This window comes from Apodemus sylvaticus, chromosome 4 (genome assembly GCF_947179515.1).
Source record: "Apodemus sylvaticus chromosome 4, mApoSyl1.1, whole genome shotgun sequence".
Taxonomy (NCBI): domain Eukaryota; kingdom Metazoa; phylum Chordata; class Mammalia; order Rodentia; family Muridae; genus Apodemus; species Apodemus sylvaticus.
Window position 1 is genome coordinate 56,236,745 of NC_067475.1, and position 71,265 is coordinate 56,308,009.

A 71,265-nucleotide genomic window follows, 5' to 3' on the forward strand; every position below is an offset into this window, starting at 1 on the left:
ACTGCCTGGGCTATATGAGACTCTGTTTTAAAAAACAAAAGGAAAACCAAACAACAATAAAAGAAGTGAGTTACAAGGAGAGGAGGAGGAGGAGCGTAAGGACGAGAGCTTTCGTGGAGCAGAAGAACTCGCATGCTCAGAACACTCTCAGGAACCTTCTAGGGCCTCCTCCATCCCCTTCTCCACCCCTTCTTTGTCCTCCTCCCCGTCCCAAATAGCAGCCCCTCCCTCCTGTTTTCATCACATCTATATTCTGTTACCTTCTCCTGTTTTCCATCCCTGCCCCTTTAGGCTCCTTCCTCTCTCCCAGCCCCGTCTGCCAGGCGTATATCACTATCATATGGTTTCTAGTTGTATCTATTTTTCCTACAAATTTCATAATTTTATTCTTCTATACAGTGGGATAAAATTCCACCTTGTATTTATGCCACATTCTCTACATCCATTCATGTTGATGGACATCTAGGCTGGTCCCGCAGGTTGCCTGTTTTGAATAGTGTAGTTCTCACCATGGATATGCAGGTGTCTCCTTGGATGCTGGCTTGGAATCCTCTGAGTACAGAGTGCTATAGCTGGATCACAGGCAATTCCATATGCAGATTTCTGAGGATCCTCCATTCGGAGTTCCTTCATGGTTGTGCTAGTTTGCATTCCCACTAGTACTGTGTAAAGGTCCCTCTTTCCCTATCTCTTCTCCAGTACTTGTTGTCATTTGTTTTCCTTTTCTTCCCTAAAATGTGTGTGTGTGTGTGTGTGTGTGTGTGTGTAAACCAAAGTACAGTGTCTGTGGAGGCCACCAGTATTGGTTTTGGGAACAAATCTGAGCCCTATGCAAGAGTCGTCTGTACTTAACCTCTCTGAGCCATACTTCCAGCTGCATTGTTTGTTTTCTTGATGATAGTTCTGACTGGGGTGAGAGGAAATCCCAGAACAGTTTTAATTTGCATTTCCCTGATGCCAAGGATGTTAAACCACTTGTGTTGGCCATTGTGTTTCTTCCCCAGAGAACTAATTTACCAGTCCTTTTGTTGGATGATTTTTAAATTATTTAACTTTTAGACTTCCATTTGTAGATTCAAGACATTAATTTCTTATCAGCTGGCCATCACTTCCCTCTGCTGATGACTTCTGTTACCAAGTAGGAGCTGTGTTATTTACTCTTCTGTGGGTGCGATAAAATATCATGACCAAGGGAAGCTTTAGAAGAATTTGTCTTGGTTTACAGCTCCAGAAGGTTGGAACCAAATGGCAGGAGCAGGAATAGGAAACTGGCCAATCACATTTTCATCACACACACACACACACACACACACACACACACACACACACACACACAGAGTAACTTTTTTGTATGCCAAATAGTGAACTTGACAAGAAGAAATCAGGGGGAAGATCCTATTCACAGTAGCTTCACAAATAAAAGCAAAAATAAACTATGAATAAACTTAACCAAGGAAGTAAAGAATCTTCTTAATGAAACCTTCAAAACACAGAAGAAAGAAATTTAAGAAGCTACTAGAAGAGGGCAGAAGCCCTGTGACCGTGGATTGGCATCACTCATACTGTGAACTCCCAGGACATGGAACCTTGGTGGAGCAGGTTCATCACAGGGGACAGGCTTTGGGGGCTCGTAGTTTCACCCCAATCCTCTCTGCTTGCTCTGCTTCTTCATTGGCCTGAAACTCATTAGGCTTGGCTGCTTGGCAAACAAGCATCAGAGATCTATCTTTCTCCATCTCCCCAGTGGTGAGGTTACAAGCATGAGCTACTGAGCCTCTGAGTGCGGGGGATTGAGCTCATGCCCTCATGCTTGCACGGAAGCACTTTATTGACTGAACTTTCCCCCAGTACCCTGAACGTTTGTCAGGTCTAAGACTGTAATGGAGTCTTCACAGCCTTTTAAGTAGGGATCCTGTAATCTGAAAATAGGAATGATTTAACTTCTTTTCTTGTCTCTATCCCTTTTACTTATTTCTCTTGTGTTGTTGCTCTAGCTAAGACTTTGAGTATTATATTGAATAAGGGTGGGGAACAGGCATCTGTCTTAGTTACTGTTCCGTTGCTGTGAAGAGGAGCCATGACTAAGACAACTCTTATAAAGAGAAAACATTTAATTGGGAGTGTACTGGTTCAGCAGTTAAGTCTGTTATCATCACAGTCGAAGTGTGGCAGTAGGCACAGCATGGTGCTGAAACTGTTGAAAGATCTATCCTGATCCTCAAGCAGAGAGGAAAGAGAAACTGGACCTGTCCTGGCCCATCCCCAGTAACATACTTCCTGCAACAAGCCACACCCACTCCATCAGGGCCACACCCACTCCAACAAGACCACGCCCACTCCAACAAGACCACACGTCCTAATCCTTCTGATCCTTCTCAAATAGTGCCACTGCCTGATGGCTAAGCTTTCCAATGTATGAGTATATAAGGGGTATTCTTACTCTAATTACCAGAGCATACTTGTTCCTTTCCTGAGTTTTAGAGCAAGTACTTTCAGTTCCTCCTCACTTAACATAATACTGCCTATGTTTGTCATATGTCACCTTTATTATATGAGGTGTGTTCCTTATATTATGAGATTCTGCAGGACTTTTATAATGAAGGGATGTTGAACTTTGCCCAAGGCCTTCTCTGTATCTGCTGAGATCTGTGTAGTCTTCACCTACGTTTAAGTAGGGATCTCCTTTAAGCTTATTCACATGCTGAGCTACATCCATCACATATGATGAACTGCTCTTCCAGCCCTGGAATGGAACCAACTTGACCACAGAGCATGACTTTCTTTACGTGCTCTTGAATTCAGATTGCAAGTGTTTTGTTGAGATTTTTGTTTCTGTTATTAAGGATGTTAGCACTTGGTACTTTTATCTTTGACTCTCATGTGACCTTATCAGTATTACTATCTATCTTTAGGAAGAGGAAAGTGAGGTGTGGAGCGGTAAGGACATTTGCCTAAAGACATACCACTGTAGCTGACCTTGGATTCAAGGCCACATGGCCACAAATGTTTTTCCAGAAGCTACACTTTCCCTCCTGGTCACTTTGTAATTCAGGGAGGGGAGTTCTTTTGAATTTTCTCATTTAGACCCACATGTGTTCACTTGACTGTGAACTCCCTGTGGGTGGGGATGACAGTAGTTCTGTCTGTTGTGTCTAGTGCAGACACATAGGAGACATTTAATAAATGGACTTCAGTTGGCCTCATCAGTGCATATACCTAAGTGGAGAACAGAACCCTGTGGTAGGGAACGGGTGCCCTTCGGTCCTGAGCTGTTTCAGTCACTTTCGTGAGTCCCCAGACACACGTCCTCTAGACCAAGGTGATTTGTCCTTGTGTGGTTCCAGGCAGCAAGCACTCGACTCTTATCATGGTCTTTCTTAAGAGCATTTTCTAGATTGTAGCTTGCACCCGCAGATAACCTTTCTTAGCACCATGGGCTGTGGGGCAGTGTTCCAGCATGCACTTGAATGATCTCAGATGGCTGCCAACTGTGTGAACAAATAAAAAAGCAGAGAGCACTAAGGGATCTTTGATTCTTGGCTTTGTGGTCACCCTCCAGTGGGAGGGGTGGTTTCACCTAACACCTGTGGTCATTATCCTTGAAAGGTTGCCACTGGGTCAGGCTGGGCCATTGTGGACATAGAGCTACAATCTATCCTTCCTCCATAACTGAGCTAATGGCCTTGGAGTGCTAGACATTGCAGATGGGACCCGTACCTACTGCAACTGTCTCAAGGGATGGATGGAGGTTGAGACGAAAGAACTAGAAGCAGAGTTGCTCTTATAGAGGAGTGTGGGGATATTTGTTCAAGACACTTGAGACAATGCCAGGCTCCTATTACAGGCCTCCCTGAACCTCCATCTCCTCATCTGCAGCATGTCACACAGGTGTCACCAGATGCTTTCTGATGATTATCAGGGGCGATAGCAAGATCACTCAGTCACACACCTGCTTATTCAAACATTTCCTGAGCACCTCTCACACATCTTACTCAGGGCTGAAGTATGGGTGGAGATATAGCCCAGATGCAGGGTCATCAACTGGTACAGGACCTCTGGCCCGGGCCCATCTGAGCAGTACCTGAAGGGAAGAAAACAAGAAACAAACTTCACCACTTAGTATTGATTTCTGCCCCTTACTTCTCTGACTTTGGGAGCAGAAGGTGCTGTACAGCAGCTGGTGTACCTGTGGCCACCTCTCAGGAGCCTGAGAAGCAGCAGTATCCTGGCTGTCTGAGGACACGTCTGGTGGCTTCGTGAAGGACTGTGCATGAAGGAGGGCATGCCACGGTGGGGATCAGCCCTGGCTCTTGTCCTTATGCCCGTTCAAACATTCCTGTGCCTGGCCTCTTGGGGCCCTCTTTAAGTCACCATAAGCCAAATGTATGAAATTTCAGTTGATAGCCATCTTTCAGAAAGGCTGATGCATCCAGATGCCCTACCTGGCCTCAGCTGTTGCATCTTGCCCTCGCCCCACTCTCCACCCTTGCCAGGCCTTGCTCTCCGTGCAGATGTTTGTCCTGTTAACAGCAGGCACCACCTTCTCTTGTACATCATGCTCCTGAACTGCCTGCCTTCCAATTTGCCCACCTTATCCCGGCTTCATCCTGATTTTCCAGTTCATAGGCCTGGTACGTAATTGTCTCCACAGATGTTAGAGACACAGGCTTTAGTGTCTTTCCTGTCTCAAATCCCTCTTAGGCCAGACAGCATGAATATCTGGCTTCTGACCTGGCCTCCCATAGGACCCTCAACATCTCTGCGTGTGTGTTCTCCCTGGGCCTTCCATATGCAGTCTCAGCTTCCCCTCCTCCTTGAGCTGTCACTGCCATCTTTCCCATATCCCTTCCTGTGGAGCATGCATGCATCTGCCTTTCCTCTGTGTCCTCCCCAGTCTTCCCGCTGTTCCAGTGAGCAGGCAGTTACCACTCACGTTCTCAGCATCATTTCCATTGGACACAGTGTCTCTAGGGATGCCCGTGCCTTCTCTTTTAGTCAGTGCTCTCGGTGGGAACATGGGGTATGGTTGGCCTAGGCTCTAATGTTGAGCTTCCTCCACTGAGGTGACAGATTATACAAGCATTCTTGCTCTCAGATGCCACTTTGACACTAGACCAAGGCCTTTGTGGGAAAATTGGTCTGGGAAGCCAAAATCAGGAGCCCCTTGGACATCAGTAAAGTCTGGCCTAGGGAGGGGGCAAAGAGAAGGGAGGTCCATGGCCTGGTGGGAACAAGCTGTTCAAAGAGCAGAAGGCGGAGCCTGGAACAAGTTCCTGGTAGCGGCCCCACCTGTGTTAGCTCAGAGGTCCCACCAAGAGGGGGACTTGGTGGAAAGGGGCCTGTGTTGACTTTTCCCAGGTTGAAGGCCTGTGTACCCTTCAACGCTAAAGTCTTTAGAATGGTAGACTTTGTAGTTCTTATCAGTGTGGGTCTTAGGCAGTGGAGGTGCTATCTCACTATGTTTGTGAAGTAGTCTGAAGTTGGGGGTGCCTCTGAAGTCTGGGCATCCAGCCAGAAGGAGCCCCGCTTTATAAAGGCTGAGAGGATGGGCACCGGCTAGAGAGGCCATTTCCCGTGGTCCAGAATGAGGTGCTTCGTGCTGCTCCTCGCTACCCTGGCCATCTGTCAGAGCCATGTGGTCACCAGGTGAGCGTTGGATCCTGGGTGGGCAGGGGACTATTCCTCTTCCTGCCCTCAGGTCCCGACTCCAGGGGCATCGCTCTCACTCTTGTGACCCTGAAGACAGGAAGTCAGTCTGGAAGACTTGGGGAGAGGAAAACATGGTTTCTAGAAAGAAAAACAAAGCTACCCAGCATTTGGTTCCAGCTCTATCACCTCTGGGCCTTAGTTTCTTCATCTGCTATGAAATTAGGGTCTTAATAATGCCCATATTTTAGGGCTGTTATGAGACTACATGAATTAATATTTGTAAAATGCTTCAAATAGTGCTAGACCTACTGTGGAATCTATATACACACTCATTAAAATAGATTTCTTGGTATAAGAACTCCTTTAGAGAAGCTTGTAGGTTCTCCAAAAATAACCAGGACATCACCTCTACTGCCATGGGTTAGATGATCTGCGCTTTACAATGAGACTGTTTTTCTGGGAGAGTCCTGGTGTTGCTACCCAACACCATGTGGCATAATGGAGGAACCAGGGCTCAGCCTGGCTGGACTTGCACTCTTGCTGTCCCCACACCCATCCCAGGTGCTCATATGTGTGTTCTGTCAAGGCATGAACACAGAGAAGACTGCATACCTCCTTGGATTGGATCTTTGAAAAGAGGTTGAGTATCTTTGCCAGTGAGGGCCCTCTGACAATGGGTTTTTCTCAAGTCTAAGGTATGCTGGCAGCTATACAAGAGTCAGAGCCGGAGATGAGGACCCTGGTGTGAATTCCAGGCAAGGCTGGCCTCTTGGCATGAGGTAACAGCTGCATTCTGGTTGTAGCTGGTTTTCCTCTGGAAAACAAGGTTCCTAAAACTACTACATGGCATATGTACTTCTGGAATCTCAAGTTGTCTTTTCAACTAGCTCTCAGAGAGGACGACATGATTGTTAGAAGTTATAGGGACTGTGAGATGTACAAAGTTCTAATTTAATGTATGGGGAGAGAAAATGGTCAGATGGTCAAGTACAGAATAAAAAAGTATTGGAAAGGAAGGAATAACTCTATTGTATAAGAAGAAACTGAAGCTAAAGGCATTAGCACCACTGCTCCCCAAAGTGAGGATCACAGGGCTCTGGCAGCCTCCCAGTGGAAGTTCAGAGGAGTTGGAGAATCTCCTGGTGGCAGATCGGGGGCTGTGGGAGTTTTCGGGGTGCCAGGGAACATGGCAGAGTCAGGTTCTGCAGCTTCCTCTCTTGATCTTTTCCTTCCCAGTTGAATTGCCTTCACTATCCCAAAGCTAAACTGGGCCAAGAGGTCCCATTTGGTGTCCTGCTCATGCTGAGGAGGTTTGAAGAATTTCCAGCCACTTTAGTGAAAACACTATTCAGAGAAGAGAAAAGCGATTGGCAAAAGGTGGTATCATTGCCGGAAGCAGGTGCCATTGCATAGGAGACATCCTTATCTCTGCATAGAGAGTTCCTTCTTACTGTGGGACCTCTGGGCTTTGGGCAGTGTACAGCACAGTAAGGTCACAGGGAGAAGTTGGTGATGGTTTTCTTAGTATCTTTCAAACCAGGAGTAACAAAACTTACTACTTAAGGAGTCATGAAACAAATGTAGCGAGTCTCTACCACAGTGAAAAAGAAAAGTAACAAGAAACATCAGGGCATTGGATTTAATGACGCTAGACAGTGACCTGTAAAGCAACAGGGAAGCCATTATTTCACTTTGGCTTATGGTTTTTAAAGTTGGAAAATCGCTGGTACGGCTAGTGGATTGCTGGCCAGAGACAGAACTGGGACCGAGTGCGGGGATGGTTTATTGAGCCAGGTCTTCTTCCTTCTTGTGACTTCACCTCACCTCCTCAGGATCCCTCTGCACAAAGGGAAGTCTCTGCGGAACACCCTGAAGGAGCAAGGACTGCTGGAGGACTTTCTGAGGGGACACCAGGATGAGTTCAGCGAGAAGAACTCCCATATCGGGGTGGTGGCCAGTGAGCCTCTGATCAACTATCTAGATGTGAGTGCCTCTGCAGACCTTCTCAGGCATGAATTCTAACGTTCCCAGGCTCTGCCTTGCCAGAGCATTCCTCCTTTCAGGAATTATGGAGTCTGTGGGGCATGGAGGACACCTCCTTGCTGCCAGTAGCTCTACCACGGGTCAGCAGAGCCAGCAAAGGCAGCCCTCTGGTCCTCAGGGCTCCAAACGCCTTGCTGGATGGGTCTGAGGTCAGATGACCTTCATCAGACAGCCTGCTTCCCGGGATCAGGGAAACACATCTCAGTGTGTGGTCATCAGACCCAGAGACAGATGCCCGGTCTTTAGCTTCGAAGGCATGGGTTCTATTTTCTCTTCTTTGCACCCAGGCAAGGATACCATTGTGTGCTTTTCCTTTCTGGAGTCTGTCCCCCACCCATAACTCATTGCACTAAACAGCCAATACTTTTATGCCTGTGCTTTCATTTCTACATCTAGGTCACAGTCCTGCCCCAGCCTCCAGAGAGCAGCAGGTAGAGTGGAAGCTTGAACGGGCTCCTGGGACTCTGCTCTCAGCAGGTCTATGGCTAGCTTCTTCCTGCCTTGGCAGGGTAACCTGGTCTCTTCCCCAGTCAGGACTTCAGTTCTGGCACACGGTGTGCTTTTGAGCTGATTTCAGTACTGCTGTATGGGCCTGAGGTGGGAAGTGCAGAAGACTCTGAGATGAAGAGACCTTCTCTGTGGAGTGGGTACCATTTTTCCTTTTCTCTCCTTGATGCTCCTCTCCCCAGGTCTCTGAGTAGGAACGCAGGACTCACAGGCATCTACCTGTTCCCCGCATCAGCTCTTCCCCAGTGTTCCCTACCCCTGATTACACCTCTGACCCAGAGCTGTCTGTTCTCAGAGTGAGTACTTTGGCACGATCTACATTGGAACGCCACCCCAGGAGTTCACCGTGGTGTTTGACACAGGCTCCTCAGAACTCTGGGTACCCTCTGTCTACTGCAGCAGCAAAGTCTGCCGTGAGTGACTTCCCACTCTGCCCACCCCTCTTGTCCCTTCCTTTTCTGTCCCCCAGATGAGGAAATGGAGGTCCAGAGAGGAGAAGGGTCTCGACTAAAGCTACTGAGATAACAGAAAATGGTCTTGGAAAACCCCCACTTGGGTTTTCTTCTCTTTGTGTTTGGAATTACACACGCAGGGCGTTGGGGTTGGAGGTTGGCTTTCTTGGCTAAACTATGGGACCAGATTCTATATTTTTCACAGAGAGAATGGCTGATCCATAGCTGTGCTCTTACAAGGCCTAGCGAGGGTTTCCACCTTGGCTGAGAATGTTGAGGACAAGAGGACACCGAGGAGCCACTAATTTGAGTCTTTGTTGTAGGAAACCACCACCGCTTTGACCCATCCAAGTCCTTCACCTTCCAGAACCTGAGCAAGCCGCTGTTTGTCCAGTATGGTACGGGCAGAGTGGAGGGCTTCCTGGCCTATGACACTGTCACAGTAAGTGAGGTGGCAGCAGCTTGGGCTTCCCCGAAGTTTCCCTGCAACCGTCTCTCCCAGAAGACGCTCCAGTTTCAATGGGTTGTGCCTCTGGGAAATGAGGATCCCTTGGGTCCTGTCTGCTGGGTGGCTCTGAGAGGGGTTCCCACTGGTACCCATTTGTGTGAAAATCCCTTCCTTCCTCCATTGCTTGCTCTGTGACGGCTCTCAGAGCTCCACTCAAATGCTTCCCCAGTTCCTGGTGTTCATGTTCCTATCTTGGCCAGACTTCTGGACTTGGGTCACTTGACTCCACACATGTTCTGTATATGGCCCTATAACTTGTATAAACCTTTCCTTTGATCTGTTCTACCCCAGCCTTTGCTTCTCTTCAGAGTGTTACTCTATCAGCAAGCTCTCTCCAGCATCCTATAAAGTCACACGCTGCCTACGGCCTACCCTGATTTGTTTTTCTTCTGAGGGCTCATTGAACCGGATATGTTCTATATCACTGCTTTGTAAAATCCACGATTGGCCTTTCCTGTTGGATAAAAGATTCCCCAAGGCAGGGACTTTCTTTTATCCATTGCTCTATCCTCAAACCCTTATACATGGCATGTCAGAGCTTCTCAATAATAGTTTGTTGGCTCAAAGGAGAAAATTGAGTTATTCCTTAGTACTTAGCCATGGTTCATTTATTCATACCAAGAATGCTTGCTCTAAGAAAGATATAGTGGGGGACAAGTGGAGAGAGGACCTGCTTGCCTTGTGCTTTCTAGCAAAAGGTGCTCAGGTGGCCTTGTGAGAGCAAGGGCTATACAAAAGGCCAGTCAGGTGGCTTTGAATGTGCTGAGTAAGGTATGAGGAAAATCAAACTAGAATGTGTGGAAGAATGCTTTGGTGGGCACAGCTGCCCGTGGCAAACTGGAACACAAGCGATACACTTCTGGAAGCTAGGCCAGAGATGATCTGGGGTCAGCACTGCAGACGAGCTGATTGCAAAAACCCTGGGACAGGGAGGAGCTGAAGCAGCTCAGGAAGGGGACAGAGGCCAGCATTGGGGCGGGGCAACCGGGAGCTAAGGGGCGAGAATGAGAAAAGTCGTGAGAGGCAGGACCCGGAGCGATGATTCCTGCTTCAGTTCCGCCTCTACCAAGATGCCTCAGGCAGGTGTAGCCTGTGTGGCAGGTTTGATCTCACACTTTAAACTTCACATTTGCTGCCCTGTGTGGAGACTAATTAATTTAACGGGACAGAACAAAGGCAGGAGACCTGCTTCAGCCCTTTGTGTGGCCCAGAACACACATCTATCCTCTAGGGAAATGGGCAAATGAAAACATTTTCTTTAGCATGGTACCAATAACTCTTCAGTAAACAGACATCCAGTGAATGTTCAAAGGTTGTTCAGCTAAAGCTTAGGCACTTATCGGAGATGCAGGCATTAGCATTCTATCTGTCAGATAAGGGCCTGGGGCCTGGAGAGGAACTTATTCAAGCTCAGTCAGCAAGTGACTGAATAGGGAACCACATGGCACCTGCTTTGCCCATGGGAGGACCACGGGAGAGGACCACAGCTCAAAGGTGCAGCTGTTTCTGCAGGCAGCCTTAGAACAATCGTCAGCCCACTTCCTTTCAGCTTGTGCCCGACGTGAGACCTGTGTCTGCACCAACACTGTCTCCTCTTTCCCTTCCAGTCTCATCTGAGCAGTTCTTCAAAAGCAAGCAGAAAACATGGAGGGCTCAGCCCACTCCAGTCTCTTAAGCTAAAGCTAACCCCGTGTAATCTATCCAAGTGAAGACAGGAGGGTGAGGGCTGGCGTTCTGACACTGGCCTGTGACCCCAGACTGGCTGCCCCCTCCCTGGGATCCTTCCTCACTGGCTGCAGAAGCTCACAGGTGGAAATCATCACGATAACTTCTTTTTCCCTCTTTCCAGGTCTCTGATATCGTAGTTTCCCACCAGACTGTGGGCCTGAGTACCCAGGAGCCAGGTGACATCTTCGCCTACTCTCCGTTCGATGGCATCCTGGGCCTGGCCTACCCTACTTTTGCCTCCAAGTACTCAGTACCCATATTTGACAACATGATGAACAGGCACCTGGTGGCCCAAGACCTGTTCTCCATTTACATGAGCAGGTAGGAGCTGGTCCCACCAAGGGCCTGACTGATTTCTGGCAAGCCCTGTTGGCAGAGGTGAATGTCTGTCTGTCCTTTGGAGACACTACTTGCTAAGGTACCAAACTATCCAAACTATCTCTATCCTGGTTTCCAAGCGCCTCTGTCCTTCTGTCCAAAGATCTTACTGGAATCATTCCTGCAACCAGAGTTTACTGGGCCAAAGATGAGATGATTTTCATTTTACACCCCCATCCCCCACAAAATGCTAAGCCCTTGCTGGAGATGTGTTAGAGAGCTTGCACGTGCTAGGCCCCAGGTTCAATCCCTGGCACTACAAATAACAACAACAAAAACAAGGCCTGTTTCCGTCTCTAGATAAGGGTTTTTAACCCGTTCTTCCAAAGAGACAGGATATCCAGAATCATTGTCAATGATTTTGAGATCCTCAGTCCTAAAGAGTTCAGGGTTCTCTGCTACCAGAGAGAGAAAAGGAGGATTGCTTATTCAGGAATTTGTGTCGGAGCCAGGCCTCCGATCTCAGGGAGCCTGCTACAGTGTTGCTACTTTATTTTCCTGCTCCTTATGATGACCTAGTTCCTCTTAGACTTGGGCTATGTGGTTATACAAGGAGAAAGAGACCACCCCCAGGAGAAGAAGCTGAGGAGAGAGGACCCCAGGGAAAGAGTAAGGTGGTGCATTTCATTCATGCATGCGTTTAGATAGTCATTCGTTCACTCATTCATTCATTCATTCATTCACTCATTCATTCATTCGTGTATTCCATGAATATGAGGAGGTTAGGCCAGGACATGGATATATACATAAGCCAACAAGACAAGCTGAAAGATACATTTTAGCAAGGGAAAGAGACAGCATACAGCTACTCACATTGTAATCAAGCAGTTGTGAGAAGGGTGTCCCAGCAAAGGGCGGGGCATCTGGGTGCCTTAGAGCATGGGCTGTCCAGTCTGACATGTGTGTATGCCTGTGTGTGTGTGTGAACATGCACACAGGACAAGGCAGGACATGATTCACTGATGATGAGTGGGAATTATCAAGGCGAGGGGCAGAGAGCCAGTGTGATTTAGGCAGCGGGTTCTATGCTCTAGAACCTGGATGTGGGAAGGGCTCACTTTGTAGGAGGTGGACCAGCGTGGATAGAGGGGACTGTGCATAAGTGTGTCCCTCTAAGCAGTACGCATGCAACTGTGTCCCCGAGGGAGCAGAAGGGACTGGGAGGCAATTTTAATCCAAAGTGTGGGGCCTGGTTGAAGACGACTTTTCTATTGGCCTGGGATGGGGATTCAAGGGGGGTGCTGGGAGGGTCTGAGGATAGCCTAGCAGAACCTGGGGGTCCCCTGACCTGTGTGGTGACTCCCTCCCTCCCCCATGGCAGTGCTGAATCCTGACTGTGAGGCTGAGAGGAGCAGGAAACTGCAGCCGGGAGTCATGGTGAAGCCTGCCGGAGGGAGAGGCTACTGAGGTTGCTGGGTTGGGTGGGAGAGAGGCAGTGAAAGGCCTCTAGGTCTCCACCCATCTGCCTGGGGATGGGACTGACCACTCTTCCCCAGCACGGGTGTCTGGTGCTACAGAGAGGCCTTTCTTGGTTCCAGGAATGACCAAGGGAGCATGCTCACGCTGGGGGCCATCGACCAGTCCTACTTCACAGGCTCACTGCACTGGGTGCCGGTGACAGTGCAGGGATATTGGCAGTTCACAGTGGACAGGTAGGTGAGCGGAACCTTGCACAGACCCCTGCTAGAGGCTTGCTCTTGGTGTGTGGATATGGAGGCTCCGGTGACACACTACAGGGCCGGGAAGAGTTGTACCCAGTAGCTCTGACTGCTCGCTGGGATGCCAGCATCCTCTGCAAGTGGTTATGCTATATCCAGCCTTGCACTGCCTGCCTCTTGCCTGGAGGCACTGTGCTGAGTGGTCCTATGGATGTCTCTTTGGTCGCCACTGAGCCTGTAGGAGGTGGGTGCCGTTATTGCTCTCAGTGTGCAGGTTATAGACTTTTGATTTGGACCTCTTGACTATCCTCCGAGGAAGCTGATTCATGGAATACTCATGGACCCGTTTTGTTCATGAGAAGCTCATGTATGTACAAACGGTCGGAGACTTATCTGAGACAGGTATCACGTACCTGGCAGAGAAAATGTGAAACTGGATCTTTAGGCAACTAGTGAGTCTTCAGCCCACCCACGGAATGGCGTGCAGGTGGATAGTTTTGTTGTTACTGGAATCCTTGCAATTTGAGCTCTTTTCAATTTAGCCACCAACTGAGGGGAAATAGTTCAGTCTGTGATCTTGGGAAGTTTTGGTGGTTCTAAGAAGAGGTTCAAAAGAGGGATTTGGACTTCCCCCCTTCCTTGGGGATCCTGACAGCGGCAGGAAGGAGCCAGGGCTAGAAACCTGGGTATAGGTTGGTACCTGAGGCCCTTCCGTTTAATCTTCCAGGATCACAATCAATGATGAAGTGGTGGCTTGCCAAGGGGGCTGCCCTGCCGTGCTGGACACAGGCACCGCCCTGCTGACGGGGCCTGGTAGAGACATCCTCAATATCCAGCAGGCCATTGGCGCTGTGCAGGGCCATTATGACCAGGTAAGGTCAGGCTTACTTCCAGAAAACTCCCCAAATCAAGAGACCCTTTCCACTCAGAAGAAATGTTGAAGGAGAACGTTGGGTGAGCCTATGTAAACGTGGCCAGTGCTTCCCTTCCAGCTTTGGTCTGTCCTTGCTGTGGGAGCTTTGTGCTTCCTCTGCACAGTGGATCTCATCTGTTTCCTGGTCCTCTGAGAGGCTAAACCTTTTGTGACTCACTAACCTTTGCTGTGCCTTCTTGTTCTACCTGATCCATCGCTACCACCAGTGCACCCCTCTCCCCTTTTCCTGAGATACTTGTACACACCCTGACTGGTCCTATAAGGAAGACACAGAAGTTGTTCCATGTTGGGGTCTGTCCCTGTGTCGCTGAAAGCTGATACATCTATCAGCTATGTTTTGAGACCCCACCCCATTTGGACAACCTCCATTTCCCTCTGAGAAGAGTCACACAGTGTGGAGGAAGGAGTTCTGCACCATCAGTGCTTCTCTTGATAAACGACATTCCTTTTGCTTCTCTTAGTTTCACATCGACTGCTGGAGGCTGGACATCATGCCCACTGTTGTTTTTGAGATCCATGGTAGGGAGTTCCCACTGCCACCCTCTGCCTACACCAACCAGGTATGCACTTCCAGAGATGCTCTGGGTCCATCTAGCGTCCCTTCCCCTGGGACTCTGATGAAGACTAATGGCATGGGCCAGACCAAGAGTACAAGGCCTCTTGAATGGGTCGTATTGATTATCATTGGGATTCTTTCTGCGACCACTCTAGAGTCTTCCTGAAAAACAGAAAACAGGAAGGACAGAGTGCCAAGGGCTTGGAGAAAGGATATAGATTGGATCTAAACTGCCCATCAGGGCCTCTATCCACAGTTCAAGCTTCCAAGCCCTGGTAGCTTAGAATTCTGTCTAGGGTTTCTTTATCTCTTTTTGGCTATTGTGGGACTGCTGGTCTCAATGTGGCCTGCTCCTGAGTACCATAGACTAATGACGATTAGGGTGATGGATGCTGAGAGTCTGATGGTAAGGGGTGGAAATGTGGGGTACAGTACATGGGGCCAGGACTCAGAGTCACAGGGCCTCACCAAATCACCTCAGATTAAGTCAATTTAATTTTCTTAAGATCTATTCATTTATTTAAGCCTTTAATCCCAGTATGTGGAAGTCAGAGACAAGAGGATTTCTGTGAGCTTGAGGCCAGCCTGGTCTACATAGTGAGCTCCAGGATAGCCAGGACTATATATAGAAAGACACTGTCTCAAAAAAACAAACAAACAAACAAACAAACAAAAAAACAAAAAAAAAACAAAAAAACCAAAAAAAACAAAAAAACAAAAAACGAAATTTTAATTTTTTCTTTATTTTTGTTTATCTGAGTATTTTGCCCACATGCATGTATACATAGTATGTGAGCCTAGTGCCCATGGGGGTCAGAATAGGATGTCAGACCTCTTGCAACTAGAGTCACCAATGGTTGTGAGCCATCATGTGGGTGTTGGAGACTGGGTCTTCTAGAAAAGCAACAAGTGCCTGGTAACCCCTGAGCCCTCTCTCCAGTTCATTGTTTTTAATTTTAATTGTTTTTTGTTTGTGTGTGTGTGTGTGTGTGTGTGTGTGTGTGTGTGTGTGTAGAGGGTATATGCACGTGAATGCAGTTGCCTAAGACGCCAGAAGAGGGCATAAGACCCCCTGGAGCTGCCCAATGTAGGTGCTGGGACCTCTGGTCCTCTGCAAGAAGCGAGCCTGGTAACTGCTGAGCAGTCTCCTCAGGCCCTGCTTTCTCCATCTGTTGAGTGTGAGGACTCTCATTGTCTTTGCTTACCTGGGAAGGCGATCTCAGGACGCAATGAGACAACAGACAGTGACTGAGTGTCGGGGTAGAGAACTCTTGCCATTGAATCCGACCTCATGGCACTCCTGCTTCGTCCAGTTCCAGGGCTCCTGCACCAGCGGCTTCAAGCAGGGCTCCCAGATGTGGATCCTTGGGGATGTTTTCATTCGGGAGTTCTACAGTGTGTTTGACAGGGCCAACAATCGTGTCGGGCTGGCCAAGGCTGTCTGATAATACAAGTACACACACACACACACACACACACACACACACACACACACACTTTATGAAGTGGAACATTCCCAATAAACACTGCATTTCCTCAAAGACTGTTTTCTTTTGTTTTCAAGGGCTCTGCATCAATATGAGATTGGGCTGTGCCTGCAACGTGGGCAGAGCCGTGGCTGCATGAACTGGGGAGGGATGGGAATGCGGTTGCTGGGTAGCAACTTTTACGAAGGGGATGACTATTTTGCACTGAGATGGAGGAGACTAGGTGTTGTCCACCTGTCTTTCCACTCTAGAACTTTCTAGAAAATGGTATCTGAGGAGTAGAGTACGGTGTTAGGGTTCAGTAGACAACACTCAGCCCATGGAGAGGATGACTCCAGTACACGAAGAGTAGGATTTCATTCCTGTTGCAGACATGGACCAGAGATGCAAAATATCTTGGAAGAGCCCAGGGTTATAAATTGCTGTTTAGGGCAGTGGTGGTACACACCTTTAATCCCAGCACTTGGGAGGCAAAAGCAGGTGGATTTCTGAGTTTAAGGCCAGCCTGGTCTACAGAGCGAGTTTCAGGACAGCCAGGGCTACACAGAGAAACCCGGTCTTGAAAAACCAAAACCAAAACCAAAACAACAATAACAAAAAATTGCTGTTTATCTTGGGTGGTTAGGAACCTGGACACTGTCCCATTCTTTCTTAGGGTCACAAGTGACAATCAGTGCTCAGGTATAGACAATCATGTTGGTCTGCTTTGAGGCTGGTAGTTGAGGCCAGGTGCCAGCAGTCAAGTCCCCATCAAGGACTGGGTATCAAGAAGATGGAGGGCCTCCACCCTCAGCCTTGCACATTCTTCTTAAAGGATGGTTCTGGAGAGCCAGACCTCACAGAGTGAGAGCAGGGGATTGAAGGTTCTGTTTTTCCCTCAGTCACCCTGGGGCACAGGCAGACAGGCTTCCAGGGTAGATCTCTGGAGCTCCGGGTCTGTGCTGACTCTGTAGAAAGTACTCTTCTAGGCTCGCACACATGTGCATCTATGCCCCTTTCTCGTTTTCTTTGCATGTGCGTGTGCTTGTCTGTGTGTGCGTGTGTGTGTGTGTGCAGGAGCACATGTGGAAGTCAGAGGACAGCCTTGAGCATTGTCCTCAGGCACACTGTCCACCTCTCTGAGGCAGGATTTCTCATTGCCCCGCCTGGAGCTCACCAGCAAGACTACACTGGCTGACTAAGGTCTTCAGGGATTCTCCTGTCTCTGCCTCAGTGCAGGACTTACAGGTTTGTACCAACATGCCCAGCATCTTTACATGGGCTCTGGGGCCCACACTCAGGTCCTCATGCTTGCAGAGCAAGTGCCTTGCTGGCTAAGCCATCTCCTAAGCCCTGGTACTGCATTCATTTGACGGGCTTTCCCCTAGGATGATCATGGGAGCCCAGACTCCCGCTATCAGCCTTTTATAGTCACAGTGTTATCACATAGCGACACTGAAGGGTTAGACGTGGTGGTACTTATGGAGTTGACTCACTTCCTCCTGAAAGACCCACTTTGTCTTGACCACTGGCTGGTCCTGCAAATGGGGGAGGAGCTATAAGACAAGCAGTGTCTCAGGGGCTGGAAGCTCCTGGCTTGGCAATGATACTTCAGGGGAGATTAAAGCGGGCAGTGGTGGTCATAGTGGAATGTTATCACATTATTATTATTATTATTATTATTATTATTATTATTATTATTGGGTCTTTCTCAGCATTATCAAGATGAAGGGCCAGGGTAATGGGGTCTTTAGAGGGGCAGCTGTGGCCTCTAATAGCAAAAGCACAGAACTGGGCTATGGGAGTGAGGCATTGGAGGAATGACTCCAGCTATATCTCTGGGGAGCTGAGAGTCTGGGGTGGCTTGGGGCAGAGGTCATGAGACTATAAAGGGGTTTCAGGACAGGGGGTGGTGGCTGCAGTGGTCAGGTCCTGGTCTCTGAGTCCCAGGGAGCCAGGAAAGCAAAGTTATTGCTAAGAAGGAGTAAGATCTAGCTTCTCTCAGTCTTACTCTTCACAGATCAATACTGTCTATTTGTGAAGAGTGAGACAGAATTGGGCCACGGTCATTATTTTCAGCCTTTGCATAGACTTCTTTTAAAAAAGCAAAAGATTTATTGGATACGCTTATAAAAATCTTGTTATGCACTTTAAAGGTTTACATTTAACAATTGTATTTTAAACACTCAAGCCTTATTTGGAGACCATGGAGAGAGTCTAAATGTGGTGACTGTCATAAATGCAAGGCTTAGGTAGGACAGCACCACCCCGTAGTGCTCTCCTAGCCCTGGCGGTCTTCCCTGTTGTGAGCTGTTGGTGAGGATACGCCTGGTGTAGCATCCTCATCCTGGCCTTCTCTGGTTATGAGCTGCAAGGCGAGCTGTGGCCTTGATTCTTCTGTGGACTCAGGCCAGTGCTCTCCCTGTAATGTTCTCCATGTTAGCATCTTATGGAAGCATTCCAGTCATTACCAGATCTCAGATCTAACTGCCTGTCTTCAGTTATTAACCAGGCGGGTGTTTAGTTTCGATCACGTGGGTGGGAGGAGCACTAGTTGCCTTTAGAGAATTACTATTTACAAAGGGTCTCCTGAGTGCTGGGCCTGGACCCAACTTTTCAGGGGTTCTGCTAGGGGTGAATGAAGAAACCACCAGCACATCTAAGTGCGGTGTGGCCTGGGGCCAGGGCAGGAGATGCTCTGCAGGGCTGGGCTGGCACACAAACACACTGTGTCTGGTGGTGGACCAGGGCAAGGTGAGAACTGCAGAGGGCCCTGGGTGGCGGTGGCGTGCAGCCTCACCCGGCACCCAGTCAGGGCTTTGGGCCCCATTCTATGCTTCTCCTTATCTCTCACCTTTAGCTCTCCTCATTCTTCAGACCAACTTAAATATCATCTGCTCTAGGAGGGCGCCCTGATCTGCCACTCAGCAGTGCCATTTAAAACAGAACATCTGAGTCAGGCACCCATCTCTGGAGATGCTGCAGGACAGTGGGGGTCTGTCTCCTCTGAATCCCTGCTGTGTAGTAGGGTAGAGCTCCTGGCACAACACTGAGGCTCAGTCCCTGTGGGCAGCTGTGCCTTTGTAACATGAGTGAGAACAGCTCCGATAAGATGGCATGAGGAATGAGTGTGAGAAACACGTGTACACACACAGACAGACACACACACAGACACACACACATACACACACATATACATACACATACACAAACATACAGATACACACACAGACACATACACACAGACAATCCCCACAGACATATACAAGACACATACAGACGTACAGATACACACACAGACACACCCACAGACATACCCACAGACACATCAACATACCCACAGACACATCAACAGACACACATACACAGATACAGATACATACACACACACACACACAGATACAGATATACATCCACACCCACATCCACAGATACACTCATAAACACACAGACACACACAGACATACACACACAGATATACACAGACACACAGACATACCACACATAGACACACACATATACAGACACACACAGACACACAAACACACAAAGACACACCCAGACATGCACAGACACAGACATACAATACACACACACACACACACACACCCCTCAGGCCTCATGCCCTTTTCCAGCCCCTCTGCCTCCCCTCACTCACTCCTTGCCAGTTCTCATCCTAACAAGAGGAAGAGTTAGCCTAGGAGCCGCTTGGAAGGGAAGCCTTTGAAATGGAAATGTTATGACAAAATGATGGATTGTTTTCCTGGAGCTGTGCAGCTTGTTTCTTCTTAGTGGCAGAAGGGAAAACAGAATAGACAGGGATGGCAGAGGCTTCACCATGGACAGGGATGGCAGAGGCTTCACCATGGACAGGGATGGCAGAGGCTTCGCCATGGTGGAGTCCAGAATGGTACACAGCTCCATGATACCGTACTGGGAGCAGGCAGTGAGGCCTCAGGAGGGTGAGGGCAGCTGAGGAATGAGGCCGGCTGCTGTCAGGGAGCTCTGCTCACCCCTGAGGGCCACGCCATGCAGCAGCTGTGGGGAGAGCACAGTGCCCACGCGAGAGGGACATCCGGACTGTCCATCGGCCTGTGTCATTCCCAGCCTCACACAGATGCCTCTGCCATCATCCCTGCTGTCCCCTAGGCATGCTGTGGTCCTTGCCTTCTCTGCCTTCACGTGCTCCTCATCCTTCAAGCCAGCTTGAGTGTCACCTCCTCTGAGAAGGTGCCCAACCCCCCCTTTCCCAAATCTCAGGAATAATCCATGGCTGAGTCCTACCCCCAGGTTGTTACTTGTCCTTTTAGAATGGGACACACTGCTCTAGGCACTGCGTCCATTAGTGAACACACAGAAAGGCCCTCCCTGTACAGGGGGCGTGGTCTTCTGTATTTTGCAGACGCGCAGACAAATAGATGCATGTGGGAGGTCCTTGTCGCGTGTGGTTTAATTCTCAGTGCTGCAAACTAGACAAAAGAAAACAGCCCAAATCAAGCAAACAGGAAGTGCATGTTATTGTTGTTTTATAAAAAGATAAGGGAGAGAAGGAATATATTTGGTGGATGCGCAGTCAGGTGTCGGGGAAGGGGGCGCCTCTGCGGGCCCTGCTGAGGTGTCCCTTCCCCCTGAGGGACCAGACACATGATGGTATAATATAGAATGGAGATTATTCAGGGAATGGGGAGGGGAGGGGAGGGAGGAGAGTCAGAGAAAGGCAGAGAGAGAGAGAGAGAGAGAGAGAGAGAGAGAGAGAGAGAGAGAGAGAGAGGAGTAGGTTGGCTATGAGCATGTGGAGAGGTGGGAGGGAAGTGAATGGAGAGAAGGGGGACAGGAGAGGGAAGAAGGGGCAGGAGAGGGAGGAGGGGCAGGAGAGGGAAGAAGGGGCAGGAGAGGGAGGAGGGGCAGGAGAGGGAGGAGGGGGCAGGAGAGGGAGGAGGGGGCAGGAGAGGGAGGAGGGAGCCGGAGAGGGAGGAGGGGGCAAGCAACCCCTTTTATGGTGAGTCAGGCACACCTGGCTGTTGCCAGGTAACTGTGGGGCGGAGCCTAGACTAAATGCCAACAGTTATCGGTCGGGTTGAGAGGAGACTTTGAACAAGACTGAGAATATTGAGCTTGAAAGTGAGGCCAGAAAGATAGGGTTAATGAGAATGCAAAGATATGAAAAAAACAGTTGGACAAAGATATGAAAGAATGTTAGCAGCGCAGTAAGAGGGAGAGAACCAGTGGGTTGTTAGGTCTCAAACCAGGGTCGAGAGCTCACTGAAATATCCATTAACATATCAAAGTAGACACCAGCTTCTCCCAGCATCCCTCAGTCCCTGTTTGCAGGGACTGGCATCCCCTGATCCCAGCCTAAACTCTTTCAGCCCAGGGGTGGGCTGCCCTTTCCCCAGCCGCCCTTCCCTATATAATCCAGCCATTTTGGTTACCTGGTCCCTTTGCCTACCGTTTATCCTCCTGGCCTCTTGGTCTGGCTCCCCCTTCTCACATGGCTCGGGGTCATGTCCACTCAGGACTCTCCCAGATGTCCCTGCCTCTGGCTATGCTCACCCTTTATCTATAATGAGGTTTCTCCTTTACCACACCTAGGAGCAGTCATGTCTTTCCTATTTTATTTTATTTTATTTTATTTTATTTTATTTTATTTTATTTTATTATTTTTTTCATTCATGGGTAAACATGAATACACTACTTTTTACTTATATTGTCTGACTTTCTAATGAAGGAGAAGTAATTTCTAACTCTTTATAGTGTTTTGGTGTTGGCGTAGAATTGTTCTGTTGAGTGAATAAACAGTCCTCAATTTTCCAGCCTAGGAGGCAGCTCTAGTCCTGGAGCGCCCTCTAGTGACTAGACCAATCTAGAGCATTTTGTTTATACCCTGGGACATTCTTGCCCACTTCAGGTGACTTTGTGGGGCAGTAGTCAAGAAGACAATAGACTTGACTGTCTCTCTCATGCAGAGCAGAGTGGTGGCTTCTTTAGGAGATAGATAAGAAGTCTCTGTCCTCCACCCCTAACTCTGCATATGTCTGGGTAGCCTTTATTTTTCTGTTTTTGATCTCTAGAGTCCTGTCTCTCCAATCTTTCTAGATTGCTGTGATACTGGGATTGTGTGCTGAGCTGAGCTGAGCTGTCCTGGTGAGAATGTGTCTACTGTGTGTGTCTTAAGGGATTCAGGACAGCACTGGCCTTCCAGGCCAGCAGGGAATCCTCCCCAACCCTCCTCAGCATTTACAGTGCTAGCATCTGACCCACTAGACCTATGGGGATTTGGGTGTGGTGCCAGGGCTGGGTCTGAATGAGATGGGTATTTTAGGATTTTCACAGCCTTGAAGAGGTACCGTGACCCTAGCAACTCTTATAAAACAACATTTAATTGGGGCTGACTTACAGTTTCAGAGGTTTAGTCTGTTATGGCAGGAAGCATGGCGGTGTTTAGGCAGACATGGTGCTGGAGAAGAAACTAAGAGTTCTACATCTTGATCTGAAGGCAGCCAGGAGGAGACTGGATCCACATTGGGCAGAGATTGAGCACAGAAGACCTCAAAGCCTGCTCTCACAGTGACCCAACTCTGCCAACAAGTCCATGCCTACCCCAACAAGGCCACACCTCCTGATAGTCCTCCTCCTTATGGGCTACTCATCCAAACACATGAGTCCCTGGGAGCCAAACATATTCAAACCACCACAATGGGAAAACTCATTCCCTTCTTCTTTTTGGTAGAGTTTCACTTCCCTTTTGAGGACTGTGGTGGCCTTCACTGTCTCCTCTGGTATGGGAGATGCATTCTCCAATAGCCATGGTTGAAGCTCTACCCATGGGCTCCAAGTTCAGGCCATGACATGGGAGAACTCCCTTCTTTCCCAGGACTCTGTTTAGCATTAGACTAGAATAACTGTGCCGTCAGAGCTTTCTTCTTAAGGCACATGAGAGGGAACAAGGAGTCTGCAAATAAGCCCGTCTCTAGCTGTGTTCTGTAGAGTTAACCTTACCTCCTCCAGCTTTAAACTGGTGCTAGGACAATCTGAAGGAAATGTCTTTCCCTATAACCCCTAGCCACAACCATAGTCTCCACACCAGATCTCAGGGGCACAGATCTCAGTGCATGTTCCCCATGCATGAGGACTATAAGTAAAGAATAGAGAAAAGTGTTTCCCTGAGTCCACAGGACAGCCAGAAGTCCTCAGCACAGCCAACAGAGGGAGGATAGATTAGGAATCTGGACTCTTTAGAAATTGTCCTTAGCCGAAGAGTCAGAGGAATTGAACATAAGACTCCACATGGACACGCCCATCGCTGGATGCCAGCCTGGCTGGCTGTAGATCTGAACCAGCCTTGGGGGAATTTGTTTGGATTCAAGAGGGACAAGAAGAGCTTCTGCAGCCTGCAGAGGCAAGGCAATCCTTGAGGAGTCTAGTGGCTGTTTGCACATATGTCTCCTGGACATTTTTTTTTTCTGTCAAGTCCTGTATCCTAGAAGAGATGCTTGCTTGGAGTGGCATCCTACAAGAGATGCCCTTCTTTCTCCTCATGTCTGCCAGCCTGTACCAGCAGTCACCTACTGGGACTTACCCACTAGAGCTTCTAACAGCAATCATCCCATGGATCCCAACCTGCCTGGCCTCAGAGAGCAGAGGTCTTCAGGTAGCCAGAGATCCCTGATGTAGGATGGTGGAAAAATGGGCTAGAGAAACCTGTCATCTTTCTCACATAGCTGGCTTGCCTGAGATGGGGGGGTTATATATCCTGTTGTTGGAGTACATTTCTGTCTCATCTGCTCCTTCCTGGGTGTGCCTAGCACCAGGTGCTAAAGCCACAATAAATGCCAAATCACACAGAGATATTTACAGAATATGCCAGTCAGCTTTCTGTTACTGGGGCAAACTACCCCAGAAAACTGACTTACAAGGAGGAAAGGCTTATTTGGGGTGTCCCAGGCTTCTGTCTCTGGTTGGAAAATGTGTTGTTCTGTGGGGAGAAAACATATGATGGTAGGTAGTTTGTAGCAGAGCAAATAAATTCATGTCATAGAAGCTCAGAAACAAAGGCAGAGTGACAGGAAGGTAACAGGATCCCCACATCGGTTTCATGGATACAGCCTGTGACATAACTCCCTCTTGCTAGGCACCTTCTGAAGGTCTCATCAGCTCCCAGGAGTCCCACAGGCAGAGGACCAAACAGTAAACACACGGCCCTCAGGGGGCACTCCAGATCTCAACTCTAGCAAGAAGTAGCAGCTATTGGAAGTTTTCTCCTGGTGACATTTATTGGGAGGTGACATTTTTGGGTTTACATTTTTAATATTCTGTTCCATTGTCCTCCTAGTCGGTTGCAGTGTCCTAGAAAAGCTGGTGATTCTGAAATCAGATTCCATCTGCCGGACTGTTATTTATGCCCACGAGCAGCACAGACATCTCCGTCAGGCCCCGGTGTCCTAGTTGCCGGTCCACACTCTGTGTTTTCCATCCAGCGTGTGCTTCAGAGCCTGGCTCTGGAACAGGGCTTTGAACAGCAAGGAGAGGAGCAGCTGTGGCCTGGGCTCTGAGAACCCCAAGTGCTCCCTTCTCTCGAAATCTAGTTCACCCCCTGGCCAGGGTAGGGCCTGTCTGGCTTCCCTGTCTCTGAAGCCTGCAAAGGCACCCAGATGATATGATGTGACCTCTGTCACCTTAACAGGGATAGCTGGAGGGCCTAAGTGATGTGGTGGGGACAGCTGACTTCTAGTCCTTAAATCCATGTACTGTGCTCTAGCCCCCAAAGTAACTGGATTTGGAGATGAGGCCTTTAAGGTTAAATTGAGGGCAAGAAGGCAGGCCTTCCTCATCTGAGAAGCAGCAGGCGAGGCATTAGACATATGTGTGCACCGAGGAAAAGAGGGCACAGCGAAGGGACACAGCTGAATGCCAGGAAGAGAGGTTTCACCAGAAACCAACCATGGCAGCACGTTGCTCTTAGAGTTCTAACCTCCCAAAGTGTGGTCGGAGCATCCCAGCCTGTGGCATTGTGTTATGGTGGCTTGAGAAGATCCAGCCAGAGGATGCTGGGGGTGACTCCCTCCAGGGAGTTAGCACAGGTTAGCTGTTCAACCCTGCCCTGAGGACTGCCCCTAGGACGTGCCCTTGAAGGTTTCAGCAGCTGGGACTCTCACTGTCATCTGATGTCGTCAGGCCCAGTGTGGGGCTGAGCTCTCCCTTTCCAGTTCTCCAGGCCTTTACCCAGAATGGCAGAGGTGTGTGTGTGTGTGTGTGTGTGTGTGTGTGTGTCTGTGTGTCTTAGTCAGGGTTTCTATTCCTGCACAAACATCATGACCAAGAAGCAAGTTGGGGAGGAAAGGGTTTATTCAGCTTACACTTCCACATTGCTGTTCATCACCAACGGAAGTCAGGACTGGAACTCCAGCAGGTCAGGAAGCAGGAGCTGATACAGAGATCATGGAGGGATGTTCCTTACTGGCTTGTTTCCCCTGGCTTGCTCAGCTTGTTTTCTTATAGAAGCCAGGACCACCAGTCCAGGGATGGCACCACCCACAAGGGGCTGGACCCTTCCCCCCCTTGATCACTAACTGAGACAATGCTCCACAGCTAGATCTCATGGAGGCATTTCCTCAAGGGAGACTCCTTTCTCTGTGATAACTCCAGCTTGTGTCAAGTTGACACACAAAACCAGCCAGTACAAAAAACATCTGGGGTTCAACCCTTGTGCATCAGAGGCTGGGCATCACAGGACTGTCACCTTCTTGGGAGTCTTTGTCTAGTGACTGCTGCCACCATACATGGTCCCTTGAACATTCCTGTTCCATCGCCAGTGCACAGACTCCTACTCCTTCACCAGGACCCACACTTTTGTAGTCACATCTCCTGGCTCTGACTTCCTGTATCCTGTAAGCACCATTGTAATGACATAGAACTCACTGAGATGCTCCAGGCCCTCCCCATCTCCAGAGCCTCAGCTTTGATCACATCTTCAAAGTGTCTTTTGCTATGTGAGACCACACGTAGAGGGTTACAGGGATTGCAATGTGTTCAGTGGGGGAGGGGCTCGCTCAGTCTTGCTGCCCTTTGCCATGCAATTCATATCCAGGCTCCCATCTTGACATCCAAATGGTCCAAGGAGGAGATTTGAGTAGAGACAGAGGCTCCCCAACTGCCTGCCTGTGATCTCCTCCTTGGATGAGATGACAGAGTCAAAGCATTTACCTCCTTCAGAGCCTTCTCTGGGCATGACCGACCCTCTGTGTGGCTGCTGCAGGCCAATCATTAGAATTCCACCTGGTGTCTCCAACATCATTCTGGAACTAAACCGTCACCACTGATCTTCCTCCCTATAAATCCCACCTCACCCACCCTGTCTCTCCATTCTCTGTGAGAGCTGCTTCTATAAGAAGAAGGGGCAGAGTGGGTTTTTAGAGACGACATGGACCAGACTCCATAATATACATGCAGGTGAAGGAACGAACCCCTTTAAAGCCCTGGAGGCTATGGAAGTCCCCTCATGTCCCAGGATGGTCACCTGAGTCCAGTTTGAGGTTTCCATGTGGGCAGGGAACTGGTCACCAAAGCTAGAAATCCCAGATGTGGGTATTGTCTACACACACACACACACACACACACACACACACACACACACAATCTGAGTTTACTGTAGATAGGTATCATGTGTGTGGGATTTCTTGCGCTTAGCGTTGGTACTGTTTGGTTGTAGAAATAAAGTATAAAGTTCAGATAAATCTGAGGATATTAGACTGGGTTCAACTCACTAGGATATGTGATCTTGATCTTTCTAAGTCATGGTTTATAAAATTGGACCTTTCTCAGTCTATGATTATAAAGTTGAATCACACAAGAACTGTGACAATGGTAGTCACAAGGAGACAGCAAGGCATTGAACATGAAAGGGTTTTGTATAGAAAGCAACCACGTCGGAGTGTAGCTACTAATGTAGGAATATGAGCAGGCCAGAAGCTCTCAAGTCCTAGGAACTTGGGGACCAGGAGCACAGTTGCACATCCTCACAGCTTGGAGGTACCTACTGGTTATTTTATTGTGGTAACTGAGTATTCTCACACGAGGAGTCTCCATGTTCTTCTTGGTATGCCCCTCTTGGATCCAGAGCCACTTGGGCAAATGAAAATAACCTATAAAACCCCTTAGCCCGTGAGTAAGACTCAGCTTCCTGAGTGGCCTCTGGCAAGCCCTGCGCAGTCTTCTCCCCTTGAAGTGGGCTGGATCCAAGGTCTAGCTGGTAGCAAACAGCAGAGGCAACTCAGCAGGGCATCGCATCTGAGGCTGGGCTACAAAGACTCTGGGATCCTCTTTTGTCATTTCTTGCTCACTCAGAGCAGGCAAGAAGTGTGTTGTGAGCAGTGGTGTGGTGGGGTCTCTGTGGCAAAGGTCTAACAGCCAAGGAGGAACTGGCCCCGTCAGTCTGTGAGCTTGGAAGTCCTCCAAGCCTGGCAAACCTTGAGGTGTCAGAAGTACAGGACAGCCACCAGAGAATCTGGGAGATGTCACATTGTTTTGTAGGACGAAGCTGTTACTTTTCAAAGGAACATACTCTTTGTTTTGCACCAGTTCTTTCCTCCTTCCTTTGTTCTTGCATTTCACAGATATATTGAGTATCTACTACACACCAGGCTAATAGATAATACACTATCAGACACTATACTATTACTGAGGTAATGATATTTAGAGGACACAGGTGAGTGACTCTGAACTCAAACTGCAGGTAGGTTTTGTCCTGGGCACCTCCACCTCACAGGCTGATCTCCTTATATCTGCTGTGGGATGATTGCATCTCCATCGACTTCCATTCTGCTTTGGACGCACTGGTTCCAGTTTGCTAAAGACTGTCATGCAGTGTAACAGTTTGCTTCTCACCGTGGTCTCGGGAGCTTGCGTTTATTGTAACTGTTAGCAAATGGGGAAGTGGAGGCCCAGGGAGATTGCCATGAAGCCTCTGGGGACAAATGACACAAGAGGTTTTCCCATGATGTCAGCAGTTCACCTTTCCTGCAGGCTGGGCAGAGGTAAATTGCTGTGGGGGACTCGATTCCTCAGACACAGACTTGTGGTCTTGCCTGTGCCACCGGCAGCTCTGTGTCCAGCAGGGCTACCTGCTCTGTTTTGGACTAAGAATTCAAAGCAGCAGGGGGATCTAAAGCAAGAGCAATCCATTTAAAATTTTAGTAGGATGAAGATGATCAAACGGGGATTTCTGCCAAAGGGTGGTGGCTCACTCTCTGGTTCCAGATAAGTCCTTTTTGAGATTTGTCAAATACATGTTCCCCTTGCTCTTCAGCCATAGAGGCTCAGGGAGGGTGCAGGCACTGGGTGTGCGCGTGCGTGCATGCATGCATGCCTGTGTGTGTGCATGCATTCGTGTATGTGTGTGTGTGTGTGTGTGTGTGTGTGTGTGTGAGAGAGAGAGAGAGAGAGAGAGAGAGAGAGAGAGAGAGAGAGAGACTTTCTCTTAGAGTCAATGCAGGCTCTAAATGGTAAGTGTACTTGGCTGGTCAGTGGTGGACAGCAGTGACTTCAGGGAAGGCTTCCAGGAAACATGGACGATGCTCTGGACTCGTTAAAATCTGTTCCGTCCACATTAAAGCAGGGCAAGTCCTCAGACCTCTCTGAACAGTGTTTGAGGCCCGCGTGGATCCTCTGGATGTCCCAGATCCAGGCCATTGGTGACTCCTATGGTTGTTCCTATGCTAGGAGGCTATTCTGAGAATGACATTGAGTGTCACACTGGACCTGGGAGACAGTCAGTCTTGCTTCAGGGAAAACCTGCAACTGTCCTAAGGAGCTCACGTGATCAGAGGCTGATGGCTGAGCTCTGATCTATTGCTAGGACTGTCTTACCCTGAGTTCAGGCACACAGTTACCAAGTGACAGGGGCGGGAGGTGGGGGGCATGCTCACATTTTTAACCTTTTCCTGAGAACCCACATGGGGGAAAATGGCTATTTATTTAGTTCTTGTTCTGTAAAAGCACCTTTATATTTGATAACTTTTTATCATCAGTTTCTCTTACTATATGCTGCTGTCAAGTGATGTCAATTTGACACACAAATTGTCATCAATTTGTTATCTGAGTTATCTGAACGAACAGAGCCTTCACTGAGAAAATGTCTCCATAATATACAGCTGTAAGGCATTTTATTAATTGGTTATTGATTGGGTGTGCTCAGTCCATCGTGAGTGGTGCCGCCCCTGGGATGGTTGTCCTGGGTTCTATAAGAAAGCAGCCTGAGCAAAGCCAAGGGGAGGGCAAGCCAGTGAGCAGCGTCTGCCTAAGGGTCCTGCCCCCAGGTTCCTGCCCGGTTTGAGTTCCCATCCAGACTTCCTTCAACAGCTATGTGGAAGTGAAATCCAAATAAACCCCTTTTCCCTCTAACTTGCTTTTTGGTTTTGGTGTTTTATTGGAGCAATAGAAACCCTAACTAAGACACCATAACAGAGTATCTATAATCATATTATAAAGAGAAATTGTATTTGGCCTCACAATTTTAAAATCTTCATCCCATTATCATTTGCTCTATGGTGGTACATCATGGAAGAAACTGCTGCAGAGGTGGCCCCTTCACCACGGCCCAGATGTGGGCACAAAACAAGGGAGAGACTAGCACCCCATTGTTCCCTTTGAGGGTACATTCCCCAGTGGCCTAAACTGGCTCCAAATCTCTCACCTTCTGAAGTTTCATCCACCTTCCAAGAGCCCCAAGCTGGGGACCATCCCTGCGACACACAGGCCCAATGAAGGACAGGTCTGATACAAACTTGGAACATCTTGTTTAATTTTATTATAGTGAATCAGAACACAGCTGACAGGATTCAGTCACTGAGTGTTTGAGTGCGTTGGTCATAGTTATTCAGAAAAGATTTTGAAGTTAGGCCTACAGTATAAAGCATCTAAAATGGGGCCCCTTCATATAGTGCCTTAGGAGAACCAGCATGGTATCTCCTGCTTGGGTTTCTCTAGCAAAGACAGTATGCCAATTTTTATTAAAAAAAAAAACACCACCTTTCTAATAGTTCAATCTGAAGAATTCCCATTTAGAGACACTGCAGAGCGGGTTGCAGCTGCGTTCTGCAAGCTGTAGGGACGCTTCTCCCCCTGTAAGGAACCATTGTACTTGCCTTCTCTCTCTCTTTACCTCCGCAGCTCTACCCAACTCCAAGGAAAAGGTTGATCCCTTTGCTTTTTCTAGTTCTTTAAACCTAAAAACAGATCCTCCACTCTCTTCACGTGTGCTTTTGAGTGCCCGAGGAAGAAACCTCCTCCTGGACTGTCTTCCTATTGCCCCTCTTCTCTCTCTCTCTCTCTCTCTCTGATTCTGTCTCTATCTCTCTGTGTCTCTGTCTCTCTCTGTGTCTCTGTCTGTCTCTGTCTCTGTGTCTCTCTGTGTCTCTGTCTTTCTCTGTGTCTCTGTCCCTCTCTGTGTCTCTGTCTTTGTCTCTCTCTCTCTCTCTCTCTCTCTCTCTCTCCCTCTCTCTCTCTCTCTGATTCTGTCTCTGTCTCTCTGTGTCTCTGTCTCTCTCTGTGTCTCTGTCTGTCTCTGTCTCTGTGTCTCTCTGTGTCTCTGTCTTTCTCTGTGTCTCTGTCCCTCTCTGTGTCTCTGTCTTTGTCTCTCTCTCTCTCTCTCTCTCTCTCTCTCTCTCTCCCTCTCTCTCTCTCTCTCTCTCTCTCTGATTCTGTCTCTGTCTCTCTGTGTCTCTGTCTCTCTCTGTGTCTCTGTCTGTCTCTGTCTCTGTGTCTCTGTGTCTCTCTGTGTCTCTGTGTCTCTCTGTGTCTCTGTCTTTCTCTGTGTCTCTGTCCCTCTCTGTGTCTCTGTCTCTCTCTCTCTCTCTCTCTCTCTCCATCCTTCGCCTTTCTTGCCACATCTGGAACCTCCTCCACTTGTATTATGCTCACTGAGCTCCCTCCCAGGCTCCAGAGTCTTTTCGAGTTGGCTGTGGCCATGTGTCATTCAGTGAGAAAACATGAACGTCTTCAGTTACACTCCTCACATCTAGGGATGATTCACAAAAGGTCAGTCTTGCGGCGGCTTGATGGGTAGGGGGTACGGGTGGGATGGGGGCAGGCTGGCTTCCTGTGAACTCACAGGAAGAGATCAGGAAATTAGAAGGGTAAGCTACAAGGAAGGGCCTCTTATTCACAGGGAGGGTGAGAGTTCTTGGATCTTCTGTAGCTCATAATAAGGGCAGAGATGCCCCTCCTTGGCGCTCTCTGTAACCCCAGAAACAGACTGGTCATAGCAGGAACCAGAGGAATTCTTGAGGAAAACAGCAGTTTCACAGTCTACACCCTAACCCAGCTAGATATATGGATACCAATTTATCCCCAGAAACCAAATTGAGAATAAAAATAAAAATTGGCGCCCAGTGGGGAATCAGTAATTTTTCGTCTTGGACTTTGAGAAAAAAAATGGAGAATTCAGGCCTTGCACACACAATTCAGGGCCAATAAGTTACTTAAATCAAGCTTTCTGGGTTTGCCTGGGGATGTAGTTTAGTGTCTAGAGTGCTTGCCCACAATGTAGAAGATTCTGGGTTTGATCTCTGGCACTACCTAACACTGGCAGCCGTGGTGCCTGCCTGTGGTCTCGGCATTATGGAGATGGAGGCAGGGAGATCAGAAGTTCAAGGTCACCCTTGGCTATATAGTCTGTGCAAATAATACCCAGAGCCTGGGTCTTAGAAAAAACAACAACAAGAACAACAACAAGAACAACAACAACAAGAACAACAACAACATGGCTGCAAAGTTACTCAGTTAGTAATGGGCTTTCATAAGCACAAAAATTTATCCCCAGAAACCAAATTGAGAATAAAAATAAAATAAAAATAAAAATAAAAATAATAAAAAGCCAGACTGGATAGGGAGAAACAAGTAGGTCCTGAGGGATCATTGGCTGGCCAGTTTAGCTTACTTGCCAAAGAGTTTAGGTCACAGAGAGGCTGTCGAAAAATAAAAGAGTTGACACCTGAAAAATGACATTTGAGGTTGTTTTATGACTTCCACATACATGCATATTTACATGCATGTCATTCGCACATACATTTGCACAGACACACACATGAACACATACATACCATCACTACCACCACCATCGCCAAAACACAAGAAACAATTTTCCAGGTGGACCATAGTTAATGTCAATTTGGTGTCAGTTTGAGAGGCATGGGGGCTCTCGGAGGGGAGGGGGCTCTGACTTGGTCCTTTTATGCCTCAGTCCTTCATTTCTTGATCATCTATTGATCAACACGGTACTGGGGTTATAACACTCAGATGCAGCTGTGACCCCTGCAGGGTTCATAAGTTACAGGCAGGCTTTTATTGTAGGCTCTACCTGCTATCTAGAGTATCTGTCATTTAAGTGTCAAGTCGCTGCTTGCACACTCCTGGTTTGCAGGACCCTTTACAGCTTGCTGAGCCCACAGAGCACCCTGTTTAAGCCTCATGGTAATTCTACCAGCGTGGTGTTTTGCTTACTTCTGTTTTGTCACATTTATATTGTGTGCATGTGGGAGCCCCGGGGACTGCAGAGGAGGGCTCAGCCATCACCCCTCTGGTTCTGAGAAGTACAAGATCACCCAGAATTTCTTCCTGAGGAGAATCACGCCTTCTCTCCCCAAGCCTCTGACTGACACTTCAGCAATGGGAGGAAAATAGCATTCATTATCTCGTGACATTTCCAGAAGTTTGTCTGATCTTCCTTTCCCCATCGCTGTGCTCTTTGCCACCCCCAGCTCCTTTTCATCTCCCTGTTTGAGGGCAAACGTTCTCCTGACAGCAGTCCCCAGGGAGACTGGGCTGTCTTTCTTCCTTTCCCTTCAAAGAGCCTTTGAGCCCTCCACCAAGCCTGGTGGCCGGGGGTTTGTTTCTTCTTTCAGTAGGCTCCAGTCAACTGCTGAGCAGGGAAGGGCACCTTGCCAGGGAAGGGTTTCCTTCCCATCCCCATCCCCATCCCCCAGGTCCCATAGGGAGGGAGAGGGTGCGACCCTGGTGTCTGGCCTGGGTCTACTCCATGCTCCTGGGAGAGGGCTGCTTTGTTCTTCTGAGCCCACTGAGATGGGCAGAGGCTGCTCCAGCTGGTGGGCAACACGAATAGCCAGGGTTGAAGGAGAGGGACCACCAGACTGTTGGTCCAGAGCCTCTCGAAGGAAAGTTCTTGAAGAAAAGTTGAAGGATGTGGCGGGGCCCTCAGAGAGGCCTTCAACTGCCTTTTGGGTTTCCTCCTTCTTGCCCTCTCCGATTCCTGACTGAGTCCTGAGCCCAGTGGGCTCCTTCTTATCCTTTCTGTGGATGGGAAGGGTAGAAAGTTCCTTCCCACCACTTACAGAGCCCCCCCGACTCCATGACTGCAAGTCACTGTGCACACCAGGGCACATAATACAACTTGAGCTTTTTGGTAGACACATTTCCTGCCTCAGTTGAGCAAAACTACTTCATCAGGCAGCCAGCAACTCTCAGGGAGAGTTTTACATACTTATAGAGTGTCACCAACCCAGGCACCAACTCTCTGCAGTCAAGTCAGGGATCCCGGAGGGAGCGGGTAGAGGTGGTGACCTGGAGGGCAGCCTCTCCTCCTTGTGCTTCTCTGGTGGCCTGTCGTAGGGTTCTGTTACTGTGATAGCCACCAAGACCAAAAGCAACTTGGGGAGGAAGGGTTTATTTGTCTTATTACAGATTATAATCCACCATCAAGAGAAGCCAAGGCAGGACCTCGAGGCAGGAACCTGGAGGCAGGACCTAAAGCAGAAGCCATGGAGGAATGCTGCCTACTGGCTTGCTCCCTGTAACTTACTCAGCCTGTTTTCTTTCTTTTTTAATTTTAATTTTCTTTTTTATTAGATATTTTCTTTATTTACATTTCAAATGTTATCCCCTTTCTTGGTTTCTCCTCCAAAAACCCCCTAACCCATCCCCACCCCCTGCTCACCGAGCCACCTACTACTGCATCCCTGTCCTGGCATTCCCTTACACTGGGGCATCAGGACCAAGGGCCTCTCCTTCCGTTGATATCCAACAAGGCCATCCTCTACTGTATATGCAGCTGGAGCCATGGGTCCCTCCCTCTTTGGTTGATGGTTTAGTCCCTGGGAGCTCTGGGGGGGTCTGGTTGGTTGATATTGCTGTTCCTCCTATGGGGCTGCAGACCCCTTTAGCTCTTACATTTTCCAGGGCAATTCTCCAGTGTGGTGCTATCTGCAGTGGGCTGAGTCCTCTCACATTAATCGTCAATCAAGAAAATGCCCTGCAGACTTGCCTACAGCCCAATTTGATGGAGGCATTTTCTCAAAGGTTCCTTCTTTCCAGTTACATCTAAGCTTGTGTCAAGATGACAAAAACCAGCCAGCACATGACTATCATTTAATTTCCCAGTGGAAACTAGAGACTTAAACATTTTCTATTACAAAATTTAGGACATACATAACAATAAAAATAGTAAAAACAGTCCGCATAAATATACCACCTGTGTTTGATAATGTTCGAGAACTTGGTGCCCTTGTTTGATGTATTTGTATGCATGTGTGGCATGCACATGTAAGTGTGAGGGTGCTTGCAGCCACATACATGCAGAGGCCAGAGCAAGATGCTGAGTCTTCTCTATTGCTTTCTATCTTGTTGTTTTGAGGCGGTGTGGGCCCAGAAGGAGTGAGGCTAGAGGAACCAGTTTGGAACAAGAGTGGGGTTGAGATGTGTCTAAACCCCAGTAATGTCATCCTGAGAACGGCAGGAATAGGACTCTGGGCCAATATGTTCTGGTCCATGTAGCCTATACAACCCCCACCTCTACCACCATTGAGATGGTCATGTAGCCTGGTGGCCAAATTACAGATTTAACTTCCTCTCTCCTCTATAAGGACATGTCCAGCAAGCACCTGGAATCTCTCCTCAAGCAAATGAAGCATTCCCAGCATCTCAGCCCCGCCAATGATGTACCCTATCCCCCAAGTCCCTACCCACTCCCAAGGGTTTATAGAGCCCTTATTCACCCCCAATAAGCAGAGCTGCTTCACTAAAATCTGGGAAGCTGTTTCTCCCCTGCATTCACTGCAGACCAAGGTCCCGTGTCACCCATCCAGGGGCCTAATCGCCTTTCCTTCCAGTCTAGCCTGGACCTATCCCTGGACACCCTGAGAGGAGAAGCATACCTGGGCAGGCAAGGCAGGGTGTCTCACTGAGGAAGAATCTTCCTGTGTTGGCTAGGCAGTCTGGCCTGGGAGCTCTCAGGATCAACCATAGAGTTCAGTTTGTTTTCTTTAGGGTATTTAGAAAAGAGAGCTTAAAGGGATAATTAATTAACTCGACAAATATTACCATATACTATAAACAGGCACTTTGAAGATAACTGGATTAAAATAAAAAAAACCATCTTTTTAACATTTTAAATGAGAAATCAGCTAATAAAGGACATTATGTATACCACACACACACACACACACTCACACACACACACACACACACACACACACACACACCTCTCTCTCTCTCTCTCTCTCTCTCTCTCTCTCTCTCTCTCTCTTGATTAAGTAGGGATAAAGCTGTGAACAGAGGAGTGCTAGTTTCCCTGCCCTACAGAGAATGTTCACTCCGGGGTTGAGGAGTCCATCAGCAGAACATGGAAGCAGGAATCAAGAGTTCTGAAATGGAGTTTGAGTCCCTTCCCCTGCTACCACCACCCCATTCTTGCCCTTCCTCTGTACAGAGCCATATTAGGGCAGTCATGCACAAGGTCAGAGTTTGACTTTGGTCAAGGACAATCCCTGGCTAATCCCTAATGGCTAATCCCAAGGAATCTGCCATTTGGACCTAATAGGGAAGTAGGTTAAAGCAGGAATTTTTATCCTTAGGTGGAGTGCTAAGAGTGTACTTGACTGTGGTCAAGGTTAACTTCTCCCAGAGAGCCAGGATCCTGCTCCACCTAGGGTGGAGTGCTCGAAGTAAAGGTTAAGTTCATTGTTCCTCCAGGTCTAGGAATTCCTGAATTAAGCAGGTGACCCACCCAGCTGCCAGAGCAGTCAAGACAAGGACCTCCAAGAGAAGCTAGACAACTTCCACTGGAACTCAGCCCGGAGTCTGGGGGGAAGGGTTTGCCCAAACAGTTAAAAGGTCTGGGGCCATTAAAGTTTCCGGCTTTGATCAGTGAATATTGTCCTAGCCATTCTTCTTTTCGCCCCTTCCCTATTCACCCCTCAGCTTCTGTTCCAGCTACCCACTTCGTAATAGCTGCAGGCAGCTATGGAACCCAGCATTCCTCTCTTCAGTTCTATGTGGGAGCCATACAATCTGAACAAAATGGTTCTGTTTGGGCTGTTTCTGTCACTTGTGACTGAAAGCATCCTGCCTAAATTACTCTTGCACCAGCTTGCACATTCCCATTGGGAACTAGAATAAGGCAGAGTGGTCCAGCAGGGCCAGCTTCTGAGAACCTGTGAGGAGCGCATGGTAGCTGTCTGTGAGAGCAACTGTCTTGGGAGATCACGCTGGTGGTTGTGATGCAGTCTTGTAAAATTCTCCTTCCCAGATCAATGGATACAAGTGTGGACCAGGAGAGGCTGGGACAGCAGAGGTGACTCCTGCCAGCCTGTCCAGTGTCCCAGGACCTCTGGGAGTGAGCTCTGCAGGACTGTGCCACAGCCCCTTTAGTTTGGTTGGGAGAAGGAAGCATTGAGGTTTACAACACAGATATTAGGTTTCTGACCAAGAAGATGTGAGAGACAATAATTTGGCAACTGTTCTATCTGCTAATTTGGTGTCCCCTTCATTGAGGTGACTCTGCCTTAGGAAAAATATTACTAAATTTCACGAGGATTCGATTTCTTACCACTTAGATGGAAATAGTATCTACTTTGTATTAGTTAAAGTGAAATCAAAACCACTCATATAAAACAGCTAAAACAGGGCAGTTGGTTATTATTTATGGCAGTATCCGATCTCTGGCATCAGTCTGCATCCTACATCAGGTAATTTGAACTTCTCATGCGTATGTGTGTGCTTTTGTGGATATGTGTTCATTTTGCCTGTGGAAGTCAGAGAATGTCACTCCTTACGTATTGTCTACTTTTTTCTTTTGTGAGACAGGGTTTGTCGCTGTCCTAGAACATGCCAGGTAGGCAAGGCTGACTGACAGGGAGCCCACAGGATCTGCTCGCCTCTGCCTTCTCAGCACTGATGTTACCAGTGCATGCCACTGCCCTGGACTTTTAAAAACACTGGCTCTGAATATTGAATTCATTTCTTTGTGCTTATAAGAAACTTTTATTGATTCACACGTTTTTCCAGCCCATTGATCAACTTTTATGCTGTCCCTAGACTCAGTTTCCTTCTGCTGAGGGCTGTGATCTGACTGGGACTATAAAGTCAAGTTCTTTCAGTAACTGTTAATTAGTTCCAAAGGAAAGCATTTATAAAGTAATAACTCATCTATCTATCTATCTATCTATCTATCTATCTATCTATCTATCTATCTATCTATCTATCTCCCACTGAGTTGTTTGGGCTGCCCATATATGAATGAGGATGGGGCCAGCTACTGGAGCACAGTCAACTTACCAGCGCCCACACTCCCAAAGAACTCCCTTTCTAGCAGCCACCATCTGTCCATAGCTCTTCAGGTACAGTAGGGACTCATAGAGTTCTCATCACACTGTGCTGAAAGGTTGATTGACAAGAGCTTGGGCAGCACTGGGAGTGGGGTATTCCTGTAACAGCCTGACCATGTTTTGGGGAGGATCGTGGAAGGACTTTGAACTTTGGGCTAGAAGATCTATTCAGTGTTAAGAGCTCTGTGGTATGTTGTGTAGGAACTTGGAAGAGAATGTTGAGAACAGTGCAGAAGATGGAGGCCTGCCTGGCTTGTGAAATTTCAGAGGGAAGATTAAAGACTCTTATCAGGGCCATTGCTATTTAGATTGTGAAGATTCTGTGGTTTTGGTTATCTGGGACCAAAGAATCAGCCATGAGTAACAAGATACCAGAACTACTAAAGTGAAACCTTTGCACTGCTGGGACTATTGATGTTGGTTAGCTGGAGCTAAGAAATTAGCAGTGATTAAGAAGAGACCAGCATCATTGAAGTGAAATCTTCTGGGAAGTGTTTTCTGAGAGCACAGAGGCTGTATTCCAGAGATAGCCAAGCTTGTACCTTGCGCTGTGGCTGGACTTGGTAATGTGTAAGAGTCACCCGTGTGGTACTGGTTCTGAAGGCCTGAAGGGGTCATGAAGAGCAGCTGAGGCTCGGCATTGTGAGAGGCTGTGGGAAGCCATTGGTGAAGGTGCAGCCTTAGTTGGAATTGATGGCCCAGGACTGAAGGGGTCATGCAAAGGATTTGAGGCTTGGCACCATGAAGAAAGCCTATGAGAGGGTATTGGTGAAGCCTAGTTGCATTGAAAGATAGCAGTGTTTTGGAGATGCCAGTACCATGAGATGACCACCAAGAACAGCAGCAGCAGTGGAGTACAGGCAGTTGGAGCCTAGAAGACAAGGTGTTTGCTACAAAGGACAGAGATGGAGAAGTGACCCAAGCCCTTGGAGGAGCCTAGAAGATAGTGAATGGATCCCAGACATTGGACAGTTGGAGTTTGATTTTGCTTTTGATTGTGATTGTGCCCTGATATTTTTCCCTCTTGAACTAAGAAGGTATTTTAGTGGAGCCCAGTTAAGAGATTTGAATTTTTAAAAGACTTTGAATTTTAAAAGATACTGGATATTTTAAAGGGATTGAACTTTTAAAAATGAGATCTGACACCCTCTTCTGGAGTTCCTGAAGACAGCTACAGTGTACTTATATATAATAAAATAAATCTTTTTAAAAAAAGAAAGTAAGGGTTGAGGCTTAATAGTGATGTGGTTGTGTGTCAAGTTGACAAGGGGTCAATTGTACTGGCTGGTTTTGTGTGTCAACTTAACACAGGCTGGAGTTATCACAGAGAAAGGAGCTTCAGTTGGGGAAGTGCCTCCAAGAGATCCAGCTGTGAGGCATTTTCTCAGTTGGTGATCAAGGTGGGAGGGCCCATTGTGGGTGGTGCCATCTCTGGGCTGGCTGGGTTCTATAAAAAAGCAAACCAGAGGAAGCAAGCCAGTAAGTAACATCCCTCCATGGCCTCTGCATCAGCTTCCTAACCTGCTTGAGTTCCAGTCCTGACTTCCTTTGGTGATCAACATCAGTGTGGAAATGTAAGCTGAATACATCCTTCCCTTCCCAACTTGCTTCTTGGTCATGTTTGTGCAGGAATAGAAACCCTGACTAAGACATCAGCCAACCACAGCTGCTGTGCAGTGGTCCTATCATGTTGAGGAGACTGTTTTGCCTTAGTCTTTCTCGACTTGCAGTATTACCACCCCTCCTTTGAGATGTCCCCTGAGGGAAGGATGGGTGATGTGTATATATATATATATATATATATATATATATATATATATATATATATATGTATACATACATATATATGATATAGGATAAGGATGGGTGATGTGTATATATATATATCATATATATATACATATATATGATATATATATATATATATATATATATATATATATATATATATATATATATATCATTCACGGCTCAGCACTCCAACGAACTTATTCTCTGCACTTTGTCCAGTTATGGGTTCTAGTATTAACTGTAATCCAATGCACAAAGGACTCTACTTGGGGTTTGAACTTGCCGACCTCCAATCTGGAACTATGCTACTAGTTCTCTAGGGTTTCCAGCTCATCTGCTCACTCTGCAGGTTACCAGTATGTCCTAGAAGCCTTGAAAGGTATCCACCATACATAAAAGGACTACCTCATATATAATGTAGTTGTGTGTGTGTGTGTATATATATGAGTGTAAGCTTATCTATGCAAATATTTTTTTGTTTGTTTTTTGGATTTTTTTTTCAAGACAGGGTTTCTCTGTATAGCCCTGGCTGTCCTGAAACTCACTCTGTAGACCAGGCTGGCCTTGAACTCAGAAATCCGCCTGCCTCTGCCTCCCAGAGTGCTGGGATCACAGGCGTGCGCCACCACCGCCCGGCTCTATGCAAATATTTATATGCAGATCTTCATACCCACAGACCCCTCCACCTTAGGTTCTCTTTTTCTGAAGAACTCTGCCACACATGGAGTAATTGTGTACTGTGGTGTGTGCAGTGACTTAGGACCCAGGGCATTGCACTTGCACTTTTGTTATGAGGTTAGAGTTTGGATATTGGGACAGAGGGAGGCACACGTTTGCTTACTTGAAGAGGTGAGTTGGGAGGGACAGAGTAGAGACTTCCTTTCCAATACTTTAGGATTCTGATTCTTTTATTCTGGGAGTTTGGTGGGTTGGTCAAGTTCTCCTCTTAGGAAGTCCATGATTCATTTCAGGTCAGCTCTGCACAGCTGTCATCCTTGGACAAGCCTGACCTCTGGACACATGCCTGCCTTTTCTGCTCCAGCTGCTCCTCAGGCTACTGGCCAATTCCTGGTTATCCTATGGGAGATGAACCCCAAGGCAGGCAGACAGGTCTGTGATCCTGGAGCTGTCCTCTGGTACGTTTCTCACTCATTCTCAGAATCTCCAGTGTCTGAGCTGATCACTGGATGTGGGCCAGGTAAAAGCACTGAAGAGTGTGTTTCATGCCTGCTTGTCTAAGGAAAGGGCTGAGACCAAGGGGAACTGGAATCTATCTATATCTATATATCTATGAATTGGGAGGAGATCTGGGGACAAGTGAGGGTTGAAAGTCAATTTCAAACTCCTTTCACTCTTTCTTCCATCTATTCAAACCCTCTTCATTAAGGCAAAGAAAGCAAGAATCAAAGGCAGGGGATTGACTGTCCTTGTTCCTGTGTGACCTTAGGGTATGTTTGTCTGTAATATGGAGTGCAACCAGAATTACCAGTATCAGAGCCTGTGCTCTGATGGCCCTAAGGAGCTGGGTTCCACCATTCATCCTCAATAAGCCAATCTAAAGAGCCAAATTAGTAGTGTATCAATGAAAGTTGCCAGTAGAAACAGATTAGCATTTCAATGGTTGTGGAGAGTCTTTGGGGTCTCAGCATGATTTAAATAAAGTGCCAGAGGTGTGCATGGCTAAAAAGTCTCAGTTAAGATAGGGTGGTCCTGATGATTATTGACCCATCCCTGTCTCTGCTCCAGTCTCTCCTGCAAGATGGTTTGACAAGTTGTAAATCTCTTTCTGGAGACCAGTTCTCTCTCTGGCTAGTGCCAGGAATCAGCATTTTCCTTCCCCTGGCAAGAGACTCCCAGGGTCAGATTCCAATCTCTTGAAGTACTTTGAATAGTCGGCTAAAAAGGTGTGGAAAGGAGGGGGCACAACCACCTCTTTGAATATGCTCATTTCTCCCAGACAGGCTGGCAAGGGAGGCATAAATCAAATGGCAGTGACATGATTTCAATGACTGGACTTAGCTTATGCAACGCTAAACAGGTGTCCTTGCTACAGCTCTGGCTTTTTATATTACTTATTTAAATTTTATTTTGTATGTATTTTTTACTTGCATATGTGGTGTGCGTGCATATGTGTATGCATGTCCATGTGTATGTTGGTACACATTTGTGTATAGTTAGATGTGAAAGCCTGGTGTTAGGGGTCTTCTTCAATACCCTTCATCTCATATTTTGAGGCAAGCTCTCTCATTGAAACTGAAACTTGCCCATTGGGCTAGTCCAGCTAGCCAGTTTGTTTCTGGGATTTCCTGTCTTTGCCTCCATAGTAATAGGATCACTAGGCCATACCTGCTTAGCCTGTATATAGGTGCTGAGCATTCAAACTCAGGCCCTTGCATTACACGGCAAACTCTTTACTAACCACCTTCTCAGCCCACTTCTGGTCTGTTAATATACATCATTTAAAGGAATACCAAACCCCATACTTCTTAATCTTTATTATGTTAAAAGGTAGGTTCTGATCACTAGGCCTGGGCAGGCATGGCATCTGCACTTTCATACTAACAAGTAACATCTATAGGTCTACTGCAGGGACTGGGCTAATGCTTTGACAGGAAAGAAGAGGAAATCTTGTAATTGGTTGAAAAGAAAGAGTCTAGGAACTAGAACAGAAATATGAATTTATTAAGACAGTTCACAGTCAGAGATGGCCTCTTGACCACATAACATCATTTTCATCTTAGGAAACAGTGAGAGGAGGGGGAGACAGAGAGAGAGGTTCAGAGACTCTAGAAGCCTTGGGCTGGTCACTTCCTGGACTTCTCTGAAGAACAGCTACCATTGGTCTTGTTAAGAGAGTCAGTACTCCCCATTCTGGAGCCCATGCTGTTGAGGATTTTGTCAAGTTCTCCTGGGATGTTTGGCTTCTCCTCATTCTCAGTCTCACGGTGGTAGAAGTAGTTGAAATTGGAGACAATGACAGGCACAGGGAGGGCGATGGTAAGGACACCAGCAATGGCGCACAGAGTGCCCACAATCTTCCCTCCTGGGGTGGTGGGGCACATGTCACCGTAGCCTACAGTTGTCATGGTGACCACAGCCCACCAGAAGCCGTCAGGAATGCTAGAGAAATGGGATTCTGGCTCATCTACTTCAGCAAAGTAGACTGCACTGGAGAAAAGAATGACCCCGATAAAGAGGAAGAAGATGAGAAGCCCCAGCTCCCGCATGGAAGCCTTCAGCGTCTGTCCCAGGATCTGCAGCCCCTTAGAATGGCGGGAGAGCTTGAAGATGCGGAAGACCCTCACCAGACGGATGATCCTCAGGATGGCCAGGGACATGTTCTGCTGGGCACTTGGCTCGGTCTCCTGTACTAGCTCTGTTATGAGGGTTGCAAAGTAGGGGATGATGGAGATGATGTCGATAATGTTCATGATGTTCTTGAAGAAGTCAGTCTTGCTGGGGCAGACCACAAACCGGAGCACCAGTTCAAAGGTGAACCACACGATGCAAGTGGACTCCACCATGAAGAAAGGATCAGTGAACATGGTCTGGGAGAGACCTGTTTTGTTTGTATTGATGCTGGGGTCTCTGACCACCTTCAGCTCCCTGTCTTCTCGGAACTCTGGGAGTGTCTCCAGGCAGAAGATGGTGATAGAGATGACTACAACCAAAACTGAGACCACAGCCACACCTCGAGCTGCACTGGAGCTCTCAGGGTACTCGAAGAGAAGCCAGAATTGCCGGTGAAAGTCATTGGTGGGCAGCAGTGTTTCGGGGTCCTTAATGAAGCCTTCATCCTCCCGGAACTGATCCATGGCCTCGCTACCCAGTTCATAGAAGGAGATCTCATCAGCAAAAACATCGATAGGCACATTGGCTGGCCGCCGTATTTTCCCTCCAGACTGGTAATAATATAAGATTCCATCAAAACTAGGTCTGTTTCTATCAAAGAAATACTCATTTCTCATGGAGTCAAAAAATTGCATCCTTTTCTCCCGGTCTCCCAGGAGTGTCTCTGGGAATTGATTGAGAGTTCTGAGCTGAGTCTCAAACCTCAGGCCAGCAATGTTGATGATCACCCTTTGGTTTCCCTCGTTCAAGACCACTGGCTCAGGCCCTGGGGGATCCACATACTCCCCTGGGATCTTGGAGAAGGCAGTTTCATGGTTGGTATTGTCACTGATGAGGACTCTCCAGTTGGAAAAGGGACTGCTTCCAGGCCGGCCTTTAGAGCTGGTTGGGTCAAAGTCTGTGGCATAGCCTGGCTCTTCATGGATTTCATCTGAGTTATCAAAATTGACCAGAGCAACCTCCATTTCTTTCCAGCTACACACATCCATTCTAGGGAGTCAGAAAAGCAGCATGAAGACCCTCAGTCTTTGCTACCCACTGGAAGCTGTGGAGAAGAAGGAATTTGTTACATGGGAGTCAGGGTAGGACACAGCTGGCTCTTGACTGTTGAGGCAAGGTGTAGTAGTGGATTAAACAATGACTTTGCATTAGTTTGGGGAGGAATGCTGTGGTGTTTCCAGCAACAATCATTCCTTGGTATTGTTTTCCTCCTCTGAGTTTGTACACACCAACTACTAGTTTTAAAAAAAAAAGTATGAAGAATGATCCTAGGGATGAGGGGCAAACTGCCCCCAGAATAGGAAGACCTATAAACATGGTGGCATAAAGGTGGTCTCCAAAAAAGAAAGTTAATGATCCTTGGTAATGAAAGTATAGTTGTATTCATGTGAAGTCTGCCATTTTATCCAGCTTGCCCCCACACCCATTACCACTCTCAACTCCTCTTTTCTGCATCCAACAGTCAAGTCAGTGTCTTTACATCTTTGAAACCTAGCCAAAGCTCTGCTCTTCTCTGTCAAGTCGTTGAGGTCTGGGATGGTGTTCAGGAAGATTAAGAAGACGCAGGCCGGGTGGCTGATCTACAGTGTTTTCTTAAAGACCGGAGCCCCTTATCTGGAAGGAGATCTTTGCGGGTAGAGTTAATGTGATACATGTGTGAAATGCTTGGCAGAAAGAGGGTTAGATCTATTGCTGTGTTTGCCAATGTTTCCACATAACAGAAAATTTAGGAGTCACTAGCCAGTGGAAGTTTTGGACTCTAAATCAAGGTGAATAAGTTTTAGTGGAACACTTTCTCTCCAGGCTTTTCTCCCTCCTTCCATCTCCCATCTCTGTGTGTAGGGGGCCTTTGGGATAGGCTTAGGATAAAAGCTTGGATATGCGTGAACATAAATGAACACTCTCCAGGTTCCTGCCAGCTTCTGTTTCTACTGAAGAACACTAGCCAGGCTAGAGTGAGAATGGAAGCAGAGGTAAGCGACCTAACCTGAGGTGGTATCTGTAGTGACCATGGCCTTGGAATAGTTACATCACAGGGGACAGGGAAACCCTGCTGTGTACAGTGTTGTAGTTTCTTCAAAGCGATTTCACATTCCCTTATCTCACTGGAGGGCAATAGTTAGAAGACAGCTGTATTGTATTGTATGGGCAAGCCACTTCCAGTAACTCTATAGCTAGTGCTGCAGAGTCCTGTGAGCTCTGTTGTGGTCTCTTGGCCCAGAGCCATCTCTACTACACCATAGGGGGCTGAGGTGTAGGGAGCCAGGCTTATAGAGTCGCGGGATCTCAGCTCTCTGGTGGCTTACCCTGTCCTTCTTCGCTGTCCGTGTACATGAGTGAGGTGGTCATGTCAGAATGCCAAGCATTTGTTCTGCCCCATAGACAGGTGTGGCCTTTGCAGGTTTCCTGATTTCACTGAGCTACTCCTATATAGACTGCAGAAGATAAACCCGCGTGGGCACCTTGCATGGGGCTTGGCAAGGAGCAAGTGGTTGGATCATAGGTCGGATCTGTGTATAAGATTTTTGAGAACAGAGCCAGTTGACAGCAGCTCAAATCCTGGGTCTATACATGTGACCCTAAAGTGTTAGCTGTGTGGGTCAAAGTGGCCTGGCTTGGAGCTTGGATTCAGTCCTTAGGGGTTGTGCACTTTTGAATAAGCAACTGGATTTTGTGACTCTTAGTTTTTTGATATATGAAATGGGTAAGAAGAATAGTAATTCCCATTTCAAAGACTATGCTGAGGGGCTGGGAGGAGGCTTAGTGGGTAAGAGAGCTTACTGTGCACATATGAAGGGATACATTTGGATCTCTGGTACCTGTGGGAAAACTGGTATGTCACACTCTCATCTAATTTCAGTTGGTTCTTTCTCTCTCCCTGTCCTCCTCTCTCTCCTTCCCTCCCTCTCTCCCTCTCTCCCTTCCTCTCTCCCCCCCCCCCCCTCTGTGTGTGTGTTAAAGCAAGAAGCTTGCTTTATGTGCTTGCTGAGACTTTCTGACTAGCCAGTTCAGAAAGCAGTGATCTCCAAGTTCAGTGGAGATCCTGTCTCCAGGGAATAAGGCAGAGACAAAGCAGGACACCAGATGTCCTCTGCCCTCTGGGCACAGGACAGGTGCACCTGAACTCACATGCGCAAACTCTAATCCCAAAAGAACATGTTCAATGAGAGAGAGAGAGAGAGAGAGAGAGAGAGCATACGAGAGGCAGAGACAGAGAGAGATGTACTGAGAATTACTTAGGGTGTAACTTTGTGAATAGTAAGTTATCTTTTCTTTAATTGTGGGCAACTGCTCTCCACCCTCCCCCCCTTTCTCATTATTACAACAAACTCAAGGGAGACAAATGAGGTTTATGTGAAGAAATGCAGGAATCTCAGCTCCACGCCCTTCCCGTCTTCTCTAGCTGACCCACCTCTAAGCTGTTCCTCTTCTAGGCCACTCCTCTCTTTCGCCATCTTCTGCATTTATGTGGAGATGGTCTATAACCTGCCACAGAGCCTGTACTGGCCAGTCCAGCTTTCTCTGCCTTCGTGAGTCCTGGCTTGCTGCACTGAGTACTCTCTGGCTCCCCGTGTGGAGGGACAATAACCACAGGCTCCGTCTTAGCACCTAAAGCCTCTTACAAGTGCCCAAAGTACAGGCAATGCCTTATAGGATGCTCTTTCTGTTTTTTCTCATGCTCTTGAAGGATGGGGTTTACCTTGAATCACTCTCTGTACCAGGGTCTGAAGTGGCAGATAGGAGGATGGTGAAGGGCTTGGGGGACAGTATCATCTCAAGCAATGCACCCACACGGAGTGGTTATTTGTTAAATAGTCTTTACTAAGTCAGTTAATAAAGCTAGGGAGGAGTGATTGCTCCTGAGGGCAGGGGCCTTGTCTGGTTTTACACAGTCAGCCCACCCAAGTGCTCAGTGAATCTCTGGTGACTGAGAGACGGAGTGGTGAGTGTGAGTGGCAGGCAGCACGCTGGGCTCCGAGCCAGGACACCTCCATTGTCTACACTAACTGCCTGCAGTAGCTCATCAAGCCTCTGTGTTGTCATCTACAATAAGAAAATAGGCTGAGTCAAAGGAGCCAGATAAGAACATATAGAATAATTTCATGAATACAAAGCCTCAGAAAGGCCGATCTACAGCAGCAGAAAGCTGATCATCAGTAGCTTGGGAGGGAGGATGGGAAGGCAGGAGGGGTCACAAAGTGGGCACCAGTGATGGTCTTACGGGCGTATACACATCTCAGGAAGCACCAGGCTGCATGCTTTCGATCTAGTGTGCATCATGGTGTGTCATTGCCTCCTTAAGGATAAAAGGAGAGCAAGCTAACAAAGATCAGAGTGCATGCATTGCCGCTGTCCTGCAAGATCTGGGTAGGGACCACGGGGAAATGACATGGCGGAGAGGTGCTTTGAAGGCTGTGCGTGGGCTGCTTGTGTGCTCTTGCATGCAACTCACACGGTGCCCAGCTCCAAGACAGCTCACATTGTAGGGGCTCAGCAGATACTCTTTAAATATTGTTTTGAGAAGCTCACTTATGAGTACAGTGCTTCCATTACTTGTATCTCCTCTCTTCCAATCTCATGTCTCCACTCTCCAAGTTCACGACCTCTACTCTATTCATTATGCATAGATGTAATCTATACATCTGTATGATCTACAGAGTCTATTTAGTGTTGCTCAGATGTACACATGCTTAGGGTTGTTCACTTGATACTGAATACTAAGGGGCTTATCCTTGGAGAAAATGGGCTCTCCCCCTCTCAGAAGCCATTGTTTGACTGCCTATAGCAGCTCTTCATGGAGCGGCGGGGCTGTGACAGCCTGTGATGGCATGTGGACTGGCACAGTATTTATGCAGCTCTTCTCTACATTATCATGTTGTTGAAATTCTGTCAACTCTGCTGTGTCTAGAAGACACTATCTTGCTAGTTGGCTAGGATCCGCAGATATTTATTAGCAAGAGGGAATGCAACCTGTGACCTGGGCTCACTGTGGTTTCTGGATCCATAGAGGAGGGCTGCCCCTCTGAGGACCAGGCAGTGTGTGTGTGTGTGTGTGTGTGTGTGCGCGCGCGCGCGCGCCCCCAGCAGAAAAGAAAAGTCTGAAATTTGAATGCAGCCTCTGGCCATAGAAGCTACCTCCCACCCCAGCCCCCTGCCTCATGCCATTTTGTTATATGGGAAAATCCATTCCTCTGGAGATAATTCACTTTGTTTCAATGGTCATTGATAGAAATGAAGATTGTGTTTCATTCTCTCCCTGGATTCACAGCCTGCGCTATCATTCTCTGGGTCAGAAAGGGCTCCCAGTGAGGACGGAGCTAAAGGTATTTGGAGCAGCTTCCATGGTTGTGTTTGCTGGTGTGATTTCTAATGGTAGCCTTGCCTCTCATGTGCCGGGCCTCCAAGGCCTCTGAGGAATTGCTCTGACTCCAAGCAGAGCTTTTACCCAGGGCTGAAGGGATCCCAAGGTCTGAGTCCTCTCTGAATCTGTATGCTTGCCCGGCACAGTGCTGGCTGCATCGGTGTGCAGATGGGCCTCGTTCCCCGTGGCACACTTACCCCTCCCTAGGCCACTGTGTGTGCTGGCCACTCTGCTAACCTTGCCTGAAGGGAAAGCTTTCCTGGAGGGTGCCAGGTGGAGACACTTCTGTCCTCTTGAGAACTCTCTGGAAGTTTGCCTATATTTTTCGGTGCTATTGGTTCATGCTCTTTTCTCCAGAGGGTGGCTATATTTTTATGCCGCAGCATGTAGCACTGAGGAACAGTTTAGCTGCCCACTGCCCTAGGGTATCTCAAATACTGCAGGACTCATTTGTCATCCTACTGCTTTTCCTCAGAACTGAACAGACTTGTAAGGCCTGAGGCACACCATCTGAGAAGTCCTTCTTAGCCATTTCCCCTGCCCTTGCACAGATCATAGCGTTCCCAGCTCCCCCGTTACTCTATAACATGTCTGGACTTTTGGTCCGCGCATAGATGTTGATGAGTCTTTGTGGTGTGGTCGTCTCTGCCATAACCAAGCCTGGAACTTTCTGTGCACTCGCCACAGGCTTCTAACAGTTATGCAGATGTCTGTGGCTGGTGCTGGTGCTGCAGGTATAACTTTGCAAGGTCACTGAGCTGTACCAAGTAGAAAGGATCTAGAGCCCATTCCTTGGCCTCTCTACATAGGTTGCCTTTGGTTGCCTAGCAACCTAACACCTCCTCCATAGTCAAGCAAGGTAGCAGCTGTCAGAGAGTCTGATAATGACTGCAGGAAAGTCATCTGCAAAGACAACTGCGTATATTGTGCCTCGAGGCCCCATGTCTCAGAGACAGCGAGCACACGGGTATCTGTCACTGGCAAGGTCAGATGTTTCAGGGCTGTCAGTTGATGGAGGAGACCAGACCAGGGAGCTCTCAGGCAGGGCTAGAGTGGAACTGGGTCTTTGCCTTGTGGGGCTCTGAGTGGAGGATTGCCAGAAATGGAGGTGGAAGACTGACTGTGGTGCTATTCTTTCTGGACAGGAGAGGGCGCTGTTGTCTCGCCGGAAGCAATTCCCAGCCTCTCTGTGCTCCTTTCATCTCCAAGTTCCCTTTCGCACTATGGCCAGCTAGCTGCAAGTCTTGGTGGTCCTCTCCAGGCTAGCTCTCAAGGCTACCACATCCTTCTCTCTTCAGCAAAACCACGGTCACATTGAGTGGCCGTGGGTACAGGCTCTGGCGGCAGAGACAAGGGCCAGTTCTCAGTAACTGCGTGGCTCTTGATCCTGCATTGTCTGTGCACTGTCACCTGTGTGACTAAGGACAAGTTGGCAGGTCCTTTGACTTAAGGTCCCTCAGACTTACGGTGACACCTTGCTTTCTGCCTCAAGAGTTGCTGGAGAGGCACTTACGCCACACAGAAGCACCTCCCACGGGATGTAGGTGCTCTGTGGATGCTGATGGTGAGATTGGTCCTTTCTTCTTCCCCTCTCTTGGTACCATGTTCTACACTTACTGGTGCAGTAGCAGGGCCCTCTCAGAGGCTGCCTGAGATGCATGTGATGCTCAGTGAGAGGAAGGCCAGCAGAGGCCGGCTTCTGTGGCCTGATCTCTACTGCCCTGTGCTCTGATGAGACTATCTTCTCCTGTCCTGGCACAGTGGGTGAGGCGACTGCTCACCTCAGATGAACAATGCATACCAAATCCATGAGGGGTTTGAACCTAGCAGTGTCCACTGTCATTGGCAGGGAGCCTTATCTTCATTTAATACAGAGAGACACTGGAAGCTGTCTGACTAGTCCGTGCTATGAAGCTACGACTCACACATGGGTGTTTTAATTCCAAACTCAAACATTTTTCCTAGTATCCTCTAATTCCACAATAGCATACCCACAAGGGTGATGCTCACATGAGTTCATTCTGTTTGTCTGGAAACTGTCACACTCACACTCACACACACACATACACACACACACACACACACACACACGGGCACACATGCACACAGGCGTGCACACGCATATGTGTATGCATGCATGCAGAATGACATATGCCCACACATAGACACATGTGTGTCTTCTTGTACAAATACTCATGGACACATGTATATTATACACATAATTACCAAGACATACGAGCAAATATGCAGATACACAGGGGCAGACTCCTGCACCACCCCCTTCCCCCACTGCACAGATGTTTCTATTCCGGGGGGTGCCTGACCCCTTTCTCCCACCTAATCTTTTTGCCTCTTGGAACAGGAGCATATTCTGTTGCTTGCAGGAATTGAAGAAAACACAGAGGATTGGAGGGGGCTCAGATGGCTGGTCACGTGGCTCTCTTCCTTGTTAGAGTGTCGATGGGCACAGCGTGGGCAGTGTGTCTCTCTCCCTGTGAGGACTGCTCAAGGACAAAGCTATCTTCCTAAAGGGATGGCAAGAGCTCTTTCATTTAAACCCCGAGGAGCAGCAACAATGCTGAAAAGAATGAGCCCGGGATAATTCATTCTGGAAGCAATGCGAGGCTTACAATTCGGCTGCTATTAACAGTGGGGACCAGAACCTACTGATCTTGGGGAAAATAATTTTACTTTGAGAGTCAGCTAGGAAAATGGTCTCCTGGATTCTTTTCCCTGGACCTTTTGGGTTTGTGTATTAAGGGCCATATTTGCCTCCCTCTTTGCCTGGGAGAAAAGTGTGCATCTGTCTCTATTGTGACAGGTTTTTAGATGCCAGGGAAAATATGGAGAAGCCTTGGGTTTGGATACTGTATACCTTCTTGTGGGATCCATAGTGGTGAAACTGAACTAACCATGAGCTTCCTGTGTGCAGAGTTCCCATGTTGGCTGCTCCTAAATGGGGTCATAGGAATGTGCAGAGCCAGGAACAACCGTACAGGGAAACAAGGCAGAGCCCAGAACGGTCTACAGACTAACACACCTTATCCTCAAGCAGGTCCCTAGGCAGATTCTGTACCCTGCTATTTGTCCTCTCTGGAGTTTAGATGAGCCCCTCTGAACGCCCCTGCTGATCACCACCACAGAGCTGCCTCAGTAGAATAGGTAAGGTGGGGGCTACGTTCCTGTAAAATTCTCCTGCCTACTCCCTGCCCCCAAACGTGGAGTTGTTTTCAGCTATTCCCAAAGAATGCAAGAAAGGCTATTTTTAGAAAAAAATTCTATCATGGGGATTTGGCTTTTTAACTCTGTATTTCTGCTTAACCTCACTGTTAGCCACTGAGTTCGCACAGCCTGTGTGTCAGCCGAGAGGGAGCACGTGTGGACTCCATCGACATGGGCCCCTGTTTGGCCTCTGCTCTCACTAGGGAAGCTGATTTAGTGTCCTACATTTTTTGTTTGCTTTTAAAACAGGCAGAGAAACACCTGCCTGCCCACTCAGGACACTGGAACTGTGTTGACTGAAGTATATGCGACATACATGTGACGTGACAGATAGTCAAAGCAGACTTGCAGTCTTGGCCACATCTGTTCCTACATGAAGAGGCTGGAGGACTCAAAGTACAAGACGCTGGCAGCTTCCCCGACCTTCAAGTCTTGTGTCCTATGCCACTCTGTTCAACTCCTAAGAAATGGTCTTATATTCTGTTTTCATTTGACCGACACAGCAGGTAGACTTGAGGCGGGAAGACTGCTATTATTGTCCGCATTTAAAGATGAGGGCACTAGCCATCTAGAGTGGTCAGGGCAGGGTGTGGTAAGGGAGGGGCCTGACGCTGGCATGTGTGGACCTGAGCCTAGCACTTGCCCTGTCTTTCTTCAGGGTCGGCGTTTTCATCTTTCGAGATCTGACGACGTGCTGCACTTCATCGTGGATGAATTAACCCAGGATCACCCCTCCCCCTCCTTCCTTTGTCCTATGAGACCCTTTGCTTAGCCAGGCGGTCACAAGCATGGCAAAGTCCAGTTCCTGTGACCCTGAGCAGGTCGCTTGCTCTCTGTGTTTCTTCCTCTCTATGGTGCAGAAGCTACGACATATGAACTCTTAGAAAAACACTAGGTACTATGTAAAAGTTGCAGGGACTTTGTAAAAGTTGGTTGTGATGTCTGTCAGAGGCAGGGCCTGGCTGCCTTGGGCTGTGTTTATAACATTTTTATCATTGTATTACCATCGTTATCATCAGCAGCTTGACACAGCGCCTTGCTATGTGGCCTAGGTTGAACATGAACTCGAAATCCTCCTGCCTCTGATTCCTGAGTCATGAGGTCGCAGGTGTGTGCCCCTCTTCCAGTTGTTGGCCTGGTTTGAAGAATACTGCTAGGGCTGGCCTTTGTTCCCACACTAGCCAGAGTTCACTTTGACTTTCCTTCCCTCAAGGCTTGCCCTAGTCTTCTACTGCTCTGTAAGGGCCTCCTTCTCCCCAGCCATCTTGCTCTGTCATCTCCAAAGCCTTTGAGGTCTGCCTTCATGATGTCTGCCTGACCCTCCCCACCCCCGTCTTACCATGACCTGTTCAGACATTTCCTCTCATCTAGATGCCTGTTGTGGACTACTTGATCCTTTCTGTTCCCCCTATGCTGCTCCCAAGGAGTTCCTCCTTTGAGCTTCAATGTACCCAGGCATCCCAGCTAGAGGTCTCCAAGAATCCCATTACTCCTATCTAGCCAGCATCCTCCGTGTGCCTCTGTCTCCTAGGTTGTGGTGGGACCTGGGACCAATTCCAGCTATGAGGACACATGTGCCATCTGCCAAGGGATAGAGGGGGACAATGAGCCTGGCTCTTGTTCCATCTGTCAGCAGTCACCCCCCACACATTCTCCATCGCTTCCCTTTCCCTGCGTAGGTGGCCAGGTCACCAAGTCCTGTGTCCTCATGTTGACACTGGGTACAACATGCCAGATGCCACCTTCTCTTTTTTGTAAGGACCTCCAAACTTCCACACATCTCTGGTTCAAAATTGTTTCTCCTCCCCCTCTTTCTTTCCCCCTCCTCTTCTTTGCTTTTGGTTTTTAAGACAGGTTTTCCCTGTGTGGTCCAGGCTGGCCTGGAGCTCACGATGTCCTTGGTTCATCTTTCTCGTGTTGGAATTACAGGTGTTTGCCACCACAGCGAGCTCCCTGCAGGATTTCTGAAGCTATGTGACCTTGGAATAGTTGCTTCATCTCTTTTCTTTTAAATCCCCTAATCAGGAAAGCAGGCATAATAACAATGTTTACAGAGAGATCTGGAGAAACATTCATATCCTTGCCTAACCCCAGGCCTTAGAACAATCTGTTATATTGAACACAGAAGAACCACTGAAAGAAAATATTTGTTGAATAATTCATTGTTTGGTATAGAAAAGCATCATTTAGGGAACAAAGCACTTATAGTAGAATTGTAGGCATCTGCCTATGGGAGTGGAGTGGAGTGGGTGGAGGGGTTTGCTATGTGTCTGACAGAGCACACTAAGGCTAGTGTCTTCCTGCCTCTAGCTTCCCAAGGTCTGCTCTTTTGTTGACTTTCATGTGGAACACTGAGCAGGGAGGTTATGGAGGGTATTCTGGGGGTTCCTTAAATCCCAGTAGGACTCCAGAATCTCTGGAGCAAAATAGCACAGAGGGTGAGGATGTGGTGGACAGATATGCTTTCTTCATGTAGAGAGTCAAAACGCAGACTGAAGCTGTTGTTCTTGGAATACCTCAAGCTAAACAGCTGGGAAAGCAGACCGTAAGAAGAATGCAGCTTCCTAAGAGCATGCTGGGAAGTGAGCCAGCTTGGCTGGCTGACACTTGTTGCCATGCATGCAATTGAATTTTCCCAGAATGCCTCCAGACCTCTAGGAGAATGCCACCGGGAGCCTGGGATGGAAGAGACTGAAGACAGCATGGGTTAGCACTCACCAGAAGGAGTGGTGTCTCGGACCCAGTGAGCCTCCGCAGCTCTGCTGAGGTCAGCAGGCCATAGCAGAAGGGATGTGCTGGTCTCAAGGTCCACAGGAAGACTGGCAGGGAGGATCCTGGTCAGCAGATACTTGGGATTCAGAAATCCTATCCCCAAGTGAAACAGGATCTCTCTGCCTCTCTCTGCCCATGGAGGAAGATTCAGAGAGAATATCCAGCTCTGTTGGGTGTCAGGGTGCAGAATGCCTGGGGCAGGGGACAGGGGACAGGGTGAACTGGGGGAAGGACGACTGGCAGCTTCATCGCTGAAGGCACACAGGTCACTTACTGACCAGGAAGCTTAGTTAGTCACTAACTTGGGATACTTTCTAAAGCCAGCGTGACATGTGGGGAATAGAGTTGAGCAGTGGGATTGGGTGTCTCCACATGAGTGCTAGAGGCCAGAAGACCTTGCCACAAGTGTCCTGAGTTGTTATTGTTGCTGTTATTATGTGTTATTATTTGTATGATATGTGCATGTGAGTGTATGAGCGTGCTTAGACGTGTGTGTGTGTGTGTGCATGTATGGATATATGTATGTATGTATGTATATATGTGGAATCCTTGGATCGAACTCAGGCTGTTAGGCTCACATGTGCACGTGAACTGTGGGGCCGCTTTGTAGATGACAGCAGGTAAAAATCGTCTTTCTCCCATCAGTAGGACAAAGGAAGGCCTGGCTGCCAGTCATCGATTTTGACCTTCCAGAAGGCATCCATGCACCTGGTGACAGAGAAAAGGCTTTGTACAGCTTACCCAGCACCAAGGACCTGAAAGAGATATGAACACCAGACCTCAGAAACAGAGAGCCCAGTTGCTATTGTTGGCACTGCAGTGTCATCATGTGGCTGAGAAGACAGACTTCACACTCTCCTGCTGCCTCTAACCCAGGCCTCCTGCCCTACTTTGCATGTGATTTGCATGTGATATTTGGGGCCAACTACCCCTTTCTTTTCTCAGCCCCAGTCAGACCATGGGGTGTCTCACTGGGGATGCTGGGGCTCCTCTTTGAATGTGGGGGTCTGGATGGGACTCAGTTGCTGAGTCCCCAAAATTCCCCCAGATCTTAGTCTGCCAGTAATGGGGGATGGTGGCAAGTTATTAACTTGTTACATTTTCATGTATTCCAACTGGCTGTATTGGCTAAAGTTCCCCAGAGGAACAGAACAAATTGAATGTAAATATAAAAGGAGGGGTCTTATTAACTTTAAGAGAGACTTCATTAGATTGATTTACACAGTCAGAGACTGAATAGGCCCAGCATGACTGGCTATAGACTGGAGAGCTGGGGAAAGCAGTAGCTGTTTCAAGAATCTAGAAGCCATATGACAGAAGAGACCAATGCTATAGCCCCAGTCCCAAACTTATGGCTTGGACCTCTCTGGAGCATCCCTGGTACAAGTCTGTCTGCAAAAACTGAACCATGTGGAGATTGATGGTTGCATCAATTACACATCCACTCACGAAGGGTCAGGTGGGCATTTTTTGCTTGAGAGCTCTGCTTTTTGTCTCCAGCCTACAAGACAGTGTCACTCACTTTTGGAGTTGCAGCTTGCATCTGTGTTCACTGACCCACATGCCCAGTGTTTGTGGTAGCATCCTCACAGACATACTTAGAAGTGTGCTTCTTGGTCCAGTCAAGTTGAAAGCTAAGATAAACCATCACATTAATTATTGGATGTGAAAACTGTGGTGAATGCTTGAGTGACAAGGAGCCCAAACATGAGCTCCTTTCAAGGTGCTTATGGCCCAGAGGGTGCTCCAACAAAACTGGCCAGTTTTCTACTGGGAGATAGGCACCATGTCATGGACGATTTTAAAGGATGTTGTTCACCCTGGTCAAGCACTGTTGGAATCACAGCTGAATAATAGGAGGGAATAGAGGCCCCATGAGGAGCAGATTTTCTATGGGTGGAGAAAGCCCTGTCTTTCTCATCTTACTTGTCCTTTACTCTGTAGATTTCTATTCTTAGAAGAATCAATTGAGAAAAGTGAAGCATGAATATGTTTGAATTTCATGTGCAAACACATTCACAGAGAAAATACCCAGGAGTTAGCCTGGAGCTGGTCATAGCATTCACTGAACACTACACACACCAGTTAATATTTCTCAAGCACTTATGACAGATCAGGTCCAGGGCCTAGTGCTCTGCCTGTGTCAGTTCATTCAATCCCACAGTAACACGATTGCTTTCTGGTATTATTCCAGTTTTACAAATGGAGAAACTGAGTCACTAGAGAAGTTAAGTTGCTAAAAGTTTTGAGATATCAGAGATGAATTGGGAATCCAGTCTTGAAGACACCAGCTCTACGCTCATGCTCTGAAGAGGTCGCAAACAGGGCAGCAGGTGGCTGTGGGGTAGAGGAACTAACTCTGCTTGAGAGCTTTTCTGCAAGGGGACATCTGAATCAAAACAACGATGGTCTAGACTGAGAAAAGGGTGCAGGGAAGAAGGCATTGCATGGAGAGAACTTTTGAGGGTGATGCAGTTAAAGCCCAGAGAATGATTCCCTTGTGACACAAGTGTGGAGCATAGGAAGGAAGGGTGTGGTGCTTTGAATAAGTTGGTGTGGTGCTTTGAATAAGTTGGTGTGGTGCTTTGAATAAGTTGGTGTGGTGCTTTGAATAAGTTGGTGTGGTGCTTTGAATAAGTTGGTGTGGTGCTTTGAATAAGTTGGTGTGGTGCTTTGAATAAGTTGGTGTGGTGCTTTGAATAAGTTGGTGTGGTGCTTTGAATAAGTTGGTGTGGTGCTTTGAATAAGTTGGTGTGGTGCTTTGAATAAGTTGGTGTGCTGCTTTGAATAAGTTGGTGTGGTGCTTTGAATAAGTTGGTGTGCTGCTTTGAATAAGTTGGTGTGGTGCTTTGAATAAGTTGGTGTGGTGCTTTGAATAAGTTGTGTGGTGCTTTGAATAAGTTGGTGTGGTGCTTTGAATAAGTTGTGTGGTGCTTTGAATAAGTTGGTGTGGTGCTTTGAATAAGTTGTGTGGTGCTTTGAATAAGTTGGTGTGGTGCTTTGAATAAGTTGGTGTGGTGCCCCATAGACTCCTATGCTTGAATACTTGGCCTTCAGTTGGAGAAACTACTTGGGAAGGATTGGGAGGTGTGGCTTTTTTGGAGGAGGTGTGTCACTGAGGGGGGACTTTGAGATTACAAAAGACTCCCACCACCTCCAGTGTTCTCTCTCTCTCTCTGTCTCTCTCTCTCTCCCTTTCTTCTTCTTCTTCTTCTTCTTCTTCTTCTTCTTCTTCTTCTTCTTCTTCTTCTTCTTCTTCTTCTTCTTCTTCTTCTTCTTCTTCTTCTTCTTCTTCCCCTTCCCCTTCCCCTTCCCCTTCCCCTTCCCCTTCCCCCTTCCCCTTCCCCTTCCCCTTCCCCTTCCCCTTCCCCTTCCCCTTCCCCTTCCCCTTCCCCTTCTCCTCCTCCTCCTCCTCCTCCCCCTCCCTCTCCCTCTCCCTCTCCCTCCCCCTCTCCCTCTCCCTCCCCCTCCCCCTCCCCCTCCCCCTCCCCCTCCCCCTCTCCCTCTCCCTCTCCCTCCCCCTCCCCCTCCCCCTCCCCCTCTCCCTCTCCCTCTCCCTCTCCCTCTCCGTCTCCCTCTCCCTCTCCGTCTCCCTCTCCCTCTCCCTCTCCGTCTCCCTCTCCCTCTCCCTCTGTCTCCCTCTCCCTCTCCGTCTCCCTTTCCCTCTCCCTCTCCTCCTCCTCTTCCTCCTCTTTCTCCTCCTCCTCTTCCTCCTCCTTCTCCTCCTCTTACTATTCTTCTTCTTGTAGGTCAAGGTACATGCTCTCACCTGTTCCTGAAGCCATCTGTATTCTCTGACATCATAGACTTTAACTCTCTAAAACAATTAGTGTGATTAAATGCTTTCTTTTATGAGTTTCCTTGGTCATGGTGTTTTGTCACAGCAATAGAAAACTAAGACAGTTGGGTAGCACCTACAGAGGCTACTACACGCTCAAGACTGGTGGTCTGGTCTGGTTTCCAACTGGAATGCATGCTGGCAACTACCCAGTCTGGCTGAGCCTGAGGCTGCATGACCAGGGAGGAAGGCATTGGGATCCAAGAGGTAGGACATTTACACCCAGGAAGAGTGGGTCCTTCTCCGTGTCGTCATCATCATTACCATCTTTTATTCAGAGCAATCTTTCCACAGAGTCCAATATTTAAAGCAGGCGAATGAAGGATAGAACCCAAGTCCTGCCTGCTTGGCCTCGTGGTTCCCTGATCCTTGGAGTCTTACCAGCTTCTCAGAGCACAGTCTGGCAATGTCGTAACTGTTTCTGCTGCTGCCTGGGTGAGAGGTCTTCTGTTCTCTTTTCTGCAGTAAGAAGGCAAATGACACAGTGCCATTTCATCCTTTCCTGAGAACCTGATCTCCTTACTCTCCACCCTGACCTCTGGATCTTTTACCACCCTCAGCCCTGGACCAGAGCCAGAGGCCTGGTGCTTCTATCTGACCAATTGGACCCTGAGCCATGTAAAATGAACTCCCCTATCAGATCTTGGGGCCTCTCAGGCTTCCATTTAGTCTTGGCCTTCTGATCTGAACCCCTACTCTCCAGTTTCTGGGGTTAAAGGATGAGCAGGGCTGTGCAACCATCCAGAAGCCCCCATCACCCCAGCTATTATTCTCTGGAATTAGACTTGGCTGGGAAAGGGAGAGGCAGCCTGAGGAGCAGGGGTGGGGGTGGGGGGTGAGGTCAAAGGTAGAAGTCAACAAGAAGCTGTTTTTCTTTTTTCTTTTCAAGGTCAATGAGCAAACTACCCCTAGATCTGAATGTTGGGGTTGGATTTCCATTTATATTGTCTGGACCAGCATAGACCTGCTTTATCTAAAGACATTGCACCAAGCAGGTTCCTTGCATGCAGACAAATGAGAGCTAAGCCCTTACTGTATACCTTGACATTGTGCTCAGTGTTGGCTGTCATGGAGGGAACAGAGGGAAGCAAAAAGCAATAAAGACATAGATTCCTGCCTACATGGAAATGGAGAGAGCTGCCGCACAGGATGCGGGGGGGGGTGGGGGTGGGAATAGACGAACATTGCATGCATTTTACTCTGAGAACCTGGGAAGCTTGCACTAGATAGAACTGTAATGATGAAAATAATATGAATATTTTCTACTGAATCACAGAGGAGGGGGCGTAAACAATGGAGGTATGGGAAGATGTCATCTCCCAGGAGCAGCTAATATTGAATCCAAGGACAGGTGGGATCCCTTGAAGCAGAGAAGGAACTTGTGTGCAGAGTAGAGGAAGGAATATTGAGAAGCATGTTCTGGGGATGTGTAATGGGAGAGGGTTGCACTTGCACCTGGCTTCCCCGAAGCGATCCAAGCTTGGAAGCGTCCAGCCTTCCAGGGTAACATAGTATCACAGACACGAGAGTCCTAGATTCAGATTAGGCACAGGTTAGAACTTTCATGGTGTGGTCTTGATGCTCTTCTTAGCTATTCTGAGACTCACTTCTCCAGCACTGAAGGGGAGTTTGCCATCTTGCTAGGTTTTTTTTTTTTTTTTTTTTTTTTTTTTTTTTTTTTTGTGGCTTGGCGCTGAGAAGAAGCAATGAGGTCATGGGTAATTACCCATGGGCTTTGCTTCTGCTTTTGGCATGAATCACAGAATCTGAGACCAGGAATTCTGTACTTGAAAGGTGTTAGGATGGTCGACTTCAGTCCTTTCTTAGTGTGGAAGCTGCTCTACAATCTCACAGTTGGCTGTTGTCCTTTGTGTAACACATCAGGCCCATGCCAAGGTCAGTAGACCACTGTCACCTTTACTACAGCCTTTGGTATATGCATCCTATGCCAAAAGAAGAGGCGATGAGAAGGTGAGGAATTGAGAAATGTGCTGTGGCTATTGATTCAGGCTACAAAGGGCCATATACTTCATCAATACAATTCCTGATTTGCACAGACACAGGGGGCTGTGACTTGCCCAAGCTCCCCAGTGAGTTTAGGGGAGTACTCTTAACTTCTATACGGAAGTCTATTTCCCAGAAGCCTTTGGCTTAGCTGCGTCCTGCCTAGTGACAGTCTCGGGGAAAATTAACCAGTTTCTACAAGCTCTGCCTCAGGATGTGGAGGCTGTGTGCCACTCATCACTGATACTGCCATCTGATCCAGCAGCTTGGAGTGGGCCGGACAATGCAGAGCCTTGCAACTGGGATGTGGCCCCTGCATCGTCAGGAAAACTGGGGCAGAGGGACACACTTGAGTGGGCTGATAGGGTAAAATGTGGGATTGGCTGTCAGAAATTATGGAAAAGATGTCATGTCAAGGAACCTTAAAGTTGTTACTTTAGCTAAGAATTTATATTGGGGGGACATGGGCACAGGTAGCTGTGCTCCACTATCCAGGCCCCCAAAGATACTGGTGTACATACACCAGTACAGGATGTGCACGGGGAATATCTCTGGTATTGGCACTGGGAGATCACTCCTATTTTATCTAAGGAAAGAACAAGAGAGAGCCTTATGCTAGAGGACCCAGTCATTTCAAGGTCCACAGGTGTAGGTTCAGACATGGGGACAGGGCAAGACTAGAAGTGTCTGGATGAAGCTGCTAACTGTGTAAGATGGCCCAGCTATGTGGATAAATGACTCCAGACCCTAGGGACCATGCAAGTCACAGCAGGCAGCCTAACCCTACCTGTTCATCCAGGCTCCACTAGCTTGAGCTTGTGACTCAGTGGTATTGGTTTAGAGGTAAGACCTTGGGATGCTGGAGGCCATTTTGGATCAGCCATTATTCAGCAATCAATGCAGCCTTCAGCAATCCTGTTAGTCTTCCTGTGCCTCAGCTCTTCACCCGCAAATTGGGGATAATACCCCTGTTCAGCCTTTTCTACAGGTTTTATTTATTTATTTATTTATTTAGGCTTAAAATAAAGCCTGTGAGGCAGGGTACCAAAGTGACCAGCTGTCTCTTATCTTGTCATGAGGTCCTTCCATCTGCATGTCCCCCACAGCAAGAGCTTGGCCTCCGCTTTCATCTTTGCCCCCCACAGTGTTCCGGAGGGAGCTGTGTCCCTCCGTGCAGACTGAGTGAGAGGAGAGGACGGGCAGCAGCTGAGGTTATTCTGCTGGGCTCTGGCCGCCAGCAGGTTGCTGAGGAGGGTGCAGCCTGGTAATGGATGCTGCTGCCAGCCTTCGCCCATCTGGCAGCCCGGGCAATCTGCATAAAAACAAAGACAGCTCCAGTGACATGAAATATTGATGCCCTGAGACTTAGCGGAGTGGCATCTTAGTCTCGCAGCACAGGCCCGGCTCCTGGCCTGGAGGGTAATGGCACCTCTTTCCTGTTTAGGTTGATTCCAAGGGCAGTAGGGAGGGAGAGTCAGTCTGGTAGGGAGGGCCACTGGGGAGTCCTGATAGACAAACATTAGTTTTGAGTTTCAGGTAATACTGACTTTAATTAAGCTGAATTGGAAAAAAACAAAACAAAACAACTCACTGTGGGTCAGGTTCAGAGAGCTCAGTTTTTGTGGGTTGTGACCCCTTTGAAGTTTGAGTAACCCTTTCACAAGGGTAGCAAATAAGATATCCTGCGTATCATCTATTTACATTATGATTCATAACAGTAGCAAAATGGACGCTATGAAGTAGTAATGAAATGATTTTATGGTTGGGGCCACTACAATGTGAGGAAGCTTATTAAAGGGTCACAGCATTAGGTAGGTTGAGAGCCATTCGAATCTGGTCTGATGAAGGCAGATGGGGGCTTGGTCTCTCAGCAGGCCTAACTTAGGGCCTTACCTGACCCTCAGACGAAGCTCCTTGCCTCAGTGCAACCTTTGGGGAATAGGGATCTAGCATGGGGAAGTGTGACCACGGGAGTGTATTGCCACTGATACGCTGGAGGGGGTTACTCACAGAAACTGCTCATTTAGTCCTGCACACACCGCTCTATGGATTCAGATTCTCCCAGTGGTGATCAAGGTTGGAAGTCAGGTCGGTGGAGCGGGAGGGAGAACACAGAAGTGCTGTGGACACTGGAAAATGGCGGTCTTTGTCCGCAGGGAGGGCCAGGCCACTGGTTTTTTTCCTCTCTGGCTTCTCCCAGGAGGGGTGGTGTTGGCGATATGCAATCTGAACTCCTTTCTCAGCCTGCCCTGTAGGCTGGCATTCCTTCTGGCCCAGTCTTTTCATCTCCATCTGCCAAAAGCGCGTGAACATTCAACAGTGGCCAGATTCCTACAGCCAGAGCAGGCTGGTCCTAATAGGTCCCCCAGTGTGAGCAGCTCCAGGCCCCCAGCCAAGACTTAGTCATCCTTGCTTCCTCAGCATGAGGGAGGCACCTGAAAAGGTTGCGTGAAGAAGAGGGTGGCAGGGAGACCAGGGCTGGCCAATAGGGTGAAGGGAGCACCCAAGGTGGATGGCAAAGGCCAGTAACTCCTGTTACAGAGGTTTAGTGTGCAAGGGGTCTCCTCTGACTCTGAGCTCACCCTCTTGGGGGCTTGGCAAGAGTTGGCTGGTTTCCTCTTTGGTGAGGGGGGGCCTCACCATGCAAACAGAGCTACAGTACACAAGCCATTTGGGTGGTTTTTATTTTTTAATTTTATTTTTTCCTTTTTAAAAGGAGAGGCACATTGCTGATGAAAAAACATGGCAATAAAGAGAAGAAGACAACCGTGGTGTTTGGAGCCTGTTGAATCATGCCTTTACATTCTTACTGTGAATACAGCCGCCTTGGCTGGGTTGGGGTTGGAGAGGTGTCTGCCTCTCTCTTCCCATAAGCAAACGATGGCAGCTGTGCACCCTCCCATGTCTACTCCCCGATTTGGTATTTTCCATGGACCAGGTGGCTTTTGGTGAACACAGGCTTAAGGTTCTCCTGTTCTGAGCTATCTCTATCAGGTATTTATGAACAGCCGGAAGAACCCAGATGTGTTTGGATCATTTTCCTGTCATTCTGCTCGGTGATCAGAGTGGGGACACTGGCCTGTTTCTTACCAAATTGAGTATATGTTGGCAGGGGATGGGGAGAGAACAGTAGGCTACATTATTTTGTTTGATAGGAAAGATTACTAACTCACAGTCTTTTGGAGACCAGAGATTTATCACCCAGTCTTTATACACATACCATCCCGAGTGATTGTTGTAGTATGCAGATTTGAGCTATCATTCCCCTTCCCCAAATCATTCAACAACAGCCATCTGTTTCTGAGACTCGGCTCTCACTTCCTTCACTTCATAATTCTTGGCTAGATATTGCAAGAATGGAGACCACGATTCTTGACCTCCCATAGAGTTTTGGTCAACTGACTTTCAGGAGACCCTCACTGGCAGGAACAGGCCTGGCTAACACTAACTATCCAATAGATGCACAGGGCCTTCGAAATGACTGACTCAAAGCTCACTGAGTTTGTGCAGTGGTTTGTGATCTTGCCATACATAATTGACAGAGTAAGAAAGTAACAGTCATGATACCTGGCTACAATGAAAGACACAAAGAGCAGGAGAGAGCCGCCAAGATGGGAAGGCCTCAATGTCTATGAATGAGTGAGCGAATGGGTGAAGAAACAACACACGGAAACACATGCAGGTGGGCACATGAGTGCACACCCACACCCATTCACACCCCTTGACCCTGTACCCTTTCTCCCAAAGATCAAGGATTATTAAGAAAGATTATAAAAGCCAGAGGTTGCAAAGTATTCCTGCAAAGCTGTGTTGTTTGGACATGACAGATCTGCTGCAGATATGAATTCAGAGAGTCCCCAATGGAAGACCTGCCTGTGTAAGGTCAAGGCAATTAAAACTGCAGCACAGATAGGAGAGAAGGTCACAAAGTCCCACTCTTAGCTGAGTATCTATTGGCAGTTGATGGCTGAAGGAGGGTCAGATTTCTCCAGAAATACTTCTATGGGTAGGTTTTTCATGTTCCAGTGGATGGCCCAAGACCTGTACATATACTGGAGACACTAACAAGACTCAGTGGTTAAAATGAGAGTCTGTGAAATTGGGAGGGAAATGTGGTTGATGGGGCCTTGGGGGAATTTGAGGGCACTAGGGGTGGATTTGATTTGATCAAGCACATTATATACATGTACAGATTCTCAAAGGTTTGTATGTATGTATGTATGTATGTATGTATGTATGTATGTATGTATGTATGTAATGAAACTAGTGAGCAATGGTGGTGAAGAAGAGGAGAATCAGGTTAGAGTACCTTTGGATGGAACTCATAAGAAGGTTGAGAGGAACTGATCCACCGGTTGGTGAGTCTTAACAATGCAAATGGCCATGTGAGCCCAGTAACATAGTGAAATATTTTAATTAACTTACTTTGGATGAGTCTTTGGCATTTCTATCATGTAGCTCTGATGGAGATGCTGTGTTTAGAGTGACTAAGTTTGTGACTATTGGACAGTTCCAGCTCTTTTGAGTTAATTGCTATTCAGATCTTTCTCACTGGTGTTCATGCAAGGTCGGTGTATATCCATGTTCATAAATTGACCAAATGTGATTGAGGATCCCAATAGAATTTATCCAGCTGATGGCCAGCTCATCAGAATAAAAGCTCCTTTGGGTATCCAGCCAGCTGGCCTTGCAGAGCCTTTGTGTGGATGCCACCAGCCTTGTATTCTTATGACTGCCGCTGTACATGTGGTACAATGAAGATGTACATACCTCTTAAGTGAGACTAAAGGGTGTCTTTTCATGGCTGTGGGAAAGGAACTGGCCTTGACTTTCAGATCCTGTGACCTGCTACCTACAGGAGCTCCACAGCCCCTGCAAGTCAGTGTGTTAGTTTTGGCATGCTTTCCTTCTTAAGCCTTTTTGCTTTACAGTTAGGGATAGTGTGGCCTCAGGAGTTCATATAAAGTTACCTAAACTCAAATCATTCCTGAATCTTCTGCATAGGAGATTCCCCTATGGAAGAGCCATCAATTTGTTCTCACTGTGATGTGATTGATGACTCAAGCAGGCTGGCCACATTCCCTCTGAGGGAAGGAGCTATGCCTGGGCTTGCCATCAATAACCTGCTGTGCGTGCATCTGCTGGGGGTGTCAGTAAGTGCTATGGACTAGTTGAGGTTCGGAGCTGGGGTGTGGTCTTTCCAGATTCTCAGCCTGGGTTTGGCTATCTGGGGCCTCCCTTCTGCCATCCATTCTCCCAAGCTGTGCTCTTGGCAAGAGCCATCCACTTACTTGTGCTTCATTACCTGCACCACTTTCCAACTGTTTCTACTCCCTGAAGGCAGTAAGAAAAGCTCTTCTAGCTGGGGAGTCATGGAAACGGCTTTCCTTTGCATTTCCTATGCTTCCCTTCCTCCTGAAATGTTCAACCTCAGCACTGATGTCTGAGTCCTTAAAGCTGAGGGTACGTTTGAAGCAGAGGGGCAGGGTAAGGGTATTTCGGGAACTCTGGGCCCCAGTGTGGTGGTGTAGGCACTGAGCAAGGAGCTGGGGGTCAGAGGACTTGAATTCCAGGGTCCAGGCTCTGGGATGTCCAGCAGGCCATTTCATTTTCTTTTAATGACATAGGTCTTCATCTAGAAAGCAAAAAACTGAGCTTCTTAATGGCGTCTAGCACTAAAATTCTGTGGTTTTATTTCTGAATTCACCCAAACTGTCTTGATAATAAAAACTGAGACACTGGACATCTCAGTCTGACTGTGTGAGCTCTGTCCTTGGTGCTGAGACCCTGAACATGGCATCATTGGCCACTGGTCACCCTGGGGTGGTGGGAGCTGCATCTCATGTGCACATGAAAAAATGGAGTACCACTGAAAAAATTTGATAATTCCTAAAAGTTATTTTCTTTTTTATAGGTGATTTTTAAAATTTGATATATTTTTTATTTATATTTCAAATGATTTCCCCTTTTCAGGCCCCCCACTCACCGAAAGTCCCATAAGCTCCCTTCCCTCCCCCTGTTTTCCCACCCACCCCTTCCCACTTCCCTGTTCTGGTTTTGCCTTATACTGCTACACTGAGTCTTTCCAGAACAAGGGGCCACTCCTCCGTTCTTCTTGTACCTCATTTGATGTGTGGATTATGTTTTGGGTATTCCAGTTTTCTAGGCTAATATCCACTTATTAGTGAGTGCATACCATGATTGATCTTTTGAGACTGGGTTACTTCACTTAGTATGGTGTTCTCCAGCTCCATCCATTTGTCTAAGAATTTCATGAATGCATTGTTTCTAATGGCTGAATAGTACGCCATTGTGTATATATACCACATTTTTTGCATCCATTCTTCTGTTGAGGGATACCTGGGTTCTTTCCAGCTTCTGGATATTATAAATAGGGGTGCTATGAACACAGTGGAGCATGTATCCTTATTACATGCTGGGGAATCCTCTGGGTATATGCCCAGGAGTGGTATAGCAGGATCCTCTGGAAGTGATGTGCCCAGTTTTTTGAGAAACCGCCAGACTAATTTCCAGAGTGGTTGTATCAGTTTGCAACCCCACCAGCAGTGGAGGAGTGTTCCTCTTTTTCCACATCCTCGCCAACACCAGCTGCATCTCATGTGCACATGAAAAAATGTAGTACCACTGAAAAATTTTGATAATTCCTAAAAGTTATTTTCTAAAATATTATTTTACCCAGCATGACACAGACTTTGGGCTTGAAGACCTTCAACAGAACTATTTATTGTTAAAGATTTTGGTTTGGAACTGTGTGCTGAACATTTGAGATAGTGCTTCCTAGGACCACTCTGGAATTTGAGGGCATGGTAGTAGATTTCATGAGTTTAGAGTGCTGCTCAAATAGCAATCATTTACCACATGCCTTCAATAATTCATTACAATGCTCCTGAAATCATAATATTTTGCTATATGTCTATAACTCATTTGCAGGTTATCTATTGGCTATAGTAGTAGTTTTAAAATCTCACATCTACTGATAGGTTTAGATTGAGGGCTTTGAAATGATAACTCTTGTAGGCAGAATCTGTTTGATGTGTCTTGTGTTGATATTGTAAAGCTCCTGGATGAGATATTACCAGAATTTATTCTCTCTCTCTCCCTCTCCCTCTCCTTCCCTCTCCCTCCCTCTCACCCCCCCTCTCTCTCTACCTCTCTCCCCCTCTGTCTGTCTGTCTGTCTCTCTCTCTATCTGTAGAAAACCAAGCATAGCAAAGACATGTGTGACTGAAGGGCATGCCTATGCTATGTTGTGAGCTCATATTTTGTGGGTGAGAAGGCTGAAGTCAAAGCAGCCCTTCAGGGGCTCTGCGGACTGCCAGCAGACAAAAGTTATAAAGAGAAAGTGTAACACAAAATGTCCTCCACCCTAAGGTATTTAGTGGACCAGTTAGTTGATTTGACACTGTGTTGAAACAGCAGTGATGACAGAATGAGGATTGTCATATGAATCAGTCGCTTGATGCTGGATGAGGAAAGGAGGTCACTGATGGCCTAAGAGATACTCACTGGTTGATTTGGAAGGTTCCTAGAGTCACGGGAAACATGCCAATCTCATGTCTCTACTCCCTAAAGTCTTCAATTCCCTGCCTTTCCTTTTCTTGTAGGATAGAGCTTCTTCATTCTTCCAAATCAGGGAACTCAAGTCAAGGTTGGTCCTGCTCATTTAATTCAGGAGGAATTCCTTGAGCAGCTAGGGAGTTCTTACCAGTACGCTTGTCCATGAGCTCAGTGGATTTGGAGGCTAACTGCAGCCAGTCAGAGGGGCCAGAAAGAAAATCGTGGGGAAGGGATGGGAAGAAGTTGAGATTGATAGCCTTGAAACTTGGGGAAGGGAGGTAGTGGTACAGGACTGTGATTGGGGACTCCAGAGCTTTCCAGCCAAGGCTCAAGGCCCATCTTAGATACTTAATAGCTATGTGAATGACCCCCTTGTTGGTTTAAACACATTTGTAAAAAAAAGTATTTAAAAAAAAAACCCTCTCACTCCCCAAGGTTGTTGATGGAATTAAATAAGACAGTTTGTGCAAAGAGTTTAATTAATGTTTGTGAATGTGCAATAAAAGGTGAGTGGTATTTTTTATTATAGAAATTTGATCTTCACAGCATGGGTTGCTCTACAACAACAACCAACCCCACATGTTTGACCATTTCCCATCTCTCTCCTTGGAATATGAAGTCCTTCAATTTGGGCTTGATAATTTCTTCTTTCACTCAAGGACACATTAGAAATCTTGTCACCTTGCCATCTGTTTGGCAGGCTTTTGATTCACCTCTTGACTCGTGTTGAAAAAGTCTTTGGCTCCGTACCTGGAGCACTGTCTCTGTATACGAGCTGTTTTCACATTCAACACACCACAGTCCTCAGGAGTGCCTTCTAACCTCTGTATGTCTTAACACAATTCCTCACACCTTTTCGAGATACTGTTTCCTATGCGCCTCAGGACGAGAAACAAAGGGACCACCTGGTCATAAAATGCGGCTCCTGAGTGGCCCTCTTTAATTATTTTCTGTCCTAATCAAGTATGGCTTTCATCCTTCAATCAAAGAAGGCATCTTAATTATATGCGTAAAATTGATCCTTTAAAATCAAGACAGCAGTTAAGCACATTTTGGTCTCCTCATTGTCCCCAGTTATTCTGTCATTCAGCTGGGTGAGAGGGTGGCTACACTGTATCTTGCCCCCTTCCCCTCCTCTTTGATGTTTAAGCATTGGACATGTTTACTTTCCCTGACAAAGCCCTTCTCCAAACTCCTCCAAACCCTTTATCTCTATGCATGTATCTGGCTATATGTTTCATTTGTTTTGTTCTTGTTTGAAGCAAAATTAATCTGGGAGAATGTCTATCTATTTTCAGACCCATCACCTTCTGTAGGCTCAGACAGCATCCTTCACTCTTGAAGACCTGGGCAGCATGGATGTAGCCACTAACAAAGACTGGAATAATTAACAAATCAGAGCCACAGATGTAGCTGTGTCTGCAGGGCTTGGTAACTCCTCCTCAGTCTCTCTCCCTAGCTGTTTCTAGTTCCCAGAATTGCATGTGGTAGTGAGGCACGTGGTCTCCCTCAGTGTCTCATCCTGCCTCATGCTTTTACTGTCTATATTTAGCATATGTTTGGCATCTATAGCGTGCTGGTCACTCCAAGCCTTCTTTCAGCCCAGAACTCTCTCCTGAGCTCTAAGTTTGTCTCTTATCTCCCCATCCCATGTCTCTATTCTGATACCAAGCAAGCATTTTTTTTTTGTTTGTTTGTTTTCAAGACAGAGTTTGTCTGTGTAGCCCTGGCTGTCCTGGAACTCACTCTGTAGATCAGGCTGGCCTCAAACTTAAGAAATCCGCATGCCTCTGCCTCCCAAGTGCTGGGATTAAAGGTGTGCACCACCACTGCCCAGCCTCAAGCAAGTATTTTAAAGTCAACCTGTCTACACTTGATCTTAGCCAAAAGGCTGAGAAGTGATAAAGTCAACCTGTCTAAAACACATCTTCTGACATTCCCATAGAATCAGATTCTCTGAGCATATCCCCAGTCTTAGGGGCAATGCCATTTTTCAGTTGTCTAGATGGACACCTCTGGTGGTCCTCTCAGCCTCTCATTTGCTCACCCCACAGAATATTGCTCTACTTATAACACACGCCCAAGTTACGACTTCGCTTGCCTGTACACTCTTCTGCTGTGTTTCAGACTCTAACATGGCATCGAGCTGTCCCAGTAGCTTCCTGACTGGTACCCTACCTAGCATTTGTCCTCCATTCCCTAAAGTCATTGCCAAGCCATAGCCAAAATGATCTTGTAAAAATCTAACTCATGTCTCCATTCCCTCAAGTCCTCCAATGTGTCCCCTATACATGTCACTTGATGTCCAATCAAAGTCCTTTCCACGACTATGAAGCTTTATGCGTCTCTGTCCTAGTTTGCCTTTCCATTGCAGTGATGAAACACCAACCAAAATTAGCCTGGGGGAGGAACAGGTTTGTTTCATCCTGCACTTTACAGCCTACCACCGAAGGAAGCCAACACAGGAACCAAAGATAAAAGTTTGAAGCCCAAACCATGGAGGAACACTGTTTCCTGGATGCTCTGGAGCTCACTAAGCTACTCTTTATGCAGCGCAGGCTCATCTGTCTAGGCTGCCTTCAATGGGCTGGGCCCTCCTATCTGAGTTAGAATTAGGGGAATGCTTCACAGACATGCCCATAGCCTCACGATGGAGGCAATTCTTCAAGTAAGGTTCTCTCTTCCTGGATGAGTCAATGGTCTCCTTGCTGATCCTTAAATATCACAAAGGCCCGTGCATTTGCTGTTCTTCTGTTTGGAATGCTTGTCCTCCAGGTGTCTGTTCAGACACTTCCATTAAGCCATCTCTGGTTACTTAAAGAAGCTGTCCCCATCCCTGTTCTCTCTGTTTCCCTCTGGGCACTCACCATTTTCACATATATCTTATGGGGAGACCAGGACACAGAATGGTCATTTGTTGATCGACTCACTCTGAGATTGTCATTTAGTAATTTCATCTCAAAGGCATCATGAGCCTTATTTAGTGTGTGAGAAAACTGAGCTATAAGGAGGTTCAGCACATAGTCTGTATTACACACGTGTCTAGGACACAGCTGGGACTTATGTCTGCGCCCATGTGCTTCACTGCTAAGCTTTTCTGTCAGGGTGTAGAGTAGTTTTCTGTCTCCATAATTGGGGACTGTCATGCTGAAAGGGCCTCGTATAGATGTTCACTGCAAACTGCAGTCCCAGTGGATAGCCAGGGACTATCATATCTCATTTATAATGAGGAGAATATCTTGGGGTCCAAGGTACAAGGGTTTATGATTTGGAATAAATGAAGCACAGCTGCTCTGTTCTAGCATGGAGGTCAAGGTAGACTCCTCTTCTTGCCTCTTCCAGGCATGTCCTCACAGAGATGGCCCTCAATAGAAGATATTGGGCAAGCTGCATCCCACAACCCATCCTCTAGGTCTTCCGTGTGCTCCTTTCCTAAGTTGTGCAAATGGCATGCCAAAGGTCAGTTTAGAAGTGTTGGGACCACCCCGGACAGTGTCCTTGGACCAGTTGGGCTAGTTGGTAGTCTTTAGATGCCCCTTGCCTTTGTATCACTACTGTACCCATCACTCCAGCAATCATTTCTCATCTCCCTCAACTCATTCGGGTCCTCAGGCTTGAGTTGGATTGATTCTTACCTGGGTCCTCCTCTGCTGTAGCTGATCATTTAAGGAAGAAACGTAATAAACACTTGCCCGCAGTCTCCTGGAGAACGTGGATTGTTCCTCCAGGGAACTCAGGGATGAGAATGGAGACAGAAGAGAGTCCTTCTGGCCACCTGTCCTGGCTTCAGAGCCAGGCCCTTCCACCACAGCTCCACAGCTCCACAGGGACAGGCTCTGTGGTGTGCCATAGAG

At 47.7% G+C, this 71,265-nt stretch overlaps 2 protein-coding genes across 2 annotated transcripts; one reads left to right on the forward strand and one right to left on the reverse strand.

Annotated features, from left to right (window-relative positions):
* The first annotated feature begins 5,584 nt into the window (after positions 1–5,584).
* Positions 5,585–15,858, forward strand: LOC127682136 (chymosin-like). Its single transcript, XM_052178534.1, has 9 exons — positions 5,585–5,646; positions 7,482–7,632; positions 8,495–8,612; positions 8,975–9,093; positions 11,009–11,208; positions 12,804–12,917; positions 13,651–13,795; positions 14,319–14,417; positions 15,727–15,858. Exons 1-9 carry the CDS (start codon positions 5,585–5,587, stop codon positions 15,856–15,858), a joined length of 1,140 nt encoding a protein of 379 aa, XP_052034494.1.
* Positions 15,859–42,088: 26,230 nt separating this feature from the next.
* Positions 42,089–43,624, reverse strand: Kcna10 (potassium voltage-gated channel subfamily A member 10). The gene has a single exon (XM_052178535.1). The coding sequence runs from the start codon at positions 43,622–43,624 to the stop codon at positions 42,089–42,091; it is 1,536 nt and encodes a 511-aa protein (XP_052034495.1).
* Positions 43,625–71,265: the final 27,641 nt, after the last annotated feature.

Excerpts from the sequence above, each read along its gene's own strand:
- LOC127682136 (XM_052178534.1), top strand. The coding sequence starts at position 5,585 with ATGAGGTGCTTCGTGCTGCTCCTCGCTACCCTGGCCATCTGTCAGAGC. Across the intron at positions 9,094-11,008 it reads TGGCCTATGACACTGTCACA|GTCTCTGATATCGTAGTTTC; the intron begins GTAAGTGAGGTG and ends CCCTCTTTCCAG. Across the intron at positions 11,209-12,803 it reads TTCTCCATTTACATGAGCAG|GAATGACCAAGGGAGCATGC; the intron begins GTAGGAGCTGGT and ends TCTTGGTTCCAG.
- Kcna10 (XM_052178535.1), bottom strand. The coding sequence starts at position 43,624 with ATGGATGTGTGTAGCTGGAAAGAAATGGAGGTTGCTCTGGTCAATTTT.